This window comes from Coenobita brevimanus, chromosome 30, assembly GCF_032717465.1.
Source record: "Coenobita brevimanus isolate Jiangsu-jjx chromosome 30, ASM3271746v2, whole genome shotgun sequence".
NCBI classification, from domain to species: Eukaryota; Metazoa; Arthropoda; class Malacostraca; order Decapoda; family Coenobitidae; genus Coenobita; species Coenobita brevimanus.
The window spans coordinates 13,487,565-13,559,653 of record NC_136983.1 but is presented as its reverse complement, the minus strand read 5'-3'; the positions used below and the strand labels follow the sequence as shown (position 1 = coordinate 13,559,653).

At 42.0% G+C, this 72,089-nt stretch overlaps 1 protein-coding gene across 1 annotated transcript; it reads left to right on the top strand.

Annotated features, from left to right (window-relative positions):
* The first annotated feature begins 32,378 nt into the window (after positions 1–32,378).
* LOC145395238 (uncharacterized) lies at positions 32,379–34,589 on the top strand. Its single transcript, XM_080268928.1, has one exon. The coding sequence runs from the start codon at positions 32,379–32,381 to the stop codon at positions 34,587–34,589; it is 2,211 nt and encodes a 736-aa protein (XP_080125054.1).
* Positions 34,590–72,089: the final 37,500 nt, after the last annotated feature.

Below are 72,089 nucleotides of genomic sequence, written 5' to 3'. Positions count from 1 at the left end.
AATAAATATTGGGGTATATGGCGATATCTGGTAGTTACCTGTAGTAAGCCCACGTATCATTATGAATGAAACAGCCTTGAACCTTTGTCTGGTGGAACGTGATTGGCTGAACTTTTGAATGGTGGTGAAGCAAACATTCTCATCATATTATACATAAATGAAGGTTAACCCACCCCATCCCGACCGATTTTCCACCACTGACTCCCCCCAGTCCCGACCAATTTGGAAAGAAAAAAAATTTGGATCAAACTTCTGCTTTTGGTGAGAAACATCGAAAATTCATAGAGAAATCGCTCACCTGAGGTTTAAAATACTGGATACAGATAGCAGTACCCCTTACCTTACTGGGTTTTCTATCAGGCTGGCTCCAAAGAAAACGAGTTCTATGGAAGGGTAACTATTCCACACCACTCATAAACGATATTAATTTATTTATTTGGTACCATACGCATTTATATGTAGTACAAGAGTATATTGGTTTTCACACAGTAATATAGGCAATATAAGCACTGTTTCACTCACCAAACACATCAACATACCTGACCTTTTTTGGCGACATTACCTGATCATCATTTCTGACTGTTTCTTCCTCTAATGCTATGTAAACTTTGTCCTGCACATTGTCATTGATTGGGGAATCACTCTGGCCTTGAATTTCGTACCGTGGGATGACATGTCTTTACTGGCCAGGTCACTGGTAACATGTGAATTGCTGAGACAATGGCATGCAGGGGGGGGGTAGGGCATGTGGGATAAGGCATTGTCCCTGCTGGAATCTTGTAGAGGAAGGTGTCCCGTGTATACGTACCAAAAATCATGCACAAAATTTGAAAAATGTGCAAATGACGGACCTTGCAATTGCAGCATGTTTATATACGTCAACGGGAGTCAGTGACAAAACGTGTGGACTTTTATATACGTCAACGGGAGTTGGCGGGTTAATAACTAATATATGGTAGGAAACAATTTATAGAGAATATTAGAGTATTTAATGATTAACGCCAATGAGCGTTAGCAATCTGCAAAGCATAACTGGCAGCATAGCACAGAAGAGCAGCACGTCAGCTTGTAGTCTCGTTTATTCATGATCTTTGAGGCTGCTGAAACAAAGCCTAGTGAATCAGACTAAAGTCCTTTCACCGCAAGAAGTCCGTTCAGGGTGGGGCCCACCTGGTGAATCACCTCTAGCGATGCTGCCAAATCAACCGTAGTACATGCCTCTCTCTCTATTTCCCATCTATGTGCTATTTGAAATTGTTTTTTATATTTTGTATATAGTAAAGGAAGCTATATAGTACATTGAGTGTCACTTTTTAGAATTATAACAACGATTTGAATGAATTCTATGACATGTGGCAGCTCTTTTTTCCCATGTTGCCACACCGAGGTCAGCGAGGGACCCAGGGTCACTCCCTGTCTAGCCACCACACAAAGTTGGATGGAAGTAGTGTGACATGCCGAACAAGTACAAGATGAAGATGCACAACAAGACATAGCAGCTGAACATTTCGTAGAGTCATTCGTCGTCAATATAACAGAAAGTTCTGATGACGAAGAAGATTATGATTAAAGATCAGAGAGAGGATTAGGCCTACAGGGGAAACCTCTTAAAAATAAAATGCGCCTAGACTTTTACCTCATAGGTGGTGTGGAAAAAAAGTTGAAAATAAATAATAAATATATACAAAATATATATATATATATATATATATATATATATATATATATATATATATATATATACATATATATAAATATATATACATATATATATATATATATATATATATATATATATATATATAGAGAGAGAGAGAGAGAGAGAGAGAGAGGGAGAGAGAAACAGGTGGGATGGGAGTAGGTAGGGAGACAGAGTGATAATCCGATAATTGGTGGTCAAATTGGCAACGTCGCACTCGGGGGAATTCCAACTTCTGCCACACCCTGAATGGACTTCTTGCTGCAAAAGGAATATAATAGATGTTGGACTCTAACGAAGAGGACAGGCAATGCTTTGTTTAACGAACCTAATATTGATATATTTCATCGGTTTCTAGGGTTAATATGATCTATGACACATGATGTCTATTAAAATGCCTAGGCAGAAAATTAATACTAAATTTATTGTTTCCTTATTACATTTTATATTTCTTCTCAATATAGTATATTGAAATAGGAAAAAGAAGACTGCAATAGACCACAAAGACCTTGTGGCGCAAGGGAGAAGGAGACAGAGAGGATGGACAGCAAGCATAAGGGTGACGACTCAGTGAGATACCTGGAACCACTGTTTGACCCACTTCTTCATTTCTGTAACATTTGCTGCCTTTCCTCTAATTTTCTCTCTGTCGAACACCACCTCTGTTCCTCTAAACCTCACCTTCTTTTCCTGACAGAGACTCAGCTGTCTGAGACAACTAGCAGCAAATCCTTTTCTGTTTCCTCCTACTTCCTCTATACCAGCGGTTCTCAAACTTTTTAGTGTGTGATCCTATTTGGAATATTTCAAGACTTTGCGACCTACAAGTTAAAAGAGAGAGAGAGAGAGAGAGAGAGAGAGAGAGAGAGAGAGAGAGAGAGAGAGAGAGAGAGAGTAACCGGTATATAGCCTATCCTAGTTATTATGAATATGCTACTAGTGTAATATGGAGAATTACGATTTCAATTAAGCAAATAAAATACACTGAAAGCATTAGGCCAATTCTGTGTCTTGACCTGTCCTATTACTCCGGTACGGCCTGTGGACCCTCCAAAGAAACGTCGACTGTGGCACTTTGGAGATGTGGATTGTGAGGCCCTTAGGCAGTACTTCTTTGATTTTCCCTGGAATGATTATTGCTTCCATGGCCAGGAGCCATCTGAATGTGCTTTGTGCATTACAGAGGTTATTCCCTCAGGCATGGAAGCATACCTTCCCTTCTCATATCCTAGGACTAATGCATGAAAGCCTTGGTTTAATCACGCTTGTTCTATTGCTGTCTGCAACAAGGAAGGGCCTATAAAAGGTACTGGAGCCAACCCACCCCTGAATCATATCTTGTTTATGTTTCTGCCCGGAATCGTGCTAAGTTTGTTCTTTGCTCTGCTCAAAATAATTTCATCGATACTAAATGCTCTCAACTCTCCAACTCGAATTCTTCCTGCTACTTTTGGCACCTTGCCAAAAAACTTTCTAACAACATTATGCCATCATCTTTCCCTCCTCTTGTCTACTGTGATGGCTCTGTAGCTGTTTCTTCTACTCATAACGCAGACCTCTTCGCTCAGACTTTCTCCTCCAATTCCACATTAGACAATTCCGTTGCTTTTCCTCTATCACTTCCCCCCTCTGATTTCCTCATGGTTGACGTTAAAATTTCTTCAGCTGATGTATTTTCTGCCATCACTGGCCTGCATACTAACAAGGCATATGGGCCTGATGAAGTCCCTCCTGTTGTCCTCAAGAACTCTGCTTCTGTGCTTACACCCTGCCCAGGTAAACTCTTTCACTATTGTCTTGCAACTTGTACCTTTCCTTCTTGCTGGAAGTTTCCCCTCATTCAGCCAGTCCCAAAGAAGGGTGACCATTCTGAACCCTCAAACTACTGTCCACTTGCTTTAACATCCTGTGTCTCAAAGTTTTCGAGTCAATGCTTAATAGAAAAATTTTAAAGCATCTCTCCTATCGCAACCTTCTTTCTGATCGTCAGTATGGGTTCCATCAGGGACGCTCTACTGGTGATCTTCTCACCTACCTTTCTGACTCCTGGTCATCCTCCTTTCAGGACTTTGTCGAAAGCTGTGCCGTTGCACTTGACATCTCAAAGGCTTTCGATCGAGTCTGGCATAAATATTTAATTTCCAAACTGCCCTCTTACGGTTTCTATCCTTCTATCTGTGCCTTCATCTATAGTCTCCTTTCTGGTCGTTCTATAGCTGCTGTTGTGGACGGCAATCGTTCTTCTCCTAGATCTATCAACAGTGGTGTTCCTCAGGGCTCTGTCCTATCACCAACTCTCTTTCTTTATTCATCAATGACCTAAGCTGTACATCTAACCCTATCCACTCGTACGCTGATGATTCCACCCTTCATCTTTCCATTTAGTTCTTGCAACATCCATCTCAGCAGTTACTTCAACAAACAAGGGATGAGGCTATGGAACACCTAATGTCTGACTTGTCTGGATCTCAGACTGGGGTAAAAATAATCTTGTTGTTTTTAATGCATCAAAAACTCAGTTTTTACTCCTGTCAACCTGACACAATCTTCCACAAGAGTACCCAATAATGATTAATAATATCCAGCTCAATCCTGCATCATCCTCGAACATGCTTTGGGTTTCATTCACTCAGGATTTATCTTGAAAAGATCATATTGCATCTCTTTTCAAATCTGCTTCCAAGAGATTGAGTGTGCTAAGCCAACTCCGTACCTTCTGTACCCCTGCACAGTTGTTGACTTTATACACAGGTTTTATTCGCCCCTGTGTAGTGTATAACCCTCATGTGTGGGAAGGCTCCCCACATACAGCTCTTCTCAATATGGTGGAGTCAAAAGTTTTTTGTGTCATTAACTCTCCTCCTCCTACTGCCTCCCTTCAACCTCTGTCTCTTCGCCGCACTGTTGCATCTTTATCTCTTTTTTTTATTGCTACTACAATGGTCACTTCTCTGAACTGTCTGCTTGCATCCATGCACCTCTACAACGGGTGCATAGAATCTGTTTAGCAACAAACTCTTGTTCCTTTTCTGTCCAACTCTTTCATGCAAGAGTAAACCATTACTCCTAGTCTGTCCTTTATGCAACAGGTCAACTCTGGAACTGTCTCTCTCTGTCTGTATTTCCTACTTCCCATGATCTCCAGCATTTCAAACGCAGTGTGTCCAGGCATCTTGAAATGAATGGATTTTGAGTTAGGCTCTCTTTTGTAATGTTTTTTTTTTTTCTTCTTGGAAGGAATGGTTTGCGGGCTCCTGGCCTTTGGTTCCTTCTTTCTTACATAAAAAAAAAGTTGAAATAAAACAGGCGTATTATTTCTCTGTTTGTCGTATGAAGACAAAAATGTTATTTTGGAAAGAACATTATGATATTATGAGGAATGAATATTTTGCCAGAGGAAATAAGCTTACTGTAAATTATTGAGATTTTGTTCGATGCCTTCCGGTGATGAGATATATCAGAGTTGAAAATTTATCAGCAGTGGCAAATATATGTTAGGCAAAAACAAACCCACATAATTGATTACCATGCACTCCCTGTATTCATTTTCACCATATTAAAGACATGTCATATTGAATGATTACTATGAATTTTTGCTGGAAAAGATAAAAGGAGGTGAAACCGTTGTGAGATATGTGTTGGAATCAGCGCTGTGCTCATCTCACAGCTATATCGCACTGGGTAAATATTCTGGCAATCAATAGTGAATGCCTGTAAGTTATACACAAAAACTATACAACAAATCAGAACAAGCATATGATCTTAAAACCCCATCCACAGTATCGTGCAGTGCCTGGCGGGCACGAGTGATAAGCCCGTCATCGAAAACTTTGTGACAACTTTGACCGGTGTAGCGTTCAGATCTGACTCCCTCGCTGATCGTGACGCCTTGCGTTCATTGCGCATGCGCCGTCGGCTGCCAGACGTGCGACTCATTCACAGCAGAAGCCCTGCAGAGAGAAGAACTAGCGGGATGATTGGTTATTTCATACGTCAGTGGACTCGGGAATTTTGCCAACTAAATCCGTGCTAATTTCACAGTTCAGTCCCATAATTTTTACCACTTATTCTTACTTGCCATTATAAGGTCTCTTTGTCCTCTGACCCGTGTACAATGAGGCTAATTCGGTGGGCCAAAAATAAGGACGAATCCTCAGTAAACAAAAGTAGTTGTGTGTTGAGGAAGACAGGTTACCCACTGATATTTTCATTTTGATTGTAGTTACGACCCTATTAAAGCTATTACAAGAGATTTACGTGGCTTACATGTAGTTTCATCGAAATTATGTGTGAATGTAATCAGTAGCTTCTAGATGGTTAAGCCATTACCAACGATAACGAAGTTGCATAAGCTGTTGATCATGGTGAAGCATAGGTAGAAATGTCAATATACAGTATACGAAATAACAGAAACAGGTTACATATAGTATTTTAATGGAATTCCAAGAGATTTTGTTCAGAAACCATTTGACTGTCGATTCAGTGACTATAATTGTGGGAAACGTGCAGAAACGACGAGATATTGCACTGTTAATAAAGCATAATAACCAGTGAGTTTTCATGTCATTGGCTGCTATCCCTCCTACTTACATACCCCATTTCATATATTTCTCTCCATTCCATCCCTCCAGCTCATCCTTGGTCTCCCCCTCTTACTCTCCAAATCAGACTCTCAACTAACTTCTTATCTTGACCAAACCATCTCATTATTTGTCCTATCATTTTCATTTACATATTTTTTGTTGCAGGTAAAAATAGCAACAGTTATACGTTTGGAAGGTAAGAACCATTGAATTGAACAGGTAAGAACCATTCTGATTTACCAGAAGTGGGTTAGTTAAATAGATGTGGAGTTTAGGTTGACAGAAATTCATGGTTCAACACTAATACTAGTTATAATTTTTTGTGGTGGTTACATTTTATAATTGAACTGTAAGCCACTCTTTGTTTCACCTACAACAGTACTCTACAAGTTGCACTGCTGAACTTCAACCTTTCAGCATAGACTATCCACTTCTGGCCGACATTTTCACTAAATCAAATACGTATTAGAGATTTGATATGGTAAAGCACACCACTGCTTACTTTTAGATTAAATGAAGGTCCAAAGAGTCTAATAAATGCAGGCAGGAGCTGCAGGAGACAGGGAAGAACATACAAGAGTAAAAAAAAAATAATAATAAGTGGAAGGAGACAAGAGTTTTGAAGTGAATGGAAGTGTTGTTTGACAAATAATGTAATTATTTGCAGATGATACATTTCTTTTCTTGGCGATGATAAACAAATAGTGCTTGGCATGAACTTTAGGAGCTGTATCTGAGAATCAAATTTGACAGTGTAAGAGAGCATCATTATTATTATAGAGAAATGAAATTACTGATTATTCAGTGATACTGATTGGCCATTCAGAGGAATACATTGAGAAAGGAGAAAAAGTGAGCAGATGGAGAGAACACTTTAAGGAATTGTTGAACATAGAGAATGAATGTAAGGCGAGTATAAGTGGCTGGGGAAAGGTTGGGAGAAGGAGGGAGGTGAGAAGACAGGAAGAAATCAGTAAGATGGAAGTTGTGGAAGCAATGAAGAAAGCCAAAAGGGGGAAAGCCCCAAGAACTGATGAAGTGTGTGGTGAAATGCTGAAGCGTAGGGGAGAGATGGTAGTAGAATGGATGTGGAAGATGTGCAGATTGGCTTGGGAGGAAGGTAGAGTCCCGGAGGATTGGAAGTCACGTATAATTATTCCCTTGTACAAGGGGAAAGGGGAAAAAGAAGTGTGTGGTAATCACAGGGGCATTTGTCTTCTTAGTGTAATAGGAAAGTATACGGTATGATACATATTGACAGATTTAGGGCAATAACAGAGGAATTAGTTGAAGTAAAGGGAGGCTTTAGGAAGGGAAGAGGCTGTGTAGATCAGATACTTATTCTTAGATCTTCAGTGGAAAAGTTTCTAGTGAAGAGAAAGAAGTTGTATGCGGCCTTCATGGATGTGGAGAAAGCATATGACAGGGTGGATAGACAAGGATTGTGGAAAGTATTAAGAATATGTGGAGTAGATGGGAAATTGCTGAATGCTGTGAAGAGTATGTATGAGGGTGCTAAGGCTGCAGTGTGTGTGGGTAGTGAACTGAGTGAGTTTTTCTGTTTGAAGGTTGGGTTGAAACAGGGATGTGTCATGTCTGCATGGTTGTTCAATCTGTATATGAATGGGGTTATAAAAGAGATACAAGGTAGGGCAGTGGATGTTGGAGTGGCCCTAATGAGAGAGGGCAGTGTTTGGAAACTCCCTGTACTGTTGTTTGCAGATGATACTGTGTTGTTAAGTGAAGACGAAGGGGAGCTGCAAGGCTTGGTGGATGAGTTTGAGAGATTGTAAGAAACGGAATCTAAAGGCGAATGTAGGGAAAAGTAAAGTTTTGGTCTTCGAGAGAGGTGAAGTCAGTGAATGTACATTGAGGTTGGATGATGAAGAAATGGAAAATGTGAATACGTTTAAGTACTTGGGTAATGTGATGAGTAAGGATGGACGTTTGGAGGGTGAAGTGCTTGAAAGGGTACAACAAGGAAGTAAGGTTGCTGGTTCCTTGAAGGCGGTGATAAGAAACAGGGAAGTGAGCATGGAAGTGAAAGAGTTATCACATGACAGTATTGTGATACCAACTCTAACGTGTGGAAGTGATGCTTGGACGTTGGAGGAACACGTCAAGAGTGATAGCAGTGGAAATGAGTTATTTGAGAGGAGCCTGTGGAGTCACATGGAGAGACAGACTGACAAATGAGGATGTGAAAGCGCATTGTGGTGTGGATGTGGATGTGATAGGAAGCGTTAGGAGAAATGCACTGAGGTGGTTTGGCCATGTGGAGAGGATGGAGAGTGAGAGATTTACGAGGAGAGTGTATGAGGTGGAGGGGGAGAGAGGGAGGGGAAGGCCAAGGATGAGATGGAGGGATGGAGTGGAGAGGTAAATGAGAGAGAGGGGTGTGAATTGGGAACAGGGCAGTGAAATGGCGGGGGCTGGGTGACGTGGAGGCGATTAGTTTGTGGCAACCCCGTAGATGGGATTATGGCGTCCGGCAATAGATAGATAGATAGATATTATTTTCAAGATGTACAGCTAGGGATGGGGCTTAGCTAGGTAGCTGTTAGGAGAGACCAGTAGGAATGGACGAAAAGAGGCCATGAAGTGCATGACAGTACATTAAAACAATTCCACTGTGTGTACAAGGAAAGGATGAATATTACTGAGTCACGAATGGGAGCCATGGTAATGAGTCTTAAGAATTAGGTTGTGGATTAACATGAAGATGCCTAGGCAAACCAATAAAGTTTTCAGTGTTATGTTGGTGTGGAAACTTCAGAAAGATCCACAAGGGATGCTTTGGCGTTGTTCAGCAAAACATAGTAAAAAGACGGTGATTTAACCCGCCCCGTCCCGACCACTTTCTCACCACTGACCATTTTTGGACCCAAATTTTTTTTGCTAAAACTTTTGCTTTTGGTCAGAAACAATGGTCAGTCACGAAGAAATTGTTCCCCGGGGTCCATAATTGCCCTAAACAGGTATGCCTTGGTCACACCTGGCACCGTGTTCTCTGTAGGTGGTCTGAGCCTCTAACGTTTTCTATGGTATTATAAGTCTGGGAAATCAATGAAAGTAAGTAGATATGTATTTATTACAAACATAAAAACATGTGATAAAAGAGTAAATTGGATTTTATACAAAAATAGAGCTGAAATAAGCATTGTACCATCGTGCGAAACGAGCAAAATCGGGCAGACTGGTCACGATGAATCGCTAACATTCCAGAATCATGATACATATCATTTTTTCTACTTACATAATACTTCTACAATAACATTATACCATTTTACATTTTATTGAACTGTTTTTACGTATTCACAGGCCTTTCGATAACATTTAGCGTAATGTTAGCGCTTATTTATGTAGTGAGTGAACTCGCTGTGACTGTTGTTTCAACTCGTATTGTGTTTTTTCTACTTACAAAATACTTTCCTAATAACATTATACACTTTTCAACTTTAGAGAACTGTTTTGAGATAGTTTCAGGCCTTATGTAAATATTTAGCGTAATAATAGCGCATAATAACACACACGGTGAAGTCGCTATGACTACTATTTCAACTTACAACCTATTTTTGTACTTATATAATAATTCTCCACTAACATTGCACATGTTTACACTTGATATAATTGATATCACATAATTTCAGACCTTACGATTCTACTGAGCGTCATATTATCGCGTACTTACACAGTGAGTGTTATCGCGATATCATTTGTTTCATCTTACACTAGTATTCAACTTATAATTTACCTTACTACTAACATTACAACCTTTTCCACTTTATATAATTCCTATCACATACTTGCTGACCAGAATGTTCTACTGAGCGTAATATTTTCGCAGATTTACACAGTGGGCGTACTCGTGACATCAATTATTACAACTTACACTATTTTTCAACTTATACGTTTTATTCATGCTAACATTACACCCGTTTCCACTTTATATTCTTGCTATCACATATTTACTGACCAGAGTGTTATACTGAGCGTCATATTTTCACAGATTTATACAGTGGGTGTAATTTTCATATCACTTCATTCAACTTACACTATTTCTCAACTTATACATTACTTTCCTGCAAACATTACACCCGTTTCAAGTTTATATAAACCTTAGCACATACTGACTGGCCTTACCATTATACTGAGCGTCATATCGCCATCCCACACAGTTTCAGTAGTGTAGGAAGTTATGGTACTCTCTGAAACATGGCTGAAGGCACAACGCAACATTGGTGGTGGTGGGGGTGGTGGAGAGCAGCGCCTTTCATCACTCGCACTTCTCTTCCCTCTCCCTTTTCCTTTACCCTTTCCCTTCCCTTTCCTTCCTTTCCCCACATCCTGGGGCTGTTTGGAGGAAGTTTGGGAATATTGTATGGCGAAAGACATGCTGGGGAGTGGCTCCACCTCCTCTCCCCTAGGCCTACATGCACCACGTGCTCGTGCTGCCTCCCTCACACCACTTTCCCTTTCACCCCACACTCCCGCCACACCACTTTCCCTTTCACCCCTCGCTCCCGCCACACCACTTTCCCTTTCACCCCGCACTCCCACCACACCACTTTCGCCTTCCCCAGACAAAACACTAGGCCATACTTTATTTGCCTTCTCGCCCCACCTTCTGATCCTCGGGGTGAGATTTTTTCCTTCCCCAACCACGAGGCAACATCACGTCCTAAGCCGCCATCATCGTCATCGTCCTCATCCTCGTCCTCATCAGAATCTCTCTCTACGGGATGGAGAGAGGTCCATGTAGGTGTTTTGGGTGCAGGCTGGCCTTCCCTTGCCTTACGATACGTGACATACCGCTTTTCCCGGGGCGAAGGGACCTCCTCATCACTGCTTGTTATTTCCTCCTCAGGCTGCACATAATCTCGATCCACCACATCATCATCAAGTGGAGAATCACTATCTCCAGTGAAGGCATCCAGGGCGGATTGTATTTCGTCATCTGAGAGACCTTTACGCGCCATGTCTGACCTGGGTCACTGCTAACAGGTGAGTGACTGAGACAAGGGCGAGCGCAGGTCACGCGGGGTCTGGGACGCTGCCCACCTGGCGGCAGGTAGGGGAGGCTTGGGTAGGTGGGCGAATCGAAAATCTCACGCGAATTTTGAAAATTGTGGAAATTATGAACCTTGCAATTGCAGGACGTTGAAGTACGTCAACGGGATTGGTAGTGACAAAACGTGAGGACGTGGAAGTACGTTGACGGGACGCCGCGGGTTAAACTAGGAGAGTGTATTAGTAAAGAGGATGGATTGTGAGGTATTGAAATACTGAAGATGAGGTGGAGGGATGGAATGGAGAAGTAGCCTATGTGAAAGAGATCTAGGACACCTAGATCTGGCATCCGCTGATTGGAGGCAGGTTGGCATGGAGACAATTTAGCTGAGACTGCTCATCAGAGATTGGGGGATCTGTCTGTACAGTAGATACTGCTGGTCATGTTTCCCATTATTTCACCAATAACAACTTACAAGAGAAGGTCTCTTTATTCTGGTGAAAGCTTGTACTGTATGAAGATGCTCTTTTGTTGGGTGTAATATAAGTGGTACCTAATTTCTAACATAAGAAGTGAGAATTCCTCTGTTGTAGGGAAAGCCTTCACTATGAACTAAAGAAAAATTATTTGCAGGACATAATTTCCATTTTAAAGAACCCATTGGTAATGCAAGGTTCCTCGGTATACAAGGATGAGTGATGTACCATATCTGTTGACCTTCATTATATATTATTATGCTGTAGTAAACACTATTGGAAGTTTTATCAGTGCCATATAATTAAACTTCCATTATACTGTATATATTTATATCTTATTTTGCTATGGTACACACTACTGGATGTTGTACCAGTGCCATATCTTTATACTTTCATTAAATATATCAGTATGCACCAGCCTTCAGGACCTGTTCCACACCATCTCCCATTGCTGAACCTTTTCAGTGTTTTCAGTAACACAGAGAGTACGCCAGCATACACTCATAAACCAAACCCCTACTTCCAACAGTCTCCACCACAATACATGCATGTTAAGAACCCAGATCTATTTCCTTCCCCCTTTATTTTTATGATTGGAGGAAACCTGTATGTTGGTGTATGGATTATTTTTAAATTGCTTTATTTTTCCTTCCTCTGTTCATCTTCTTAACAATAGATGTAATACTTTTATTTTGTACACACAATTGGAAGTTGTACCAGCCCTAGATCTTTCAGTTTTCATTAAGTACATTATTACCCTCCCTCGTCTGTCTTTCTTTCCCCTTTCTTCTGCCTGTGGGTGACTCAACACTGAGTGACAAGCCAAGTGGTTTCCTGTACACCAGAAAGCCATTTACTAAGGTGGGTAGTAACCATATAACCAAAATAAGGCACCTGATGGTTTAGTGCTTAATTAAGGCGCTCCAATCAGATTAAACCTGTGTAGGTTTATATCCAAGGAGTGGTTGGGGTTTATTGCTCACGTGATGCCACTCAGGGATGAGTGATGCTGGTCACTCTCGTCTTTAATGTCAGGACCAACTTGCATAACCCTAGGCTTCGCTCCTGATGGGCAACATAGGACTGGATGATGGATGGATTAATGGATAGAAATACATTATTTCTTTGCTTTTGTAACACTAGTGGAAGTTGTACCTGTCCCATATCTTTATGTTTTTATTTAAAATATTGTTACATCCTCGTCCCCACACTGCCACAGGCTCGAACAGCAGTAGTACAGTACAGGAAGGACGTTGCCCAGTGAGTTGTTGTTCTTATGGTCAGCCTTTAGGTGTGCAGTACACAAGATCAGCTGAGGCGAAAATAAATACTGGCTCCTTAAAGTTCATTGTCTTTATTTTCCAAATAATTCCACTTAATTCTTTCCAAAGCCACTGTTCTCACAAGCACTGGAGCTATACACACTTTACTGATTGCAGTTACACTTAATGTTTAACAAAACTTCACAGTTAGTACACTTAATGCTTGCTAACACTTCACTTATTACACAAGTACTGAAAATAATCTTCACTGACAGTAATTACACTTAATACACTTCACTGTCTTCTCAAGTTCCAATGATATACAAACTTCAATAACTCGTCACTTTTTTCCACTGTTCTCACAAATACCAAAAATATACAACCTTCACCAAAACCGACTGCACTTCACACAAACTGACCTGAAACCCGACTAAACTCCAAACTGACTGACTAACTAAGCTCTTCCCCCTCCTTATATAAGCTTGCATTGTTCTAGAAACGTCCACTTCTCCAACATTCTAGGACATACTGTCTTGCATCAGCCCCTAGCAAAAACAGCTACGAACTACGGACATCAAAACATACTAGAGTTTTCCTACATTACATAACACCCAAAATCATTTACCATACGAACTTGAATTACATAATTTAACAAGCAATCACCTAAATAAAACATTATAAAGAAAAAGAACACAAAAATAAATGAATGTTTAACTTACGAAATAACTACGCTCACAAACACCAGGCAAACTGGCAACTCTGACGACTCGTACCGAAACTTACGGTACCAGAAATGTCTCGAAGGTACGAGACTACCTAACTGGCAAATCCCCCTTCTTAACACTACCCCCTCCCCAGTTCTTTGTCGTCCCGACAAAACTACACAGTATACACAAACATAAACCTTAATCCTACTGAAACATCTGACTATAAACAAAATAATCTTTCAACTTATCAGGTCTTCTTCTATGTCGCTTCCAACGATGTCCTTGTTCCTCCACACAGTCCACTCCTCCTGGAAGGTCTTGGTCGTCTTCTTGACACAGCACACATCACAGGTCCGACACCACTCTTCAACATCCTGACGCATGCCAATCCAGTAGAACTTGTGTTGCAGCTAGCTTAGAATTGTCTTCACTCCCAGGTGCCCACCAGTGATCTGGTTATGGGACTCATTCAAGATCTCAGATCTCATCTTCTTCAGAACCCCCAGTTGCCAACACTCGCTGAGGCCATTGGGCGTCTCCCATTGACGCTCCAGTAGTCTGTTGCAACGAAGAAGGTCCCACTGACTCCAGCAGCTCCCGGTCGCAAGGCCCAACCTGGAAACTCCTCCCCATGATGGTCGCACTGCACTCCAGCACCGGTTGCAAATCTGCACCCTCCATCTGCATCTTCCCCAGGTCTTCTTCATCTGAGGCCAACCCTGTCACTACAGTACAGCTGCATTTCTTCCTATGATTCCCATTCCTGCTACACTGCATGTCATCTGTCCTGTCTTCTTGCACACTATTCATCAAGGTTCTCTTGCATTTCTTCAGTGGTGGGTCTTCTGCACCCTTCTTCTTATCATCCCAACCATTCTGATCCACAAGTAACTCAAACTGTGCATGGTAAGCTTCCCAAGATACACTACCATCACTTTCTTGAGGTTTCTTCTTAACTGGATTACCATTATAGCCATGCACTTCACTGGCTTGGGACCTAATAACTGAGGCATCATAACTAAGTCCAGGCCTTACAACTTATGCATTCTGATTATTCAACCCGCTAATGCTACCTTTAGATGCCTGGGATCCGTCAAGATTCACCATACACTGTCCATTTCCTTCATATGCTCTCTGTACACTAACCTGAGGCTCAGCAGTGCAATATTTCTCTACAGCCTCAATTTTCTCACTAATTATTTTCACATGGTCGACTACATGTTTGAACTGGTTATCTACATGCTGTTTGCACTCCATCACTATTCCCTCACTAATCTTCAGCTGGTTGTCCACATGTTGTTTGCACTCTGTCACTATTTCCTCACTAATTGTCTTCAGTTGTTCGTCTACATGCTGTTGACACTCTGTCACATTATTTCTTACCTCATACTTCTGTTGCCGTAGCTCAGCGTATACCTCCTCCTTCAATTGTTCCTGTTCTTCCTTCATTTCCCCCATGAAAGCATTTGGCTGTCCTTTCATTCTCAGCTGTAATTCCCTCTGTTGCTCCTGTAGTGCCTCCTGAAGCTGTTCATATCGTTCTTTCTGTTCTTCATTCACTGCCTGCAATTGTTCTTTGATTTCTTTCTTCTGTGCCTGTATTAGCTTCACGATTGTTGCCAGGGAAATTTCCTCCTCCTGTCCAGCTCTAGACCTTGTTTTCACACCTTCCGCTTCCATGTCGAAGGCTAGGCTCACTGCAGCCCTGAAGTAATAATCCTCACTTCTGACACCAGTGTTACTTCCGCACCCCACACTGCCACAGGCTCCAACAACAGTAGTACAGTACAGGAAGGACGTTGCCCAATGAGTTGTTCTTCTTATGGTCAGCCTTTACGTGTGCAGTACACAAGATCAGCTGAGGCGAAAATAAACACTGGCTCCTTAAAGTTCACTGTTTTTATTATCCAAATAATTCCACTTAATTCTTTCCAATTTCACTGTTCTCACAAGCACTGGAGCTATACACACTTTACTGATTGCAGTTACACTTAATGTTTAACAAAACTTCACAGTTAGTACACTTAACCCGCCCCCTCCCGGAGATGTGAATTCACATCCTCACATGATGTGCACTCATATCCCGGAGACATAAATTAATGCGGCAACATTGCAAGGTCCCTAATTTGCATAATTTTCAATTTTCGCGAGTGATTTTTGGCACGTATACATGGGACACCTTCCTCTACAAGATGCCGGGCAGGGACAATGCCTTACCCAGCATGACCTCCTCCCCCCCCTGCATGACCTTTTCTCAGCAATTCACCTGTTATCAGTGACCTGGCCAGTAAAGCCATGTCATGCCACGGTACGAAATTCACGGCCAGAGTGATTCCCCAATCGATGACAATGTGGAGGACAAACATTAGAGGAAGAAACAGCCGGAAATGATGATCAGGTAATGTGGCAAAAAAAGGTCAGGAATGGCGATGAGTTAGTGAGTGAAACACTGCTTATAATGCCTATAGTACTGTTTGAAAACCAATATACTCTCGTACTACATATAAATTCGCACCAAATAAATAAATAAATACCGTTTATGAGTGGTGTAGAATAGTTATCCTCCCATAGAACTCGTTTTCATTGCAGCCATCCTGATAGAAAACTCTGTAAGGCAAGGAGGTACTCCTACCTGGATCTAGTATTTTAAACCTCAGGTGAGTGATTTCTCTATGAATTTTCGATGTTTCTCACCAAAAGTGGATGTTTGAGCCAAAAAAAAAAAAAGGTCCAAAAATGTCGGGACTGGGGGGTACCACTGCCCAGAAAATGTTGGGATGGGGCGGGTTAATGCTTGCTAACACTTCACTTATTACACAAGTACTGAAAATAATCTTCACTGACAGTAATTACACTTAATACACTTCACTGTCTTCTCAAGTTCCAATGATATACAAACTTCAATAACTCGTCACTGTTTTCCACTGTTTTCACAAATACCAAAAATATACAACCATCACCAAAACTGACTGCACTTCACACAAACTGACCTGAAACCCGACTAAACTCCAAACGACTGACTAAGCTCTTCCCCATCCTTATATAAGCTTGCATTGTTCTAGAAACGTCCACTTCTCCAACATTCTAGGACATACTGTCTTGCATCAGCCCCTAGCAACAACAGTTACAAACAACGAGACATCAAAACATGCTAGAGTTTTCCTACATTACATAACACCCAAAATCATAAACCATACAAACTTGAATTACATAATTTAACAAGCAATCACTTAAAATATTATAAAGAAAAAGAGCACAAAAATAAATGAATGTTTAACTTACGAAATAACTACGCTCACAAACACCAGGCAAACTGGCAACTCTGACGACTCGTACCAAAGCTTACGGTACCAGAAACGTCTCGAAGGTACGAGACTACCTAACTGGCAAATCCCCCTTCATAACAATATTAACCCATCACGTCTTGAGCTATTTCGCACCTCCGACACCCCCCAATCCCGAGGTATTTTCGAAATATTTCAATTTGGCTAAAACCTCCGTTTTTGGTGAGAAACATCGAAATTTCATAGAGAAATCATTCACCTGAGGTTTAAAATACTTGATCCAGGTAGCAGTACCTCCTTACCTGACTGGATTTTCAAACAGGCTGGCACCAAAGAAAACGATTCTATGGGAGGGTAACTATTTCACATCACTCATAAACGGTATTTATTTATTTACTTGGTACGAATTTATATGTAGTATGAGAGAATATTGGGTTTCAAACAGTAATATAGGCATTATATGCATTGTTTCACTCACTAACTCATCACCATACCTAACCTTCTTTTGTCACATTACCTGATCATCATTTCTGACTGTTTCTTCCTCTAATGCTATGTAAACTTTGTCTTCCACATTGTCATTGATTGGGGAATCACTCTGGCCCCAAATGTCTTTACTGGCCAGGTCACTGGTAACAGGTGAATTGCCGAGACAATGGCGTGTGGGGGGGGGAGGTTATGTGGTGTAAGGCATTGTCCCTGTTTGGCATCTTGTAGAGGAATAGAGGATGGTGTCCCATGTATACGTACGAAAAATCACGTGCGAAAATTAAAAATTGTGCAAATTATGAACCTTGCAACTGCGCAATGTACCAGTACATCGGCGGGACTGGCAAATGCAAAATGTTGCAACGTACCCATACGTCGACTGGACGCCTCGGGTTAATATAAATTGCTCTAGTAACCACTTGTGGAAAGTGACCATTTCATATAGCCAAACCTTTGGTTAAGTTGTTATGCTAGGTTGCTTTACTCTGGAGTGTGTAGTCTATGACTGGGTGCCTCCATTCTTGCCTATCCCATTTGCCCTGTAAGTGTGTTTTTCTCAATTAGGCCTGTTATCTCAATGTCAGCCATCTTCATTGCATTTGTCTAGTACAAATTCTGCCTGATTACCTTTTTTCTTAAATCTTTCCTACTTTAATTGATTTTAATTTTTGCAAATACTCATGCTTGTAAATAAAGGCATACTGTATTCATGCCATCTTTCCATTCTCCTTAAGTAGGATACAAATCTTTAAACTAACAGGTCATACTCATTCCTCCAGACAGTCCTTTCAACTTGAATCTGATAATGGAAGAAGGGGAATAATAGTTTCCCGGAGCTAGCCCCTATCAGATCATATAGCCCTGGTAGGTGACAGGAGGGTGCTACCCCTCGGCAAGGGAGCTACTGGGCATGGCTCAAACTCATGACCCCCCCCCTCCCAGTTCTGAGCCTGATGCTCTACCACTGAGCCACTCTGCCTCAAAATAATGGAAGAAACTTTGACTGGAAAACCAATTGTCATATTGCACTAGTCTTAAAATGGAGTCAGTTCCATTAAATGTCCAAACAGGGAAAGTACAGGGTGAAGATAGTAAAACAAACTTCACATTCATAATTATATTTATTTATCTGACTTAAGAATATTTATGTAACTACCTGAACGTTGAATTGAGCAAGCAAAAAGGAATAAGATAACTGGAGTAGATGCATGAACAGAGGTACTGATATACTATCCACAAGCACAATACCAGATAATGCACCCAAGCTGCCTCCAAGTGGTTGCTGACAAACAAAATAATGGTCCTCCTACTGTGCAGTTCCCTAAATATTAATTTCCAAAATGTCGAAATGCTGGTTTTCCAAAAACATTTTAATGAAATCAGTTTACTCAACATATTTTTGTAAGTACAGTATCATATTGTTACATCCCAGTCCCCACACTGCCACAGGCTCCAACAGCAGTAGTACAGTACAGGAAGGATGTTGCCCAGTGAGTTGTTCTTCTTATGGTCAGCCTTTAGGTGTCCTGTACACAAGATCAGCTGAGGCGAAAATAAACACTGGCTCCTTAAAGTTCACTGTCTTTATTTTTGCAAATAATTCCACTTAATTCTTTCCAACTTCACTGTTCTCGCAAGCACTGGAGCTATACACACTTTACTAACTGTTATTACACGTAATGCTTAACAACACTTCACAGTTATAACACTTAATGCTTGACACTTCACTCTTTTCTCAAGTTCCAATGATATACAAACTTCAGTAACCCGTCACTGTTTGCCACTGTTTTCACAAGTACCAAAAGAATACAATCTTCACTGACACTGACACTGCACTACACTCAGACTGAACCAAAACCGACTGCACTTCACTCACACTGAACTGAAACCCGACTCAATTCGTAATAGTCTCTACGCCATCTTATATAAGCTAGCATTACTCTCGAAACTTCTACTTCTCCAACATTCTAGGACATACTGTCTTGCATCAGCCCCTAGCAACAACAGTTACCAACTATGAGACATCAAAACATGCTAGAGTTTTCCTACATTACATAACACTCTAAATCATTAACCATATGAACTTAAATTACATAATTTAACAAGCAATTACTTAAATAAAACATTATAAAGAGCATAAAAAGAAATGTTTAACTTATGAAATAACTACACTTACAAACACCAGACAAACTGGCAACTCTGACGACTCGCACCGAAACTTACGGTACCAGAAACGTCTCGAATGTACGAGACTACCTAACTGGTATTTCTCCCTTCATAACAGTATGCATCCCGCCCCCCACACACACAGGCTCAATGATAACAATAATAGAAATTCCTTGCTTTTGTTTCCTGCATGAACACTGTATTGGCAAAGATCTTTAGCACTTTGCAGACACCCAAGCCAGCATAAACTGGACACATCTGAATTATGTGGCTTTGTTCATAATTTTTTGTTCTGTGATTTTCTCACTCCAAGAAGACAACATTTTCATTGTTTTACTGATAAATGTTCACACCAGAACCATGACTGTGAGATAAAGTACAATATCGTATATATACTGTGATCTGTGAAGGGAATGCCAAGCAGTTGGATGTTTATACATAGAAGTGATGGTAATGACTGAGAAATAGTTTTCCAAGATTTTAAAATTTCCATAAGTCTCTTGCTCCTGAAAATGTCTGAATTTGGGAATTGCACTGTAATACTGTATTATTCACCACAGTATCATAACCATGCAGGGCCTCATCAACCCAGAAAAAATACAGTGTACACTTTTTTTTTTTTTTTTTACACATAACTGTGCAAAATGCATTGCACAATTTCATACTCATCACACTTGTCAGACTCCGTTCTCTTTCCCAAATAACTCCACAAACATCATAATCTCTGAGGTATATATTCCTTCAAGATGATATTTTTTTTCAAGTGTGACTTGTATGAGAGAGAGAGAGAGAGAGAGAGAAAGAGGGGGAGACCAAGGATGAGCTGGAGGGATGGAATGGAGAGAAATATATGAAATGGGGTATGTGAGTAGGAGGGATAGCAGCCACTGAGAAGAAAACTCACTGGTTATTATGCTTCAAATGGTTTCTGAACAAAATCTCTTGGAATTCCATTTAAATACTATATGTAACCTGTTTCTGTTATTTCGTATACAGTATATTGACATTTCTACCTATGCTTCACCATGATCAACAGCTTATGCAACTTCGTTATCGTTGGTAATGGCTTAACCATCTCGAAACCACTGATTACATTCACACATAATTTCAAAGAAACTACATGTAAGCCATGTAAATCTCTTGTAATAGCTTTAATAGGGTCGCAACTACAATCAAAATGAAAATATCAGTGGGTAACCTGTCTTCCTCAACACGCAGCTACTTTTGTTTACTGAGGATTCGTCCTTAACTTATTTTTGGCCCACCGAATTAGGCTCATTGTACACGGTTCAGAGGAGAAAGAGACCTTATAATGGCAAGTAAGAATAAGTGGTAAAAATTATGGGACTGAATTGTGAAATCAGCACGGATTTAGTTGGCAAAAAATTCCCGAATCCACTGACGTACGAAATAACCAATCATCCCACTAGTTCTTCCCTCTGCAGGGCTTCTGCTGCGAATGAGTCGTACGTCTGGCAGCCGACGGCGCGTGCGCAATGAACGCAAGGAGTCACGATCAGCAAGAGAGTCAGGTTTGAACGCTACACCGGCAAACCAGCGAACTGCTTGTGTCCTCAGTTGAGTGATATCACCAGACACTTACCGGTGGTTTGGCGTCAGGCATGCATTGACAGCCCTGCCATCCTCAAATAGTTGGCTTTTTATACATATATTTTTTTTTTTTTTTTTTTTTGCACTCTCTCCTTTATTTAATATTTTACAGTTTCAGCAGTTAATATGCTATACCTAACTACTGTTTTTTTCTTTTCAACTGTCGCGAATGGTGATACCACTTTCAAGCGCTGCTGATCACCTACTGACAACTGACCGACTTTACTGCTTGACCAGCTAACCTACTCAGCTATGTGGACATAACAGTCATGCCCGACAAACTGCGCTCCATGAGAGCAGAGTCCGCCAGTCACTGACTGATAGCATGGACGGGACATAACAACCTCAATACGGGGAATGACTAGCATCAAACAGTATACAGTAATTACGTATTCAAATGAGGGGACAACCCCACGGCTGCCAGTGTTAATTGACTCTAGTTACCCATTTTGTAACCTCTTCATTTCACTGTCTTCATCCCTGTCTCTTTCCTAATCTTTCCTCCAAACAATTTGGAGGAGGGATTAGTGTTGGTTAGGTGTTGCGAATTAAAACTGGATATTTGGTGTCCTAGTCCCTATTTTATGTTACAAAACGATATCGTATGCACCTCATGGACGTGAAAGTAATTTAGTGAAGCTGCTGGAAAGAATGTTTAAGGTAACCACCTCATAAGATATGAATGTTACTGAAGTAGGATTCGCCTAAATATGCGGCTGTGATGTGTCCCGCACCTGTGTACAGTGTTGCCACGTTTTCTATACCGTTATTTCTCTCTCTCTCTCTCTCTCTCCTGGCGGGAGATGTGAGCCACCCTGAGTACTTTTGATTCTTTTATAAGTTATATATAATTGCGCTTTCATTTGTTAATTTGGTTTTGTTATATTTAGTGATATTTATCATTTTTTATATACGGTGACAGATGACCTGTTATTGCAGTACCATGATTCATTTTCATTCATTCATTCTCTTTCCCCTTCCCCCCTCGCGAGTGAGTTTTTTTTTTTTTTTACTTCGGTATTGGCATATGTCTACTATTTTGTCCTACATATTAGCTTATGATTATAAATGTGATTATTCCTCGCTCTTAAAATTACGGTAAAAGCCAGTAAATGTGAGCATTTTTCCCTAGCGACACCTGTACAAGCTATGCTTGGGTCTATGGAGGTAGTTACTTTACCTTAGGCCAGACTAACTGTGTCAGTGTTGCCACTCACAAGAATTATATGAATTATTTCTTTTACTTTGGATATTGGCATATTTCTTTTTTTTTTCAGGCTCATTATCTTACATCCATAACTATGATATTATTACCCACCCTAAAACTACGCTAAAAAACATTAAAAGTGACTACAATTTCTTTTAGCAACACTGTACAATATGTATGCCATGTTTCTGTGTTACTGTATAAATATTTTATGCATAATAAGGTTACTGTTGATTCATCCATCTAAATACACAAGTGTAAGTTTTATTCATCTGAATTTATCGTATCTGTGATGCCTTATACATAAATAGCTTCTGTTTCACATCGCAAGTTGGGGAAACGTGGCACCATTGTACACAGGTGCGGGCCACACCAAAGCCGCAAATTTAGGCGAGTCCTACTATAATTGTCTGACTATATTTTTGAGTTTCCAATGCAGTGCATTTATCCTAAGATTAACCCCGTAGGGGGGTATTGCCTTCAGAAAGTTGGGCGATAGTTAAAGGGTTTTGTCGCCCCTTCGGTCCAGAGTCAGTGCATTTTACCTCTTCAGCCTACTTCCTTTCCATCTTCTTCCCTCATGCTTGCCGTTCCTCCTCTCTCTTTCCTTCTCCAGAGCACTGTATACAAGGTCTTCGTGGCCTAGTGCAGTCTTCTTTTTCCTATCTCAATATACTATACTGAGAAGAAATATAAAGGGTAATATGGAAATATTAAGTTTAGTATTAATTTACTGCCCAGGTCTTTTAATAGACATCATGTGTCATAAGAGCATATTAACCCTACAAATTGATGAAATATATAAATATTAGATTCGTTACAGAAAGCATTGCCTGTTCTCTTCGTTAGAGGTCAATATCTATCGGTCTGATTCACCAGGCTTCGTTCCAGCAGCTTCAAGGATCATGAATAAATGAGACTACCAGCTGACGTGCTGCTCTACGATACTATGTTCCCAGTTACGTTTTACAGATTGCTAATGCTCATGATTTTACTCGTACTCAACGTTCGTTCATTAAGTACTGTAGCAATCTCTATAAATTGTTTCCTACCACTTATTAATTATTAATCTTCATTTACGTATGATATGATGAGAATATTTGCTTCACCACTACTCAAAAGTTCAGCCAAGCACGTTGCACCTGACACAGGCTCTAGGCTGTGAGTATTTCATTCATAAAAAAAGATATGTGGGCATACTAAAGGGAAATGACAAGTGTGTCCATATAGCCCACCTCAATATATATATATTTTTTTGTGTACTTTCTACTGGTCCAGCTGTACATATAGTAGTTTTAAGGTATGGTGTTTTTTGGATTTCAGTGGTTTTCTGCATTTTTTTCTTGGTGTTTAGCATTACTTTGGATATTCCTATGTATATTTTGATGTACAAATATGCCTGAATGACCGGGAAAACAATGCCAAATTAACCATAGGTACTGTACAAATAGGTTAGGTATATGTTGGAGGTGGGTATAGGTAGGTGTGGTTGTGGTAGGGTAATAGGGTTCATTACCCGGATGTTGTCACTACCCGGACATGCCATTGGCTCGGTTATGTCTGGATGAATGAGGGATTGCTGAATCTACTTCCACAGAGTTTCCTACAAGCTGATTTATGGGACTCTGCCGAACGCGATGAGACAATCATAATTTGGGCAGAGATTCCATGCAAATTATATAGGGAGAAGGCAAACATTTTAGCACCATTTTTAAAAAATTCTTAGGGCTTAACTTTATTTTGAAATTTTGCATATAGGTTGTAAAGCCAAGATGACTGCATCACTGTAAAATGAAAACGGGTTAGTTTTGTCACGTGGAATAGTAGTCAAGCACCACTGAAGCCCACATTCAGAACTTCAGGGTGGACGACGGTACCTCGTGACACTATTCACAGTATTATCTTGTTTCCTACTGATGAGAAACATTTATCATCCTAACTACGATGACGTCTTTTCTAATTATACTCCTACAATCTGTAGACGATGTTAGTAAACTTAGAGAGAACAGGTGGAGTTATAGATGTTAGTAGTGGCCTTCACTGACCCCAGTGCCAAATAATAATTATTTTAATTTCAATAAATTGTCATATGATAAATGTGTGAAAGAGAGAATGAAGGTGGAGTGTGTGTTTGTAAGAGATGGAAGGAAATGTCATGGAATATGGGTTAGTTGGAGCATGCTTGGAGAAGTTTGATAAAAATGAGTTTGTTTTTTTTTTTATTATTATTATAGGAGTAAGAGTAGCAAAGCAGGGAATATGTTCATCACTGCGGAATTGGTCAGTGAAGTTTACAGACTGGGATCTATAGAAATGTTAATATTTGTTGAACAGCTGTGTCTGAAAAGGGTTGCAGATTTCAAATACATATACGTTCACATTCTTCACACAGTCCCATATACATATCTCTCTGTCAGTGGCTGAATCGGTAGAGAGGCGGCCTGCCGTTTTAATGGACCCAAGTTCCAGTCCCAGCTGGGGCAGGGTGTAGAGGCACTAAAGTATCGTAGTACACTACATAACAGAGATGTGCTGTTAATATGTAACATAGAGGCTTGAGGAAAGTCGTGCCTAAATTCGAGAGTGCTGGAGGAAAAAGCAATACCAAATATCTTGTAGCTGTAGCCGGGTCATTTTCCAAAAATGCTAGATTATTGGGTTGTAATAGGAGAGAAGCTTCAAATTGGTCTTGTCACTGATGGTAGAAGAAAAATAAAGATGATTCTGGGGTTATGATTGCAGTTTATTCTCAGAAGGGAGATATCTTGACAAGAGCAGTGGTGCAGGCTGTTTATGCTGGTTAATGCCGTGCCTCTGTGCTCCTGCCTTTTCCACCGTACCTCTTCAGCCTCCCATCGCGACCCAACCCTTTCTGACCAGTTTCTCCAATTTCCCCCGTATATGACTGATTGGCCCTGTGTGTGGGCACGTGTATGAGTGTGGTGATCTTCCATCAGGTGTGCTGTGTGATTTTCCATGTCAGTTTGTGTTGTGTGTGATATTCCCTAGCTAGAATTTCCACTGGTTTTTCCTTCAGCTCTGGGACTCCCTGCCTAGACACCGTCTGATGCAGAGCTCTGGCTGTTTTCTCTCTGGCACTGGACTTAATCTCAGTTACTAGTGAAGACTTTTAGGCGTTTTTCTCAGTTTTTCCCAGTTTGGAAACTTAGTCTTTGGCATTGAGAAAGAAATTCTGGCCGTTTGGCAGGTTTTCCTGGGACTCTGTTTGCCTGTGTGTGATTGTGTGTGTGTTCTTACCTAATTGTTCTTACCTAATTGTATCTTTACAGGAATGAGTCAAGCTCGTACTGTCCCGTGTCTTAAACCATATTTATCGTACATATCCATAAATTTGTGAATTGTTTTGGCACACACTATTTCATTCGGTAGTGCATTCCATTGATCAATTGCTCTGTTCGGGAAACTGAATTTCCTTACGTCTTTATCACCTCTCTTCTTATGCAGTTTTTTGCAGTATCCTCTTGCTGATGCTTCTCCATATGTTAAGTAATCATTTATGTCTATTTTCTCCTTCCCTGATATGCATTTATATAGCATTATCATGTCACCTCTTTTCCTTCTCTCCTGTAGTGTTGGTACATTCAGTTTATTTAGTCTTTCTTCGTAGCTTAGGTCACTTAAGCTTGGTATCCATCTTGTAGCGGCCCTTTGAACATTTTCAATCTTGTCTATGTGTTTTTTGAGATGAGGACTCCAGACTACTGATGCATATTCCAGGGTTGGTCTAATGAATGATGTTATTATCCTTCTTAGCATGTCTTCATTTATGTATGTGAATGCTATTCTCATATTTGCAAGCAGTGTATACATGTTCCGTACCTTCTCGCTGATGTGGTCAGCCGGAGATAGTTTGTTATTGATAATCACACCTAGGTCCTTGTCTTTTTCTGATGTGTATAGGGTTTTATTTCCTAACTTATAATCCCAATCAGATCTTTTTCCACTTTTACCAGACTTGATTACATGACACTTGTCCACATTGAATTCCATTTGCCATGTATTACTCCATTCATGATGTTTATTTAATTCTTCTTGTAGCTCTTTACAAGAGTCTGTGTTAGTAATTCTCCTTTGTATTTTTGCATCATCTGCAAACATATTCAGATAGCTCTCATTTCCAGTGTTACTGTTTATATCATTTATATACATTAAAAACATGATTGGTGCCAGCACTGAACCCTGTGGTAATCCACTAGTCACTTCTTTCCATGATGAGTAGTGTCCTCTTAGTACTGTTCTCATTTCTCTTTTTATGAGAAAATTTTGCATCCAACAAAACAGTTTGCCTCGAATTCCTCCTTGATGGTACAGTTTCCATAAAAGTCTTTGGTTTGGTACTGTGTCAAAAGCTTTCTTGAAATCTAAATAGATACTGTCCACCCATCCTTCTCTTTCCTGTATTGTTTCCTCTGTCATAGTAGCTCAACAGATTAGTAACACATGATTTTCCTTTTCTAAAACGAAACTGTCTTTCTGTTATCATACTGTGCTCTTCTAGATGATTTACCCAAGCTTTTCTTATAAGCTTTTCTAATACCTTGCTTACAACACTGGTCAGTGATACTGGTCGGTAGTTGAGTGGATTTTGTCTATTTCCTTTCTTGAATAAGGGGACAATATTTGCTTTCTTCCAAATATCAGGTACTTTACCTTGACTCAAGGATTTTTTGAAAATTAAAAATAATGGTTTACTTACCTCCTTTGCACATTCTCGTAGTACCCAACATGAAATTTCATCAGGACCACTTGCTTTTCCTCTGTTTCATTTACTTAACTCCTCCTGTATTACTTTTTCTGCTATTTGTATATCTGGCAGTATGTGTGGACATGCATGTTCCACATAGTCCCTCTCAAAATTTTTTTCTTCTGCAAGAACTAATTGGAAATTCTTATTTAGTGCTTCAAAAATATCTTTCTCTTGCGTATAAGTGATTCCCTCGTCCGTAATGGATAATATTATATTCTTTACTTTGGTTTTGCTTCTGATGTAGCTGTAAAACAGCTTTGGTTGATCACTACTTTTATTTATTATATCCTCCTCAAACTGTTTTTGGGCTTCCCTCCCTATTCTTGTATAATCGTTTCTTGCCTGTTTGTATTTATTATACCCCCTTTCACTATTGTGTCTTCTGTATCTATTCCACAACAAATCTCTTCTTTCTTTTGATTTTTTACATTCTGTATTGAACCATTTCTGTATTTTCTTATCTGCTTCTTTGTGCTGTGGGATGTACTTCTGGACTCCTATTTCATAAAATTCACAGAATTTTTTGTATGAACCATTTAAATCTTGTCCTCTAAGCTCATTTTCCCAATCAACTTCTAGGAAATACTTCTTTAGGTCTTGATAATTTCCCTTTTTATAGTTTAGGCTCTTTTTGTTCATTCCTGTTAACTATGTCATATGCTATCCTGAAGTTGTTATTTAGTACTGCATGATCGCTTTTGCCGAGTGGAGGGTGATATATTAAACTGTCAATATCATTTTCTTGCCTAGTAAATATTAGATCTAGCACTGAAGGTACATCGAGTCCTCTTTTTCTGGTGGTTTCCCTCACATGTTGCATTAGGAAAAACTCTTGCACGAGATCCAGGAGCTTTTGGTCCTAACAACTTTCTTGGCTAATTATATCTAGAGTATTCCCATTTATATTTGTATTAAAATCTCCAGTTAGTATAATTCTTTCCGATTTCTCTTCCATTTTATCTAGTAATGATCTTAAACTCTGAATTGTACTCTCTGCCAGGTCCTCATATTCGTCTCTTTCCCATGTGTTTGATCTGGGTGGCATGTACAAATTAGCTACAATTACTTTCCCGTCAGATGTGTTGATCTCTACTGCAATCAGTTCTACTTGTGATGGTATATCTAGTTTTATTTCATTGACTTTTCGATTTTTCTTAGTTAATATTATAATTCCTCCTCCCTTTTCTAAATTTCTGTCTCTTCTCCATATATTGTATTCCTCTAAGTTTAGTATGTCATTGGATATCCTTGGTGTTAATTTTGTTTCAGTTAGGCATATTATTTGTGGTTCATTTTCTCTGACATAATCATTCATCTCTAGTAATTTAGATACCATTCCATCCACATTTGAGTACATCAACTTTATCATCTTGTTTATATACCTGTCATGACATGGTTCTACTACCTTCCTCCATTTTATTCCCTCCTGTTTGTGTACCACTTTCGTACCTGCAATCCTATTACTTTGTAAAAAAAATGTGTTTTTCTCCTCTTCTGATCTTCCCTCATTTTTTGTTTTTGCTTCCTCCCTCTTCTCTTTCAGTAATTCCAGTTCCTCTTGTGTTAGGCATCTTTTTATCCACACATTTTTGAACTCCTCTTTTTCCATAAGATTCTTTGCATTTTTTAGTATCTCCTCCACAGTGTTTACACTCTGGAAAGTCACCTTTAAAGGTCTTGTCTTGCTTTTCTCGTATTTACCTATGCTTTTGTGTTCCTCTATGTCTTTACTACAGATTTCCTCTGATACTTCTTTCAGTAAGCTCATTACATTTGCCATCTCCTTTTGTGTCTCTTGTGATCTTGTTTTTTACTTCTTCCTCTTCTATACCAGTGATTACTATAGATTTGTTTATATCTACAGAATCTGACTAACTTTGGATTGTTTTGGATTATTCTTTTCACTTCCTGTTTAATGCTTTTTTCCTCCACCCTTGTTTATAAGTCTTTCTTTACTTTCACCATTTCAGCATAAGTGGTTTCCACATCATTTTTGTAGCTTTGCACAGCTTCATTCACCTGTGTTATCTTCTCCTCAATATCACTGCTTTGGTCTATCAGACTGCTTACTTGCCTAATTGTCTCTGTATCATTTTTGAACTCTTCCATAACAATCTCGTGATTGACTACTTTACTTGCCATTTCACTCATTTTCTTCCTAAGTGTACTCAATTCCACTGTTAGTTCACTGATGGTTGTGTCTCTCTTGTTGGTCTCCCTTCCTAGTTTTTCTATTTCTTCCTGTTGCAAGTGCATCTGCTTCTTTATTTCATCAATTTCATTTTTGAAAGCCATTTCTAGTTTGTGTACATGTTCAACCAGTCTATTGTGAGTCTACACTTCAACCAGTTCTTGGTAGAAATCATCATCTTGCTTTCTACCTTTATCCCTTTTCTTTTCCAAATTTGCTTTACTAAAGTATGTGTCCATTTTGCAATACTAAAAGCACAGAGTACATGTACTTATATTCCCCGTGCAGCTGTAATCTAAACAAACCTCTGCTGACTGGGTGCATTCTTTTGCCTCTCGGTTCTCTTTTCTGTTTGAACAAGTCTTATTATTTTTTTTCTTTTAATAATGAAAAATCATTTAGTCTTACCTGGTACAGAGCTTGACTCATATAAAGATACTAATTTAGGTAATGCCACTGGCCATGCTGGCTCGGTACAGAGCGCCGACGTCGCACGTCTGCTATCTCTGACTCCCACTGTGTGTGTGTGTGTGTGTGTGTGTGTGTGTGTGTGTGTGTGTTTTGGTCTGCCATTAGTGTCCCTCACTGTAGTACTACACCGAACCCTGAAGGGGTGTCGTTAGGGCACTTCCCTGAAGGAGGGCCATTAGGGCCCGGTTAAATGAGGCAGTGAGGGCAGCTCTGTTAGATTAGGGATGACCCTCACGGGCAGTGGCGGGGCCTCCTCGTCACCCTTTAGAGGACGGGGAGCATAGGTTGCCCGTCACTTTAGGGAACTTGGCCACTTTTACTGTTTATTGTTTCTGGTGAAAGTCTAAGTGTGTGTGTGTGTGTGTGTGTGTGTGTGTGTGTGTGTGTGTGTGTGTATCACCTGAGTGCTGTGGGAAGCATGAAGGGATCTGGGATCCCTAGGCCCCAGGGGCATTCCCGCCTTCCACTCCCTCAGTCGAGAACCTCCCACCTGTCTCCTGCTGCAATCATGAAGCAGGAGCGCTGTCCTTCTGACGCCAGTTCCCACTCGTCTGCTCACAAGGATCCTCGTGCCGACTGTGCTCTTCCCAAGCCTACTGGAGTGGTACCTCATTCGCGTGGTACTTCAACCCATTCTGTAAAGGCAGCCCGCCTACATGAGGTGATGGAGGACGTCACACCTCCTCCACCCTCTCTCTTTTCTACCCAGGGCACCACTGCTTCCTAACGTGCAGCTTCCGGCCCCGCCCCACAGCAAAGCACCTCCATGAACTGAGCTCTCGGTCCTCAGCCTTGCGTTCCCACCTGTGCTCCCTCTCACGAGTCCAGGCCAGCTAAGTCTGCTCATATTCCTAAGCGGATGGAGGTCCTGCCTAAAGCTCCTGCTGCTGCTCGTATCTCCCCCTCTCCTGATCCTGCTATTCCTGATGATGAGGTATTCATCCTCGTGGCCCACAAAGGGTCGAGGCGTGGTCAGCGGGGAAACGGCCCTACTCTGGCACTACATGCTGGGGCTCCCCTCAGGGCACCTCCTGCTGCTCATCCTTCCGTGTCTGTAGCTGTGCGCCCGCCGCCTCGCTCTTCATTCCCAGCATTCCAGGTGCCTGTTCAGAATGGGCATGCAACAAGTTACGATGCCGTGGCTGTACTAGAGCGTGACCTGCCAGAGCTATGTTGCTCCAACCTAATCGGAAGGGACGGGAGCTCGGTGTTGGTGCCGAAGGACGAGGGCGCTTATGACCTCCTGAAAGCAGTTATGCAGGACGAGGCCTCCCCTGTCAAACTAGTCCAGCTGATGCCTGGGCAACAGTCAACAAAGGCCGTCATCATGGGTTATCCCTTGAGGAAGCCTGTGGCGATACTGCTCCAACACCCCCAGGTCGAAGAGGTGACCCGCTGCTAGAGAACGACGGACCAGGTAGGAGACTCGACAGGTCTTCATCACACTGCGGGATCCTATGATCCCAGTGATCAACCTGGGGAACTGGGGAGAATACCATCTTCGCCCCTTCACCCCAGAACCACTCCGCTGTTACAGGTGTCACCGATACGGGCATCAATGTGCCACTTGCAACTGAGCTGTCGTCTGTGGGATGTGTAGTGGCCTGCACGAAACGGAGAGGTGCTTGGCCAAATTCAAGGTCAAGGAGGCCGTCCCGACCCGCTGCCCAAACTGCTTGGGCAAACACCATGCGTGGCACCCCAGCTGCCCCATCAGATTGGCCCTTGTAGATCGAGGGCGAGAATGTCAAGTCGCTTGGGTGAGGAAGCAACAGGCAATCAGCACCAAGCCGGCACCTCCTGGGACTTTCATTTGGGGACAGCAACGTCATCCAGTAGCACCTGCTTCCCCATTGCTACACGAGGCAGAATTTCCACCCCTCCAACCAACTCTCACTCATCACACGATGACTGCAGAGGCTCACCACCCTCCTTCATCTCCAATTCAGCAGTCGGTAGATGAGTTCATTCCACCCATGCCCCACAACCTAGGCTCTCCTCTCCTCGTCTTCATCAGGGACGAACTGCGAATGCTGGGGACTGAAATAGTGACAAGCCTGGCACAGTTGCTGGGGACGGTTCTTGGCAAGCCTCTAGACGCGGTGCCATTGGTGCAGGCTGTAGACGCCATTGTCGACCGGGTGGTGGAGGCGAAACAACAACTGCACCCCTCTACCCAAGCACCCCCTGTCTCATCTCCCACACAGACAACCGTGGAAGAGCCTCTACTCGCCCAGCTTCCTCAGCCTTGTCCTCACACTTCGGTCACCACTCCTCCCGTGCTCACGCCAGCCACAGCGGTAATCAAGGAGTGCAGAGCTCTCGGCCTCCAGGCAGATCATCCCCAGCTTCCCCATGGCCAGACTCTGCTGCCAGTCTCTGAGTCCCACAGTGGAACAACTTAGGGGCATGGAGCAAGCTTGCCCACCTTTGGGAGGTGGCTGCTAGGGAGAATGTACATGTCTTCCTGCTTCAGGAGACGGTCCTTCCCCACAGCTCCACTTTTCGACTCGGAGGCTTCAATGGCTCTTCTCCCCTGGATCCGTGGTGCTACATGGGGATGTGATATTCTTGTACAGGAACACATCCCCAGCTATGAATACAACCCTCCAATCCACTGCGGCAAGGGCGTTGAGGTGCAGGGTGTCATCCTGCATCTCGCCTCAACCTCCCTGACACTTTTCAACGTTTATAAGAATCCAGGAGGGACTTTAGATTTAGGGGAGATTATGGCTCATGCTGCAGCTGAATCCACCTTTATTGGGGGAGGCTTTAACGGTCACTATCCCGTCCTCTCCTCGCCCATCCCAAAAAATGAAACGGGTCGCCATGTCGCCATGGTCCTTGAGGAAATTGAGGGAGTATCCCTCTTAAATAATCTGTTTGAGCCCACCCATGTCAGCGGTGGTAGGCTTGACCTCTCCTTTGTCTCTTCTCCTCTTGCCAGTGTGTCCAGGTGGTCTCCACACCCATTCCTTACCAGCGACCATTTTGCCCTGGTGACGGAACTCCTAGCAGCTCCACTTCCACCTCCCCCACTGCCTCCATCCCACTGGGACCTCTGTCGGGCATGCTGGCATGAGTATGCGGAGGCTGTTGAGGTCGCTTTAGTCACTGTCGCTTCCCCGTCTACCCTCGAGGACTATGCTGAGCATGTCACCCACACCCTGTATCATGCTGCTACTGCCAGTATTCCCTTGATGAAGGGCCCCACTGTCCTCATCAAGGATCGCTGGTACTTTGATGAGAGGGTCCGAGAGCTAAACCATCAGCTTAAATCGGCCCGTAAGGCATTCCGTCGATGGCCCTCCTCACCAACAAGGAAATACCTGGCTACAGTGGCACGACATGTTTTACAAGAAAAACGCCGCATCCAGGAGGAGGCTTGGACAAAATGGTCCCGGTCCCTAGACTCCCACTCCACCCTCAAAGAGATGTGGGCCCAAATTAAATATGTGTCCAGTCCCCGGCTTCCCAGACCACCATCCCACCCTGATCCAGCTGGTGAGGCAGAACGTCTTGCAGCCCTCTTTCCAGCGCATACAGCCACTACTGTCCTACCACAAGCTGTTAGGAACTTGCAGGCGTGCCTTGCAGGCCCTCGGATGGAGGCAATTGAGGCTGCCTGCTCTCACCCAGATATCGCCGACCACCTCTTCACCAGTCATGAACTCGACAGGGCACTTAGTAATAGGCGGGATATGGCAGCCGGATCTGATGGTGTGGTGTATTCCTTCCTAGCCCATGCTGGCCTACGTGGGAAAGCCACTATCCTTGATTTATTCAATCGTTCGTGGGTGGAAGATTACCTTCCGAGATCGTGGAAAACAGCCATCATTCACTCCATACCAAAATCTCGTGACCCAACAAACATGAGGCCAATATCCCTTCTTACCTGCATAGCCAAGACTGCGGAAAGGCTTGTGCTTTCTCGTCGTGAGTGGAGATTATGCCCTTTATATCCGCATCTTCTTGCCCATCTCCCAGGCAGAAGCACGACACACTGTCTCACTTTCCTTCTTGGCATGCTGAGACACGGTCACAGTATGGCTGTTTTCCTCAATCTCGAGAAGGCTTTTGAGATAGCCAACCCTGTTGCTGTCCTGGCAGCCCTTGCAGCTAAAGGGATGGGGGGAAGACTCCTCTCATGGGTGATTGATTTTGTTCATGGCCGATCAGCTTGTGTCCGCTTTCAAGGTCAGATTTCTGCCTCTCATTTGCACGAGAACGGCACTCCACAGGGCAGTGTGTTGAGCCCTCTTCTGTTTAATGTTCTCATTGAGGGCCTCCTTAACACCAAGTATGGCTGTGGTGTTACATTACTGTGTTATGCGGATGACCTAGCACTTGTTTTCTTACACAGGGCTTGTTTTGCCCAGGCACCGGCTGCCCTCTCCCGCTTATATGACAAGTGCTGTGACCCTGGGCTCAAGGTCAATCTTGATAAGTCCAAATACCTGCCATTTGGTTTACGTCCACCTGACCGTCCTTTCCTTTTTGGGGATCATCACTTAGGTCTGGTTTACCATCACCAATATCTGGGTGTTTGGTTTGACAACTGGTTGACGTTTGGTCGCCATGTCCACGACTTACGAGACCGTGCTGCTACCTGCACCTCTGCCCTCAGAGCCCTCTGTCGTCGCTCTCTCAGGGCCTCATTCTAGGTCTTCAGAACATTTTACATGCATGCTATCTGCTCGATAGTGGACTATTGTGTGCTTTGCTCAATTGACATCTCTGAGAAGCTTAGCAGTTCTCTTGAGGTCATCCAGAACACTGCTTTGTGTGTCATGCTTAGTGCACCCCCATAGACTCATCTTGTCAACCTCAGGGCTGAGAGTGGCTTCCCATCCCTTAAGTACCGGATATGGGCATGTACAACGGCTGTCATTGCCCAACCCTGCCGGCACCGACCCCATCTTCCTGTCTCTGCATTACTTCAGCGTACTCTAAGTCGACCACCAAATCCACACCCTGAAGGGGACTGGATTCTTACAGCTGCTGGCATCATTCAATGCCTGGATGCAACTGATGCCATTATAGGTGACCCCGATTTGCCCATTCCTGGTTATTCCCCTGCACCTCCTTGGCTACCTTCAGCTTTCACGTACTTTCTGCCTTTGTCGGGGATTCCCAGGTCCTCTTTTTCCCGCCGTACTATGCCAGGACGGTCTCCATCATGTGGCAGCTCTACACACACCAGACTCTGCCATTTCTTATACTGGTGGGTCGGTTGATGCTGATGGGAATGCAGGTGCTGCAATGATCTGTGGCACCCATGTCAAGGCTTGGCGCATATCCACTGGAGTTTTGGCATACCAAACTGAGTTGGTAGCCATATTTGGTGCACTTAGACATGCTGATCGACATCTCTCTCAGCACGTCATAATCCACACAGACTCCTTCTCTCCCCTCCATGGCCTAATGGTGCACCGCTTCCATGACAATGTCCATCTGTTGACGAGCATCATGGTTGTGGCTGATTCCATTACTAGGAGAGGTGGTGAAATCTTTCTTCACTGGCTACCTGGACATGTTGGCATTATGGGGAACGAAAGTGCTGATGTTGCTGCTCGTCATGCCTGCTCTCTTCCCGGGGTCAAGTTTCCCTTGCGGCCCAGCCTCTCTATTCTCAGGTGCAAGGTGATCGCCACCATCGGCCACCTGTCACAGGAATAACATGAGTTACAAGTTTGGGAGGGCTCATGCTTAGCGCAATGGTATGCGACAGCGATGTCCTGTACACCCCTCTCAGTTACCCCAGGCACACCCAGTTATATTATAGTGCATCTTCGTCGCTTGTGATTAGGATTTCCCTGTTACAGCCAGATGGCTGGCAGGAACCCTGACCCATGCCCTCACTACCTTGAACACAGCGATCAGCTGTTGCTTCATTATGTTCTGGACTGTCCTGCAACAGCCCACCTCCGTTCCAGTCAGAGCAACCGACCTGCCAGTAGGGTAGACAGATTTCAGACTGCACTGAGTGTCACTGGACACATTCCTGCAGCTGTGCTTTTGGAGGTGGTCTCAGCCTACCCACCTCCTCGCTAGTTTCTAGCCCTCTGTAAGTTAGAACATCTACCGTGATGGGCTTCTTTTTGCCCGTGTCCTCCCCATTTGGGGGAGGCGAAACTCTACTGCTACTACTTCAGCTCTTCCAAATTTAGGCACGACTTTCCTCAAGCCTCTTTATTACATATTAACAGGATATTAATGTCTATAACTATTATATAGATTTTTTCCACGCTTATCTTCTTGCATCAATACTGCCCCTAATCCTGTATGAGATGCATCTGCAAATTATAAATGGTTTTCTGAAATTAGGATAGGTCAAGCAAGGTGCACATGTAAATTTATCATTTAATTCATTAAAAGCTTTTTTTTCCTCTACCCACTGAAATACAGCTTTTTCTTTCAGTAGGTGGTATACTGGTTCTGCTGTGTGAGAGAACTCTTGTATGAATGATCTGTAATATCCTGCCAGTCCTAAAAATTGTATTATTTCTTCCACATTTGTGGACTCAGGAAATTCCCTTACTGTTTGTATTTTCTCATCTGAGGTTTGAATGCCTTCTGCATTAAGCCTGTGGCCTAAGAATTTTGTTTCCTTTAAGCAAAATTTGCATTTAGACAGCCATATTTTAAACCAGCATTGGCCAGCTTGTGTAGGAGCTGGTCTAACTTCGGTAAATTTTCATCAATTGTGAGTTTTACAATTATGGTGTCGTCCAAGAAGATGAAAATAACATTTCCTTACATTCCTGATAATACACTATTCATTAATCGATGGAGTGTGCCTGGAGTTCTCCTTAATTTCATCGGCATTCTTTTAAACTGATAATGCCCTATATTTGTAGAGAATGCAGTGTATTTGCATGATTTATCATCTAATTCTATTTTGTAATATCCATTAAGCAAATCGATTGTGGAAAATACATTATTTTCTGGTCCAATATTTTGCAAGACGTCACTTATCAATGGAATAGGACACCGGTCTAGGAATCTGTGTTGGTTTAGTTTGTGATAATAAACGACCGCACGCATTTCACCGTTTCGTTTGTTCACGGAAAAAAAATGGAGCATTCCACGGGGAGACTGATGGCCCAGTAAGACCGATTTTGAACATTTCATCAACATACAAGGGTACTGTACATTGTGAGTGCGCCACCTTATATACTGGTACATATATTGGTTGTGTGTCCTGGTTACGTTAATCTTGTGTTTAATCAGGTTAGCACAACCTAATTCTCCCCAGTTAATGTGGGTCTGTTGGGGTTTTTGTAATAAACCTATTGAATCATTTTCCACAACATTTTCTGAGTGAATCAAATTCTCCTTTATGCACTCTGTCAATTTTATCTTACTTGATATTCCACCTGTTGGTACATCATGTGTGGGAGCTGGGCAAGTCTCTAAATTGCATATACAAGTTCCTTTTTTGATTTGCTTTTCTCCATTCATCTGTTTAAATATGAACACATGAGTTTCCCCATTGTTATTCATCTGACATAAGGCGTTTTCCACCGACAGTCCTTTCATTTTACATGATTCTTTCTAAGAAAATAACAGTACAACTCTTCAATTTACTCTTTATGATGACAATCATATAATATTTTAGGTCAAATAACTACATCATTGGTGATATGTACGGGGATTAACGTGCCCTGTTCCCTCTAATTTATTACAAACCCCACCCCCAAAACCCAACAATTTCTCAACCTTTTTTTTTGGAGGGGGGGGGGGCTCAAACCTCCGCTTTTGGTGAGAAACAGTGGAAAATCACCAAGAAAGTGCTCACCTGAGGTTAGAAAATAATAATCTAGACAGGTACCCTCTGAACACCTGATTGTGTGGTCTCTGGAGCCATGCTGCTACTGTCACGTTCTCTATGGTAGGCGTAACTATTGGAAACCACTCCAGATACGTAGATATTTATTAATTTGGTACAAATTTACATGTAGTATAAGAATATATTGGTTTTCACACAAAAATATAGGCATTATAAGCATTGTTGCATTCACAAACACCTGAAAATTGCTGAATTCTTGCACAACTGACTCACTATGACTGTTGTTTCGACTTACATTCTCTTTTTCAACTTACATTATACCTTTCCACTAACATTATACCAGTTTCAACTTTATATAACATCACATATTAACAGGCCTTACTATTATAGTGAGCGTCATATTATCGCATATTTACAGGCCATACTATTATAGTGAGCTTAGTATTATCTCAAGCACACACAGTATCAGTAATGTACTAAAATGTGCTTAGGTGTGGTAGAGGAAGGTGTCCTGTGTATACGTAAAAAAATCAAGTGTGAAATTTGAAAAATGTGCAAACGACGGACCTTGCAATACCAAAACGTACATCGTACATTGTCGGGACTGAGCATGAAAAAAAGTTGTGACGTGCATTGTACATCATGGGGTACGGGAGGTTTAACCCCTTAACGCGGGGCGTCACTTCAGTGATGCTCAGGCACAATGGATCATACAGCGGGGCATCACTTTTGCGATTCTGTGTTATTTTGAATTCTCCCGGGCTTTCAAGTGGTGGCTTGTATCATCTATCAGTACTGCCAGTGTCCAACAATAATCAGCACTGCTAATGTCATCTGTACTCCCATCTATTGTTGGCAATTTAGCTATTTATTCCGGTTCTTGACTCCCCTCCCTACCTCCCCTCCATTACTCTCTCCTCTCGCCTGCCCAGCCGCGCTGCGCTAAGCAGATCTTTCCCGGAATTTTCCACTGATTTCATCCATTGAAATAAGCCCTATGCCTTATTCTTATACAAAATGATATATATATATATATATATATATATATATATATATATATATATATATATATATATTAGCAGGGGAGTGAAAGATAAAAATGGTAGGTTACTAGTGGAGAAGGGAGAAAAAGTGAGCAGATGGAGAGAACACTTTAAGGAATTGTTGAACATACAGGATGGAGGTAATGCGAGTATGAGTGGCTGGGGAATGGCTGGGAGAAGGAGGGAGGTGAGAAGACAGGAAGAAATCAGTAGGATAGAAGTTGTGGAAGCAATGAAGAAAGTTAAAATGGGGAAAGCCCCAGGAATTGATGGAGTGTGTGGTGAAATGCTGAAGCATGGGGGAGAGATAGTAGTAGAATGGATGTGGAAGATGTGCAGATTGGCCTGGGAGGAAGGTAGAGTCCCGGAGGATTGGAAGTCACGTAAAATTATTCCCTTGTACAAAGGAAAAGGGGAAAAAGAAGTGTGTGGTAATCATAGGGGCATTTGTCTTCTTCGTATAATAGGAAAAGTGTATGGTAGGATACTTATTGACAGAGTTAGAGAAAGAACAGAGGAATTAGTTGGAGAAGAGCAGGGAGGCTTTAGGAAGGGAAGAGGTTGTGTAGATCAGATATTCATTCTTAGATCTTTAGTGGAAAAGTTTCTAGAGAAGGGAAAGAAGTTGTATGCGGCTTTCATGGATTTGGAGAAAGCATATGACAGAGTGGATAGACAAGGATTGTGGAAAGTATTAAGAATATATGGAATAGATGGGAAGTTGTTGAATGCTGTGAAGAGTATGTATGAGGGTGCTAAGGCTGCAGTGCGTGTGGATGGTGAACTAGGTGAATTTTTCTCTTTGGAGGTTGGGTTGAAACAGGGATGTGTCATGTCTCCATGGTTGTTCAATCTGTTCATGGATGGGGTAATAAAAGAGGTACAAGGTAGGGTAGTGGATGTTGGAGTGGCCCTGGTGAGAGAGGATAGTGTTTGGAAACTCCCTGTACTGTTGTTTGCAGATAATACTGTGTTGTTGAGTGAAGACGAAGGGGAGCTGCAAGGCTTGGTGGATGAGTTTGGGAGAGTGTGCAAGAAACGGAATCTAAAGGTGAATGTAGGGAAGAGTAGTGTGATGGTCTTTGAGAGAGGTGAAGTCAGTGAATGTACAGCGAGGTTGGATGGTGAGGAATTGGAAAATGTGAGTACGTTTAAGTACTTGGGTAGTGTGATGAGTAAGAATGGAGGTTTGGAGGGTGAAGTGCTTGAAAGGGTACAGCAGGGAAGAAAGGTTGCTGGTTCTTAGCAGTGATAAGAAACAGGGAAGTGAGCATGGAAGTGAAAAAGTTACTACATGACAGTATTGTGATACCAACTCTAATGCATGGAAGTGAAGCTTGGACATTGTTGGAAGGACACAAGTCAAGAGTGAGAGAGTGGAAATGAGTTATTTAAGAGGAGCCTGTGGAGTCACATGGAGAGACGGGCTGACTAATGAGGATATAAATGAGAGTTGTGGTGTGGATGTGGATGTGATAGGAAGTGTTATGAGGAACATACTGAGGTGGTTTGGCCATGTGGAGAGGATGGAGGGTGAAAGACTGACGAAGAGAGTGTATGTGAGTGAGGTGGAGGGGGGAAGAGGGAGGGGGAGGCCGAGGATGAGATGGAGAGAGATATATGAGAGAGGGGGGTGTGAGTTGGGAGCATGGCAGTAAAATGGCGGGGGACAGGACGACGTGGAGGCGATTTGTTTGTGGCCACCCCAAACGGGATTGAGGCGTCTGGCAATATATATATATATATATATATATATATATATATATATATATATATATATATATATATATATATATAAGGTAACTAATAGTGCCATACACCTGGAGTTGGCTAATTATCACCTGGCAACACCCCACGTACACTTGTTCGCAAATTTTTTCTGGTAATTTCCCCTTGAATTATGCCGTATAACCTATTCTCGTAATAAAAATATATATAAGAAAGGAAGGGAGAAGCCTAAGTGATATTTACATTCGCCTGGAACTACCTAATTTCCTGCCAATCATTTCAAAGCATATAAATTAGCAGCTGTCATCTCGCTGACGTTGTCAACCCTTGGCGGCCCCCATATCCGCCTCGTCATTTAGTTCAGTGTTGTTTCTTGAGATGAAAGCACGTAGCACTCACGCCCCTCCATTTCTGCCGCTTCTAGAGGGCCCTGTGACCTCTACCCCTACTAAACCTCGTGTGAGAATAGGAGTCCGAACTGGCTAATATATCCTTGATAATGATGGACAGTGACTACAATCTTTCTGATGAATCGTGTGATGAGCCAGTGGAGGAAATGGTGATAAACTATGAGTGATTCAGTGTCCCAAGTTCATTCTGACTCCAAGGGAAAGGAGCCCTTATTTACTGGAAGTGACAGTATATAACATAGTGTAAATAAAACAGAAATGTAAATAATTACTAATGTAAGAATATGAGTACAAATTACTTGGAGTAATGACAGTCGAATGCTAGTTTACTGAACGAGAAAGGGCCTGGAGTGAAAATAAACTACTATTACTGAAGGAAACTTATGGATAAATACTGTGTATATATGTAAGTGTAATAAAGTAATAGGAATATAAAGTGTGAGTGTGTTTATGAATTATAAATGACAGAATACCAGCGGGGAACGAGCGCAAGTGGGGAGCTCATACGCGCTCGTATTTTCATTGCTTTCACATTTTTTTTTTTTTTTTTTTTTTTTTTTGGTGTATGGATTCCAAACTACTCGAAAATCATAGAATAGTGTTTCTAGTGATAATATCAGGCTGTGGTAGTCATATTACGGGGTGTCGGGAAGTGTAAAGTGGGGAATTCATTACCCAACTTCAGAAGTCTCCACAAATCCTACGGTACTCGACGAAGGCTCAATAAACATCCCCGGAGAAAGCTGAAGTTATGTGCCATACGCACGTTTAAGTATAATATTCTAGGACTAATAACTGATTTTTGGCAAATATTTTTAAAAAGTCAGTCGGAGGGCGAATATCCTCGCGGAATGTGCAAGGAGCACAAAAACATGCCTGCTCTTAAGGAGTTAATGTTGGAAGTTTACAGTATTGTCGTATCAATGCCTAGGTAAAGGGGATGGTAGAAATGGGAGGGCAGGTTGAGTAGTATTAGTGAGTGCACGTGTAATCTCGTTTTCTTTGAGGTCAGACTGAATCGTTCTTGTAAGGTGTTAGATCATACCAACTCCTTTCAATTTGCTACAATTGTTGGATGACATTTTTGGTGAAATTCCCTGTCTGAATTCTTTGTCATATTCCAGCCCGTCCATGTGTGGGAGTAAGATAATATTTTCTTTCTTCGTGGTCCTTAAACCCATTAACATGTTAGCTCTTATTGCTAAGTTGTCTTTTATATAGAAAATAGTGATGATTGTTTTTGTAGTCTCAGTGAAATTGGTGTTTAACTGTATCCTACCCTTTATGATTATTTCTTTACCGTATACAGCATATTGGTTTGCATTAGATTCCTCCACGAAGGTTATTTTTTTCTTATTTTTAAAAATTCTCTCTAATTCCTCTTGTGTTATTAAATTCAGTGGTGAGCCTGAATCTTGGAATAATGGTATATTTTCATCTTCACAGGAGGCAGACACCAAAATACACTCAATTCTGTTTATGCTTCCAATATGCACTCTAGGATTGTTTTTCTTTATGTATTGTCATTTTTGGTAGTGGCATGTCCTTCCCCCGACTTGAAAGCATATGATAATCTTTCTACTGTCATGCCTGTGGTTTTATGCCTTCTGCAGTATGGATGCACCCCTTTCTTATTACCTCTATCTTCTTTGTGTTTGATATAATACTCATTTTTCGTGTGGCCGGGATTAGAGTAGTAATAACATAATATGGGCCTGTCTCCCGAATGTGACCCATGAGATGACATTCCATATTTTGTTTTTTCTGTGGCATGGTTTCTCCTTGGACTGCTTGCAAAATTTTGAGGCTCCCTGTGGCCTTGACTTCAGATGTCGTTTTATTTGTCTGTTCTCAGGTCGCGATCATTTTTGTTCCGTACTTGTGCTAGATGTATTGATGGCTGCCACTGTGTCTGTGATTCTCATCCTTGTTGTATTGCATTGTGATATTTCACTCACTCCTGCTTTGCTGCAGTTCATCTCTACCTCGTTCATAAAATCTAATAAACACGTTCCTGGAGTATAATCAATTGTTTTAGCTATTCGAGAACGCTAATAGGTAATTACACAATATAGCTACATAAGTAAACTTGTCAACGACATGCATGGGTGACATCTTCCCATCAGTTGTTACTCAATTTGAGTTTTCTGTACTGGCAAAGAGCGTTCGCTGTGGGCACATCTGCCATTATTTCACCTAAGGCAGGGTTTGTGGCATGTTGTCTCATAAGATCCACGATCTAATGTAATTCTGGAGGTATACCAGGCAAAAAATATATACCTCCAGAAAATTTCTTCAGGAAAACTTTTTTAAAGTCTATATGTTTCTGAACTAGTGAGAGCATATCAGATCTAAGCAAACTACCAGCTGAGCTCTTTCGTTGTTTAATCCTTGATGAAAAAACAGATATTTTTTCATTCTCATTTGTTATATGCCTTGTAACAAAAAGTTGTTCATAATCATTTCTAAGTGACTGGTCATCGATCCGATCTTTGCCCATGCCTGAGAATTTTGTGAGATTTTTTTCTTCGTGGTACATAAATACTTGATGTGGGAAAGTTGAATCAGTGATGTTAGGTCCGCTTGCTGTTGTCTTTGGTCAAATTCACTTGAACTGCCTTGTCATTATGTAAAGGAACTGCTCCGTATTTATTTCCGGACTTATATGTATCCTATTAAATAAGTTTTCATAAGTATGTAAGACTGATCTAAAATACTCGCTTTCTACATGAGAGAAAACTGTTCAAGAAATGTCATTATCCTCAGCTCCTCTCACAGGTGATATATTTGTTTCTTGATCTCGTGTTCGTGGAGATTTGTATTAGTTCCATTTTCCTGTCGTTCTACTAACTGTGAATCGTCATTGGGTATTGCTAATGCTGTCTCCCCTTTCACTAAAGTTGGTGTGTTTTCAACATCCCTAAATAACACTAATTAATAAATATAATTAATAGGCACACATTGCTAAGGAATGTTGCCTAGTTGTACTCATGAAACACGTATTTTATGAATGTGCCAAATGCATTGTGTAAAACGAAGATGAAAGGGTGCGAAGTGGAGGAGTGGGAGGGTGTGAAATGTGTAAGATCAGGAATGAATGTGTGAGGAAGATGCAAGGAAGAAGTTGCTTTGTTGACGAATGAGGTGTGGCAGAGTGGAATGAGAGACTACAAATGTGTCAGCTCGAAGTGTATGTTTGTCAAGTTCTCGTTTGAGAAGGTGAAAGTGGCAGTCATTGTAGCATATGCACCGTGTGAGGACAGGAGTGAGAGAGAGAGAAAGACAGATTTTGGGATGAGCTGGATGAAGTAGTGAAAGAAATACCCAGGAGCTACAAGATGATTATAACGGGGGATATGAATGGAAGAGTTGGCGCTGGTCCCAAGGATGACGAAAGAGGTTGTTATGGAGTACCAAGAGAAAATGATAATGGGAAGTGACAAAAGGATATGTCAGGAGAGGAGGTTGTGCATTTGTAACTCGTATTTCAAAAACAAACATGCACATAAGTATACGTGGTATAGAGGGAACAGGGACCGTGTTGAAAGAAGCCTGATTGATTACGTGCTCGTAGAGAGGTCGATGATGGGAATGGTTGCTGATACGAGGGCCGTAGGAGGACGATATGGAGGTCTGTCAGATCATATGATTGTGGTATGCAAGATCAAGCTGAGAGGAGTGAGGTGGATCAGGAGAGAGAGGAGCAGTCAGGGAGAAAGACTAAAAGTTGAGAAGCTGAGGATAAAAAAATGGCAGTTGATTACAGGACCAAAGCAGAGGAGGAGTTAGAATCAGTGAACTGAAATGAAATTGGTCTGGACAGCCTGTGGAATGCATATAGGGATTGCTTAGTTGGGAATGCTAAAGTGGTGTGTGGTGTGGCAAGGGTAACGACAAAGAAGAAAGGTATGGCATGTTGGGACGAGGAGGTTAAGAAAACGATGGAGGAAAAGAGGAAGAAGTGGCTAAAGTGGTTACAGGATAGGGGCTCAGTTGAATTAAGAACTGAATATACTGAGAACAAGAAGCATGTAAAGAGACTAGTGAAGAGCAAAAAGGTGGAGGTAAATGATGATCTAGGATTCTAGGAAGAAAAATGAATGCTAACTACTCTGAAAATAGGAAGTTATTCTGGAAAGAGGTGCGGAAATGTAGAAGTGAAAATGGAAAGAAATGTGACGGTGTGAAGGATGCAGGTGGTAGATTATTAACCCAAGGAGATGAAGTAAGGACCTGATGGAAAGAATATTTTGAAAGCCTGATGAATGGGAATAGAGAGAGCAGAGCGGCTGTAAACATGAATGGTTTTGGGGGTGTGCAGAGAAGGAATGCAGTGCCAGGAGACGTGACGCTTATACGGTAGAAGAGTGCTGTGAAGCGGCTGAAAAATGGGAAAGCAGCTGGGGTTGACGAGGTGTATGCAGAGATGCTTAAGTGTAGTGGAGTGAAGTGTTTGTTGGAGATATGTCAGAAGGCATGGATGAGTGAAACAGTGCCTGCAATGTGGCTGTGATTATACCCCTGTACAAAAATAAAGGTGAGAAAAGTGAGTGCAAGAATTATCGTGGTGTAAGTTTATTGAGTGTGGTAGGGAAGGTATGTGGAAGAATTATTATAGAGAAAGTAAGAGAGATATCAGATGTCCTTGCGAGTGATGAACAGGGTGGCTCTAGGAGTGGCAGAGAATGTGTGGATCAAATATTTGCAATGAGACAGATTGAGGAGAAGGCTTGTGAGAAGGATCTTAAGGTGTTTATGGCATTCACGGATCTGGAAAAAGCATACGGGAAAGTAGACAGAGAGGGATTGTGGAAAGTTGTGCGCATGTACGATGTGGATGGTAGGCTGCTAGGTGCTGTCAAGAGTTTTTGTGATGTTAGCGAAGCATGTGTCAGGGTTAATGGGCAGCTAAGTGAATGGTTTGCGATCAGTATGGGCGTGCGACAAGGTTGTGTGATGTCCCCGTGGTTGTCCAATATATATATATATATATATATATATATATATATGGAAGGAGAAGTATGATGAGAGAAGTATAAACACGAGTAATGGAGAGAGGGATAGCGTTGGTAATGAATGGTGATATATATATATATATATATATATATATATATATATATATATATATATATGGAAGGGGAAGTATGATGAGAGAAGTATAAACACACCCGGGTGCACCAGCAGACGCACAATAACAGGTGTTGGCTGGGTGTGAGGGGGGAGGAGGAGAGTGAGGCTGAGAGTTGTGAGTCTCCCAACACTTCGCAGACCCCAGGCCCTCGTTCTAGTCATGCTGCTGCCCGTGGCAAGCCCCTTAGTGGGCGTATCCGCATTCCCAAGAAGATTGTCTCCCAGGGTCGCTCAGTGGTTTCCACTAAGTGACCCTTTCTTTTGTGTATATAGTTCCTCCATTTTAATATTTTTAGTATTTTTTTATGGTTTTCTGTTTGTCCCTCTCCCCTGCCCCTTTTTATTTCAATAGTTTTAATGGCTAATATTATTCAATGGAACTGCCGTGGTTTACGAGCCAACTGGGAGGAACTCTGTTGGCTTCTGGCTGAGTATTCACCTGTGTGTGTTTGCCTACAAGAGACAATGGTTGGTGATGCTGCGCCTCCCAGTCCACCTGGTTACCAGGTTTTTTATTCAGATCCTCTTCCTGGACAGGGTCATGGTGGGGGTGTGGCTATTCTAGTACGCAGTGACATACCTTTCACTGCTGTGAATCTTAACACTCCACTGCAGGCTGTTGCTCTCCAGATTTTCCTTCCCCGTCGTTATACTGTGTGCTCTTTGTACCTCCCTCCTAGTGCCACTATTGAGAGGGTTGATCTTGAAAATCTTATTCGTGCACTTCCCTCACCCTATTTCTTGCTGGCTGACATGAACAGTCATCATCCCCTGTGGGGTGGCTCCACAGCTGATGCTAGAGGTACTATGTTAGCCTCCATTGTGGAGGATGTGGACCTGTACATTTTAAATTCTGGTGAAGTTACTTACTTCCATAGTCAAACGGGTATTTTTACTTCTATTGATTTGTCTCTGTGCTCTGCAGGGGTAGCCCTGAATTTTACATGGGCTGTGTTACCAGACTTACATGGCAGTGACCACTTCCCTGTTTTATTAAGATCGACACAGAGTGCGCCTCGGCGTCGTCTTCCCCGCTGGCGCTTGGATAGGGCGGTCTGGCCGGTTTTTGAGGAGCTGTGTTCTCCGAACCGATGTGTGGAGGATTTTGTCAGCACTGATGCTGCTGTTGAGTATTTCACAGACTTACTACACTCGGCGGCACTGCAGAGTATTCCGAGAACAGCTGGTCACTTTCCTTGCCGTCCAGTTCCCTGGTGGACTGATGAGTGTGCTTCTGCTGTTCAGGCTAAACGTGCTGCTTTCTCCCGACTTCGTCGTCACCGAGGTGACCCTGGTTACTTAGCGGCATATAGGAGGGCCCGAGCTCATGCCCGGCGGGTTATGAAGGAGGCTAGGAGGAAGTCTTGGGCATCATTTGTTTCTTCAATTTCTTCACAGACTCCTCTCACAAAAGTGTGGAAACGGGTGAGGAAGATTTCAGGGAAATTTCCTGTTCCCTCTCCTCCTGTTTTATCTCATGCAGGTGTGGTGGTGGCTCATTCTTCGTCTGTTGCCGAGATATTTGCAGCTCATTTTGCTAATGTCTCTAGGAAGGACACCTCATCCCCGTCGGCACGCCGCCGACGGCACCTGGAATCTTTGGGCATTAGTTTTCCATCTACTGCGGAGGAGTCGTATAATGTCGCTTTTTCTGCTTCTGAACTTCAGACGGCATTGTCGCAGTGTCGCAACTCGTCTCCAGGCTTGGATGATGTCCCATATGCCTTCTTACACCACTTGCCTGATGCAGCCCTTCATTTTCTGTTGTCACTGTATAACAGAATTTGGTGCAATGGTGGGTTTCCGACCTCATGGGGTGTTGCTGTGGTTCTCCCCATCCCTAAGCCGGGTAAGGATCACTTGCAGGCCACTAATTATCGCCCTATCTCGCTGACATCTTGCCTTTGTAAGGTCCTCGAAAAGATGGTGAATAGTGGGCTCATGTGGTTCTTAGAGAAGGGTGGTTACTTGTCTCCAGTCCAGTGTGGGTTTCAGAAGATGCGGTCAACCACAGATGCTCTCCTTTCTTTAGAATCTTCCATCTGCCAGGCTTTTGCAACTAACCAGCATCATATCACAGTGTTCTTTGATTTGGAGAAGGCGTACGACACTTCCTGGCGTCATGGTATATTGCAATCTCTTTATGAGTTTGGTCTCCGTGGGCAACTCCCCACTTTTATCCGGGAGTTTTTATCTAATCGTTACATTCGGGTCCGAGTCGGGAGTGAGCTGTCTACTGCACGTCCCCTTGACGATGGTGTGCCACAAGGGAGCATACTAAGTGTAGCCCTTTTCGCAGTGGCAATTAACAGCGTTATTTCTGTGCTCCCTGATGGTGTTCGTGGCTCTCTCTATGTTGACGATTTATCAATCTCTGTCACTGCCTCACGGATGTCAATGGCAGAAAGGAGGATGCAGATGGCTCTCAACCGTGTCTCTAGATGGGCTGATGAACGAGGTTTTCGATTTTCCTTCAAGAAGACCGTTGCTATGCATTTTTGCCGCGTTCGTGGAGTCCACCCTGACCCAAACCTTTTTTTAGATGGGCGTCTTATTTCGTGTTTAAAGGAAACCCGGTTTTTAGGGCTGATTTTTGACAGCCGGTTGACTTGGGTCCCTCACTTGAGGTACGTAAAAGCTGAGTGTCTCAGAGCATTGGGTCTCTTGAAAGTTTTAGCGCACACATACTGGGGAGCTGATTGCAAGACCCTCCTCCTCTTGCATCAGTCTCTGATTTTATCCAAACTTCATTATGGATGTGAAGTTTATTCCTCTGCCTCAGAAGCCCGGCTTCGTATTTTAGATTCCATACATCATGCTGGTGTTCGTCTCGCCACTGGGGCATTCCGATCTTCCCCGATTTCGAGTTTGTTGGCTGATGCTGGTGTCCTTCCTCTAGACTTGCTCCGCTCTTCCCTTTTGATGAGATGTTGGTATCGCTTATCTCGTCTCCCAGACTCCGTGCCCTTTCTCAAGGTCTCTCAAGATTCTCGGTCACCTATTTTTGCCACTCGGCCATCCTTTCCAAAAGCCCTTTGGTTCCAGGGTGCAGTCGATTATGTCTAGCTTCTCTGTTCCTTCTGTGCCGATCACTCCCCACCGTGTCCCGAGGGTGGGCTACTGGCTTCTCCCCAGGGTGACATTTTGTCGTTTCTTCTCATCCAGTAAGGCCTCCCTTCCTTCTCAGGTTTTATTTTCTCTGTTTTTAGAGCATGCCTCTTCTCATGGGGACTCCATACCAGTTTATACTGATGGCTCTAAGTCTGATGCGGGTGTGGGCTTTGGTGTGGTGTTTCCCACCTTCTGTCGAGGTGGGAGCCTCCCTGTGACTGCTTCTGTTTTTACGGCTGAGCTGACTGCTATTTTATTTGCCCTTCAGATTCTCTTCACTCTCCCCCACACTGCTTTTACTGTTTTTAGTGACTCACGAAGTGCTCTTTCTGCAATGGAGTCTTTTAATCCCTCTCATCCTTTGGTTTTATCCATTTTAGAGTGGCTTTTCCTTTTAGGGCGTCATGGACGTCGTGTAGATTTCTGTTGGGTTCCAGCTCATGTAGGAGTGGCAGGGAATGAAAGAGCTGATCAGCTGGCCAAGGCGGCAGCGGCTCGTCCCCCTCTTGCACAGTCCCCTCTGTATCGTCTGCCTGCTGCAGATATGCGCTCCTTTATTGCCTTCAGGGTTTGGTGCTGTTGGCAGGAGCATTGGGATGCTGTGGGTGCCAATAAGTTGCGCTCGATTTGCCAGAAGGTGGGCTCATTCAGTTACCAGGGCTTCCCTCGTCAATGGGAGACTGCTTTGTGCCGCCTCCGCATTGGCCACACCCGTTTCTCTCACGGTTTTTTAATGGAGAGGGCTCCTCCTCCATTCTGTGATGACTGTCTGGTTCCCTTGACTGTTCGGCACCTGTTGGTGGAGTGTCCTAGTCTTGAGGATTTGCGGCATCGGTTCCTCTCTGACCACCATACGGATGGAGGTGTGTATCATCTTTCCTCCGTGCTTGGGGAGGATGCCTGTGCCTTGGGAGGGGCAACCCTCTCCTTTGTGAAGGAGGCAGGACTTCTTAAGGATATTTAGAATTTCTCCTTTTTTATTGTGTGGCTTATCCTCTATTTTTTGTTTTTGCTTTTTACTTCTTTGTTATACGGCGGCATATGACCCTGGCAGTTGCGCCGCCATGATTATTATGAAAAAAAAAAAAAAAAAAAGTATAAACACGAGTAATGGAGAGAGGGATGGCATTGGTAATGAATGGTGATGGATGGAATATCTCTAATTTGTTGTATGCTGATGATGCAGTACTGCTTGCAAGTACCAGACAAGATTTTGGTAGGCTAGTGCAGAGTTTTGCTGATGTCTGTGAGCGTCGTGCCTTGAGAGTAAAATTTGTAGAAAAGGGTAAAGTGATGGTTATTGAGAGAGAAGGTAGCTCCCAGTGTGATGTTATAGTGAATGGAGAGAGACTGGAATTGGTGAGAGTTCAAATACCTGGGTACAGTGACAGAAGAGAGAGGAAAATGTGCAAAAGAAGTTCAAAGTAGAGTGACACAAGGAAGAAAAGTAGCTGGTGCAATAAAGACCTTGATAAGAAGCAGAGGCTTGAGTGTTGCAGTTGCACGAGGCTTAAATGAGGGAGTGTTAGTGCCAACTTTGACATATGTATGTGAGACTCTGGTATGGCTTGAAAATGAAAAGTCAAGAGTAGGAGCAGTGGAGATGGGACTGCTGAGGAATGTATGTGCAGTATAGAGCGTGGATAGGATACGAAATAATGTGATTCGCGAAAGGTGTGGAGTGAGGAAGTCGGTGGACACCAGAATCGAGTGTACTGAGTGTACTGAGATGGTATGGTCATGTGGAGAGAATGGATAACAATAGAGTGATGAAAAAGGATATCTGAGCGAATTTGAAGGAGGGAGGAGGCGAGGTAGGCCAAGGAGAAGGTGGAGAGATATGGTGGATGAGTGTGTGAGGAAGAGATGTTTGGAAGTCGGTGAGGCTAGGGAACTGACAAAAGATCGAGCTGGTTGGATGCATGTTGTGAGGAGGAGTGCATGATCAAGGATTTTGGCACCCCTTTTCGACATGGCAGCGTTCAGATTGACTCAACTGGATACGTTTATGTGAAGCTACAGAACGTGGTGAATGTTTCTGGTGTATCCAATAGAGCAAGGATTCCGGGGTCTTGAATGATGAATGAATGGAAGCGTGGTCCATTGGACAGGGCAAATGTACAGATAGAAACAGATTGCTATGTCTATCTATCTGTCTATCTATATTATATATAGATAGATAGATATAGATAGATATATATATAGATAGATAGACAGATAGATATAGATAGATAGATAGATAGATTATTTCCTCTTCCTTTTGCCTGTGGGTGACTCTTCACTGAGTGACAAGCCAAATGGTTTCCTGTACACCAGGAAACCATTTACTGCACTAGGTGGTAACCATATAACCAAATTTTGGCACCTGGTGGTCTAGTGGGTAATTATTGCGCTCCAGTCGGACTGAGCCGGTGAAGGTTTATATCCAAGGGGTGGTTGGGGTTGATTGCTCATGTAATGCCACTCATGGATGAGTGAGGCTGGTCACTCTCATCTTAAATGTCAAGGCCAACTGCCTAGCCCCGGGCTCCTACGCTCCTCATGGGGCAATGTAGGATTGGATGATGAAGATGATTGTGATAGTAGACACACACGCACACACACACACACACACACTCACACACACACACACACACACACACATATATCACCATCATCATCATCATCACCCGTTTGAGTATCCACTGCAGGACCGGCCTATCCCGACAGAAGTTGGGACGATACAGCCAATGTATCTCTACCAAGTGGCTTAGGCTGTCTGGTAGAGATTGTATGTAGGGTGAGAAGTGCTTGTAAGTGTAACTGTAGTGTTGGAGTGGCTTTGGATGTGTGTGTAGTCTGTGAACCAAGTGTAATTGGCCCGCGCAAGCCGACTAGGTGCAAGTATACTTTATAGTAAGAGACATTGGTTCAACCACAGCATCCCTTGTGTCCGCCAATGGAGTACATAGCTGAGTGAACACTCCCAAAGTTTATTACCCCGGTGAGGCGCGAACCCTGGTTCACCCATGTACGAAATGCACACTCTACCACTGTACCACAGACGCTCCACACACACACACACATATATATATATATATATATATATATATATATATATATATATATATATATATATATATATACATATATATATATATATATATATATATATATATATATATATACATATATATATATATATATATATATATATATATATCTCCCGCTTCTTCTCGAGAGTCAACACCACTCTCTTCCTCTTCTCAGGCGGCGAGGCCATCATCACACACACGAAGGAGAGGCACGAGAGCAGCAGGAGTGCCTGCAGCAAGTAAGGCACCACCACAAAAGCGAGCACGTGGGCAGCCATGACGACGAGCGTTCACTCGCGATGAGAGACAGGTGGAAAGTGGGGAGGATGCAGGGGCGCTCTAGCGGATATTGGAGGAATGACGCGCCACAACAAAGATGACCCGCGGCCCGCGAGCTAAGTTCAAATTACGAGCGGGAAAAAATCATTTTTTTTTTCCCGAATTTTTTGCGGTTCTCGGACCATTTTGGGAATATTGGATCCCGGGACGATTATGTCCGTTTAGTGGGGATGTTCAGATAGTGGGCATTCGGATATTAGAGGGATTACTATATATATACAGTATATATATACAGTACAGTATATATATATATATATATATATATATATATATATATATATATATATATATATATATATATATATATATATATATATATATACATATATATATATATCTATATATATATATATATATATATATATATATATATATATATATATATATATATATTGATACTGTATATATATATATATATATATATATATATATAGTATATATATATATATATATATATATATATATATATATATATACTGTACTGTATATATATATATATATATATATATATATATATATATATATATATATATATACTGTATATATATAGTAATCCCTCTAATATCCGAACGACCACTATCTGAACATCCCCACTAAACGGACATAATCGTCCCGGGATCCAATATTCCCAAAATGGTCCGAAAACCGCAAAAAAAAAAAAAAAAAAAAGATTTTTTCCCGCTCGTAATTTGAACTTAGCGCGCGGGGCGCGGGTCATCTTTGTTGTGGCGCATCATTCCTCCAATGTCCGCTAGAGTGCCCCTGCATCCTCCCCACTTTCTGCCTGTCTCTCATCGCGAGTGAACGCTCGTCGTCATGGCTGCCCACGTGCTCGCTTTTGTGGTGGTGCCTTACTTGCTGCAGGCACTCCTGCTGCTCTCGTGCCTCTCCTTCGTGTGTGTGATGATGGCCTCGCCGCCTGAGAAGAGGAAGAGAGTGGTGTTGACTCTGGAGAAGAAGCGGGAGATATTGGAGAAAGTAGAGGGGGGGTGGTCTTCTTCACGCATCCTCCGTGAGTTTAACCTGGCCCGATCTACTTTGTTTGATATTAAGAGAGCCCGAGACAAACTCATGCAGTACACGGCTGACTTCTCATCGAGAAGCAAATGCAACGTGGAGAGGAAGGTGATGTTTACTCCCAAGTTTGCTGAAGTCGACCGCTCCACGTTGCTTTGGTATCGACAGCAACATGCTGCTGGTGTGATAGTACATGATATGGAGCTGAAGGCTGCTGCTGAGAAGTTCGCCAGGCTTCACGACGCCCTAGACTTCAAGGCATCCGAGGGTTGGCTTTTCGCATTTAAGTTACGGCATGGCTTTACCAACCGTAAGGCTCATGGCAAAGCTTTGGACACTAACAAGGATGGAGTTGACGAGTTTCGGCACAAGGTGAAGGGCTTGATCGACAGGGAAGGCCTCACTCTTGGTCAAGTCTACAACGCTGATGAAACTGGTTTATTCTATCGCTCTTTGCCAACGAACACTCTAGCCAAGGAGACGGCGAAGCATGTACCTGGCCGCAAGCTCTCCAAGGAATGGATATCTGCTTTGTGTTGTGCCAATGCTAACAGTATGCACCAGCTTAAACCCGTTATTGTTGGCAGCGCAAAGCAGCCTCGGTGTCTTTGTGGGGTGATGGATGTCCTTCCTGTCGTCTGGTACCATTCTTTGAAGGCATGGTTCACAGCCCAGATCTTCAAAGACTGGTTCCACTGCCATTTCGTCAAGGAGGTAATTCATTACCAGATGGAGAAACTGGGAATCCCACGCGACCAGGTAAAGGCCCTCCTTCTCCTCGACAAAGCACCTGCCCACCCGTGCGACAAGGACTTGGTGGCTGAGAATGGCCAGATTAGGTGCATGTTTCTGCCACCTAATACGACTGCTCTCATCCAACCAATGGACCAAGGAGTGATCGTGGCAATGAAGCGCCTATACCGCCGGAAGTTCCTGGATGAGGTGATGGTTGTTCTCGAGGACGAGGACAAGTGCAGGGAGGGACGGGACACGCGAGGCCAGCGGACTTTGGAAAACCTTCGCCGCTACAATATTAATTCTGCAATCTACAACTGGGCCAGTGCATGGAAGAAAATCCCTGTCAAGACTCTAGAAAATGGTTGGTCTCATCCGCTTCTCGGAACAGATGTGGAGTATGATTTCCTAGATTTTGACGTGGATGACTTCCATGCATGTCTACGTATGCGTGGCGATGATGTTGATGTGGACTACGTGCGTGACTGGTTGGATGATGACGAGGGCGATCCTGGGTATCAGACCCTGTCTGATATCGAGATCGCATTTTCAGTTGCAGGTGTCAGTACCCAGCTTGAAGATTCCAACTAGGACGGAGATGATGCGGACTCCTCTCAGCATGACACAACTTCAGCCATCCCCAAGCTGAGCGCACTCCGGGAACACCTAGAGTTCGTTCTGGACTACCTGAAACACCCGGACTGCGACAGGGAGATGGGGCCCTTGGGACTTGTGGAGGAAGTGCGTGCTGTCAGGCAGTGCATCATAAATCGTCAGAATCGTCGTTCCTTGCATCAATCAACCATTGACAGTTTTTTCAGGCCCGTGACCCCCGCTGTGCCCAGCCCTGGCTCCACTCCGTTGCCTCCCCAAGACAGGCCCTCATGCTCCGAGCCACAGCCCAGCACATCATTTACGGTGGAGTCACCGCTCGAAGTGAGTTTGCGTCTGTCTTCAGAGTCGTCTGCAGTGGGTATGCCATCACCACGACCCAGCGAAGCACCCCTAGGTCACCTGCCAGCGATACTCGCAGACTCTGACAGTGAATAGACGCCAAGAACTTCTCCACTAAACCACACGGGAATTTACAGTGTTGTGCTGTGAAAAAAACAGTGCATTGTGTTAAGGATTTACAGTTGTGAGTGAAAAGACAAATAATTTTTGGACTAGATTTAACGTAAATAAACGTGTGTTTTTGGTTTAGAAAATGGTTTTAAGAGTGGAAAGACTTAAAGTGCAGAGTGCAACACTTATTAAGTTACAATGGAGCATAAGTTAGACAAGAGTGCACATTGTGAAGAGAATGGACTTCTGAGTGCGAATGACTAAGTTCAGTGCAAGACTTCATGAACAGTGTACTGCAAGTGCTTCAGGAAATCCTTCTTACTGTCAGAGTCCGAGAGGAGGCGGTTATTCATTGAGATGGCCATGGACTTGCTGTAAGTAGGCAGAATGGGGGAGGCGTGGCTGAATCGGTAGAGAGGCAGCTTGCAGTCCTAATGGACCCAGGATCGAATCCCGGCTGGGGCAGGGAACAGTTTAAGGATTTGAATTTCCTAAAAGCAGACTTTCCTGATCTACTAGATGACCCGCCGACATGTCATAAAAGTACCCCCACTAATACCAGTACACTAGTCCTGTATGAGACAGCCCTAGCATGTATTCAATATGGATGGTGGGTGTTAGCGCCGAAGTGGTGACATGTGGAGGTGTAGGAGGACTACTGGGCCTTGGGATGGGCCACTGCCCCCAAGAAATAGGCCCTGAGCCTTTGCCCAGAGTTGGACACGTAAAAAAAAAAAAAAAAAAAATACCGTACTCTCCTGTATTTTCCATACTATACTTACCTCAAACACCTCATTTCACTCATTTATGTCCCTTTTTGGTGTGAATATGCTGTGTCTTAGGTGCTATGCATGTGCAGTAGGGAGATGTTTTTCTGGGTTAGTCTAGGTTAGGGTCCATAACTACCAGTCCAGGAGCCAGGGACTTGTAAGTACCCGCAATGTTGAATATTGTATGAACCAACCTCAAAAACCTCATTTTATGCTTCTTTTTCATTTATTTCAGTCTTTTATGTCCCTTATTGGTGTGATTTGGGTCTTAAATAGGTGCTATGCATGTCCAGAGGGAGTTTTATAGGTGTTTTTCTGAGTTAGGGTCCATAAGTACAAGTCCAGAAGGCTGGGTCCCAATATCCGGACAGGACCACTATCCAGATATGCCTATGGCTTTATTACTTTGGATATTGGAGGGATTACATATACATGTGTGTATATATATATATATATATATATATATATATATATATATATATATACACACACACACACACATTGTATATATATATATATATATATATATATATATATATATATATATATATATATATATATGTATATATATATATATATATATATATATATATATATATATATATATATATATATATATATATATATATATATATATATATATATACAATATATATATACACACACACATTGTATATATATATATATATATTTTTGTGTGTCCGACTCTGGGCAAAGGCTTCAAGGCCTATATCTTGGGGGCAGTAGCCTATCCCAAGGCCCAGTAGTCCTCCTACACCTCCACATGTCACCACTTCGGCGCTAACACCCACCATCCATATTGAATACATGCTAGGGCTGTCTCATACAGGACTGGTGTATTGGTATTAGCGATGGTATTTTTACAACATGTCGGCGGGTCATCTGGTAGATCAGGAAAGTCTGCTTTTAATGAAATTCAAATCCTTAAACTGTCCCCTGCCCCAGCCAGGATTCGAACCTGGGTCCATCAGGACTGCAAGATATATATATATATATATATATATATATATATATATATATATATATATATATATATATGGAGCGTCTGTGGTACAGTGGTAGAGTGTGCGTTTCGCACACGGGTGGACCAGGGTTCGAGCCCCGCTAGGGTAATAAACTTTGGGAGTGTTCACCCGGCCGTGTACTGCATTGGCGGACACAAGGGGTGCTGTGGTTGAACCAGTGTCAGTTACTATAAAGTACGCTTGGACCCAGTCGGCTTGCGCCAGCCAATTACATTTGGTTCACAGACTACACACACATCCAAAGCCACTACAACACTGCAGTTACACTGACAAACACTTCTCACCCTACTTGCAATCTCTACCAGACAACCTAAGCCACTTGGTAGAGATACATTGGTTGTATCGTCCCACCTTCGGTCAGGATAGGGCGGTCCTGCAGTGGATACTCAAACGGCCGGTCCTGCAATGGATTCTCAAACGGCTGCTGCTGCTGATGATATATATATATATATATATATATATATATATATATATATATATATATATATATATATACAGGGAGAGAGAGAGAGTTGGATTGATAGGTAGATAGATATACAGATAGAAAACTGAAGAAGGTGTATGTACGTAAGTTTGTATATGAATGAAGTGGTATTGTTAAAGTACTAGGAAGAGTAAAATGTGGTAAAAGGTATGAGTAAAGTAGCTTGTGATGGGTGATGGAGGTTGATGGGGGTCAGTTGTGTGTGCAAACTCAGGTGGTAATATCAAACCATTGTTCTGACTGCCTGTTTGCTTATTTCCTCCTAACACAGTTATCCTCAGTTACTCTCCTTATTGTTACATGGTTTGATTGTTGTAAACATGATAATTCTTGTTGTATTTATGAAGCACATTTTATATTCTTCTGCAAAGTGTTTGTCCATCAGTTTTCTATTATCACTATATTAGTAAAGTATAGTGGTGATATTCATTTGAAAAGTTATAAACAAAAAAAGGATTGTATGTTTAAGCTGTCTGGGAGAAATAGAGTAAAAGTATATCCAATCACGGGATAGAAGGTGCAGGATGTTGTTCTTAGCGAATGGTTGCTGCACACTCAGGCAGGCTGGAGCAGGCTGTATAGACAGGTGATGGTAGTTATGCTGGCGTCACAATGTCCCAACACGCTCGAAGACTCAGCGTCATAGTGAATAACAGTGAGTGATAAATTAGTGAGTCGACCAAACACAGTATCTCGTAGCTGTAGCCGAGTCGCTTTCCAAAAATGTTAGATTATAGGGTTGTAATAGGTAAGAATTTTCAAGTTAGTCTTGTCGTGGAGGGCAGGAGAAAGATGATGATTCTGGGGTTTTAATTACAGTTTATTCTCAAAAGGGAGATATCTTGACAAAAGCAGTGGTAAGGGCGGTTTATGCTGGCTAGTGCCGCGCCCTTGTACTCCTGCCTTTTCCACCGTGCCTCTTCTGTCTCCTATCGTGTCCCAACCCTTTTTGACCATTCTCCTGAATTTCCCTCGTATACGACTGGTTGGGTCCTGTGTGTGGGTGTGGTGATCTTCCATCAGGTGTGTTGTGCGACTTTCCATGACGTCATATTGTTTGTTATGTACGATATTCCCTAACTAAAATTTCCACTGGTTTTTCCTCCAGCTCTCCTAAATTTAGACATGACTCTCCTCCAGTCTCTTTATTACATATTAACAACATAGTAATGTCTCTAACTATTGTAAAGTGTGTTATAATATTTTAGTGCCTCTGCAAGGGAACAGTTTAAGGATTCGAATTTCATAATGCAGACTTTACTGATCTACCAAAAGTCCCGCTGACATGTCGTAAAAATACCCCCGCTAATACCAGTACACCAGTCCTGTATGAGACAGCCCTAGCATGTATTCAATATGGACGGTGGGTGTTAGCGCCGAAGTGGTGACATGTGGAGGTGTAGGAAGACTACTGGGCCTTGGGATAGCTCAGTGCCCTAGCATGTATTCAATATGGACGGTGGGTTTAAGCGCCGAAGTGGTGACATGTGGAGGTGTAGGAAGACTACTGGGCCTTGGGATAGCCCACTGCCCCCGAGAAATAGACCCTGAAGCCTTTGCTCAGAGTCTGACACATTAAATATAAAATATCATCATCATCAGCCGTTTTAGTATCCACTGCAGGACCGGCCTATCCCGACCGAAGTCGGGACGATACAGCCAATGTATCTCTACCAAGTGGCTTAGGCTGTCTAGTAGAGATTGTATGTAGGGTGAAAAGTGTTTGTAAGTGTAATTATAGTGTTGGAGTGGCTTTGGATGTGTGTATAGTCTGTGAACCAAGTGTAATCGGCCCGCGCAAGCCGACTGGGGGCAAGCATACTTTATAGTAAGCGACACTGGTTCAACCACAGCACCCCTTGTGTCCGCCAATGCAGTACGTGGCCGGATGAACACTCCCAAAGTTTATTACCCTGGCGGGGCGCGAACCCTGGTTCACCCATGTACGAAACGCACACTCTACCACTGTACCACAGAGGCTCCAATATAAAATATATCTATATCTATATCTACTGTATATCTATATCTATATCTATGTCTGTCTGTCCTTCTGTCTGTCTGTCTCTGTCTCTGTCTGTCTGCCTGTCTGTCTGTCTGTCTCACTCTCTCTCTCTCTCTCTCTCTCTCTCTCTCTCTCTCTCTCTCTCTCTCTCTCTATATATATATATATATATATATGTATACACACACACACACACACACACACACACACACACACACACATATATATATATATATATATATATATATATATATATATATATATATATATATATATATATATATATATATATATATATATAGTGATGAGGGGGAGGGAAGAGAAGTTGGCTGAGCATAAGCCACTGATTGCCTGTGAGCATAAGCCAGTCAGGAAATCAGCGGTTAATACTCTAGTTTTGAAGGAAACAGTCACTGGCTTGTCTGACCATTATCATTTACAGTCTACAATAACGGTGGAAAAACGAGTAGTGGAACGAGATAAGACAAAGGCATGAGAAAGGAGGCATTGCAGACACAGTAGGAAAACTGGAGGAGAAGGTAAAATTGAGGAATACGAACGGGAAGTGGATCGTTGACTGGGCAGATATAATCGGGAGAATATGGGAAAAAATGGGGAGTGTGAGGAAGTCGTATACAAAAGAAATCTAGGCAGCATGTTGGTGTGAATGGGTACAAACAGAAATAAGGAAGTGAACACTGAAGAGGTGAAATGAAGTGTTTAAGGAAGAAGTAATACGGTGACTGGATGCGAAGTAGGGAAAAGAAGAAACCGAGAGACAAAAGAGACTTGTTTGTTTAGAAGACGAAAGCGGTGGAAGGGACTGTTGAGAGTTAAAGAAATATAATGAAATTGGATGAGAAGTTAGATAGAGGACGGAGGATGAAGTGAAGGGCATGAAAGAAGTGGCTTGTGGGGAAGGTGCAAAAGAGTAGTAGTGAGTGACAGGGTATGTAGTACATGGGTGAACGATTTATGTGGCACAATACTAGTGGAGACGGGGAGAAAATTTAAGAAACTGACAAAACATTTTAAATAGATGATGAACATAGCGAACGAAGGTAATGCTATTATATGTGGATGGGGAATGACTAAGAAAAAAAGGAAACAGGGATCAGTAGGACAGAAGAATGTGAAGCACTGAAGAAAGTCAAAATGGGGAAAGGAGTAGAGGACGGTGGGGTGTGTGATAAAATGTTAAACCTGGGGGAGATGCAAAAATAAAATTGACGTGGAAATGACGTCGGAGATTTATGTAGTTATACAACACTGGCAGTCAGGTATAATAGTTTCCTTGTAGAAGAGGTCAGAAAAGCAAAGTGAGTGGAGTGTGTAGTGAGCACAGAGGAATATGAAGGATGGACAAGGATAATCCATTCCAAATTAGAAATACGCTCGGTCGAAACCAGGTCTCTTTCACACCTGCCCATACTCTCTTACTCAACATCCTTCACTTGAATATATCATCCATTCCAGTTACAGGTGATGGAAGTACGGGTAAGTTTGGAAGGGTGTCAGTTGTGGCCGAGTGTAATTCCAATTTGGAAGGGACACTATGGAGAGTTGACAGAAAGAGCGAACAAAACAGACCTATGCATATGAAGAGAACCATTATAGGACTGGCGATGTTAACGGTGGTAATAGGATCTCTTGATGGAATTGGAGAAAGGGGAGGAAAAGGGGTGGACTGGACGTAAATGAGAGGCGGGATGGTCTACGCCTATGGGTAAAAGTGCAGGTTGGGGATAGTAGGTTACTCCGTGTAGGAAGAGTGGTGTTGGTGGTGGACAATGGGCTTAAATTATAATTCCTTTTTATTTTCTTTATTTTTCTTCTCAGAGATCATACGAGGATAAGCAAGTATCACTCGTATACCTGATTTTTCACATTGCAATAAAAAAGAAAAAATCGCATTGTATGGGGAAAATGTTGATGTGATATTAAGGTGTCTTTGTGGGAGCAGTGGAGTTTGGTTGAGGGAGGAACCCCCCCCCCCATGTGGGTGAAAGGGGCGCTGGACAGGCCAAGGCAACACGCCACTGGGAGCTCTTACCAGACGCGGTTGAGTGGCTCCGGCAAATTGGATGATATTGTGGCCTTCTGACACAATGGCTTTCGTGGGCAAGGCTGGTGTGGGGAAGAGGAAAGAGATAGAGTCGGTGGCTTTGTATAAGTCTTTGCCTGTTGTTGTTGTTCGCGTTTGTTCACACTCATACACACACACACACACACACACACACACACACACACACACACACACACACACGAGAGTGTTATGGAAGAGTTCAAAAATGACACCGAGACAATTAGGCAAGTAAGCAGTCTTATTGACCAGAGCAGTGATATTGAGGAGAAGATAACACAGGTGAATGAAGCTGTGCAAAGCTACAAAAATGATGTGGAAACCACGTATGCTGAAATGGTGAAAGTAAAGAAAGACTTAGAAACAAGGGTGGAGGAAAAAAGCATTAAAAAGGAAGTGAAAAGAATAATCCAAAACAATCCAAAGTTAGTCAGAGATTCAGTAGATATAAACAACTCTATAGTAATCACTGGTATACAGGAGGAAGAAGTAAAAAACAAGATCACAAGAGACAAAAAGGAGATGGCAAATGTAATGAGCTTATTGAAAGAAGTATCAGAGGAAATCTGCAGTAAAGACATAGAGGAACACAAAAGGTTAGGGAAATATGAGAAAAACAAGGCAAGACCTCTAAAGGTGACTTTCCAGAGTGTAAACACTGTGGAAGAGATACTAAAAAATGCAAAGAATCTTATGGAAAAAGAGGAGTTCAAAAATGTATGGATAAAAAGATGCCTAACACAAGAGGAACTGGAATTACTGAAAGAGAAAAGGGAGGAAGCAAAAACAAAAAATGAGGGAAGATCAGAAGAGGAGAAGAAGAAATTTTTTTACAAAGTAATAGGATTGCAGGTACGAAAGTGGTACACAAACAGGATGGAATAAAAAGGAGGAAGGTAGTAGAACCATATCATGACAAGTATATACAGTAAACAAGATGATAAAGTTGATGTACTCAAATGTGGATGGAATGGTGTCTAAATTACTAGAGATAAATGATTATGTCAGAGAAAATGAACCACAAATAATATGCCTAACTGAAACAAAATTAACACCAAGGATATCCCATGACATACTAAACTTAGAGGAATACAATATATGGAGAAGAGACAGAAATTTAAAAAATGGAGGAGGAATTTTAATATTAACTAAGAAAAATCTAAAAGTCAATGAAATAAAACTAGATATACAATCACAAGTAGAACTGATTGCAGTAGAGATCAACACATCTGAGGGTAGAGTAATTGTAGCCAATTTGTACATGCCACCCAGATCAAACACATGCGAAAGAGATGAATATGAGGACCTGGCAGAGAGTACAATTCAGAGTTTAAGATCATTACTACATAAAATGGAAGAAAAATCAGAAAGAATTATAATAACTGGGGATTTCAATTCAAATATAAATTGGAATACTCTAGATATAATTAGCCAAGAAAGCTGTTGGGACCAAAAGCTCCTGGATCTCGTACAAGAGTTTTTCCTAACGCAACATGTGAGGGAAACCACCAGAAAAAGAGGACTTGATGTACCTTCAGTGCTAGATCTAATATTTACTAGGCAAGAAAATGATATTGACAGTTTAATATATCACCCTCCACTCGGCAAAAGCGATCATGCAGTACTAAATTATAACTTCAGGATAGCATATGACATAGTAAACAGCAAAGACAGTTACAAAAAGAGCCTAAACTATAAAAAGGAAAATTATCAAGACCTAAAGAAGTATTTCTTAGAAGTTGATTGGGAAAATGAGCTTAGAGGACAAGATTTAAATGCCGTATATAAAAAAATTCTGTGAATTTTATGAAATAGGAGTCCAGAAGTACATCCCACAGCACAAAGAAGCAGATAAGAAAATACAGAAATGGTTCAATACAGAATGTAAAAAAATCAAAAGAAAGAAGAGATTTGTTGTGGAATAGATTCAGAAGACATAATAGTGAAAGGGCGTATAATAATTACAAACAGGCAAGAAACGATTATACAAGAATAAGGAGGGAAGCCCCAAAACAGTTTGAGGAGGATATAATAAATAAAAGTAGTGATCAACCAAAGCTGTTTTACAGCTATATCAGAAGCAAAGCCAAAGTAAAAGATATAATACAATCAATTACGGACGAGGGAATCACTTATACACAAGAGAAAGATATTTGTGAAGCATTAAATAAGAATTTCCAATTAGTTTTTACAGAAGACAAAAATTTTGAGAGGGACTATGTGGAACATGCATGTCCACACATACTACCAGATATACAAATATCAGAAAAAGTAATACAGGAGGAGTTAAGTAGATTAGACAGAGGAAAAGCAAGTGGTCCTGATGAAAATTCATGTTGGGTACTACGAGAATGTGCAAAGGAGTTAAGTAAACCATTATTTTTAATTTTCAAGAAATCCTTGAGTCAAGGTAAACTACCTGATTTTTGGAAAAAAGCGAATATTGTCCCCTTATTCAAGAAAGGAAATAGACAAAATCCACTCAACTACCGACCAGTATCACTGACCAGTGCTGTAAGCAAGGTATTAGAAAAGCTTATAAGAAAAGCTTGGGTAAATCATCTAGAAGAACACAGTATGATAACAGAAAGACAGTTTGGTTTCAGAAAAGGAAAATCATGTGTTACTAATCTATTGAGCTACTATGACAGAGTAACAAACACAATACAGGAAAGGGAAGGATGGGTGGACAGTATCTATTTAGATTTCAAGAAAGCATTTGACACAGTACCACACCAAAGACTTTTATGGAAACTGTACCATCAAGGAGGATTTCGAGGCAAACTGTTTTGTTGGATGCAAGACTTTCTCATAAAAAGAGAAATGAGAACAGTACTAAGAGGAAACTACTCATCATGGAAAGAAGTGACTAGTGGAGTACCACAGGGTTCAGTGCTGGCACCAATCATGTTTTTAGTGTATATAAATGATATAAACAGTAACACTGGAAATGAGAGCTATCGAATATGTTTGCAGATGATGCAAAATACAAAGGAGAATTACTAACACAGACTCTTGTAAAGAGCTACAAGAAGAATTAAATAAACTTCATGAATGGAGTAGTACATGGCAAATGGAATTCAGTGTGGACAAGTATCATGTAATCAAGTTTGGTAAAAGTGGAAAAAGACCTGATTGGGATTATAAGTTAGGAAATAAAACCCTATACACATCGGAAAGAGAGAAAGACCTAGGTATGATTATCAATAACAGACTAACTCCGGCTGACTACATCAGCGAGAAGGTACGGAACATATATACACTGCTTGCAAATATGAGAATAGCATTCACATACATAAATGAAGACATGCTAAGAAGGATAATAACATCATTCATTAGACCAACCCTGGAATATGCATCAGTAGTCTGGAGTCCTCATCTCAAAAAGCACATAGACAAGATTGAAAAAGTTCAAAGGGCCGGTACAAGATGGATACCAAGCTTAAGGGACCTAAGCTACGAAGAAAGACTAAATAAACTGAATCTACCAACACTACAGGAGAGAAGGAAAAGAGGTGACATGATAATGCTATATAAGTGCATATCAAGGGAGGAGAAAATAGACATAAATGATTACTTAACATATGGAGAAGCATCAGCAAGAGGACACTGCAAAAAACTGCATAAGAAGAGAGGTGATAAAGACGTAAGGAAATTCAGTTTCCCAAACAGAGCAATTGATCAATGGAATGCACTACCGAATGAAATAGTGTGTGCCAAACAATTCATAAATTTAAGGATATGTACGATAAATATGGTTTAAAGCACGGGACAGTACGAGCTTGACTCATTCCTGTAAAGATACAATTAGGTAAGTACAATTAGGTAAGAACACACACACACACACACACACACACACACACACACACACACACACACACAGTGAAAGAGAGAGAGTGAGAGAGAGAGAGAGCAGTGGGGGTACTCAGCAAAAATGGCATTATTCAGAATAAAAAGAAAAAAGAAGTTTGTATAAAATTAGGAATACAACTGAAAAGGCATCCAGCTAAGCGGCCCTCAGATCCATTCACACATCATTCAAGCTTTCAGATGTCTCAAACTAGTCTCACAGGCCAAGGCACCAAGAGTGTTTAATTTTTATTTAGATGCATTACACGAATATCAATATATGGTCACCGTGTCCAACATCAAATTACAATAAAAGGGTGCTTGTCTCGTCATGCAGTCCCCATACATATCTCATACAGTCGTGTTGACTCTTAGTTAGTTTTTGACATTCAAGTGTCGCTGGCTCGCACATTTATTATTATTATTATTATTATTATTTTTATTTTTTTTATTTTTTACGGACTCCCCCCCCCCTCTCTCTCTCTCTAGCTCTCTTTACCGATGCATCCTATCCTCTGGGTCGTCTTCTCGTGGGATTCTGTTGCTAGCACTACCTCTTTGCTCGTATTTTCCTTTCTTTCTCTGGTAGACGAATACTTCAAATTATGTTCATCATCATAATCATCATCATCTAATCCAGAATTGCCCCATGAAGAGCGTAGGAGCCCGGGGCTAGGCAAGATGGTCCTGACATTTAAGAAGAGAGCGATTGGCCTCGCTCATCCCTGAGTGGCATTACATGAGCAATAAACCCCAGCTACCTCTTGGATATAAACCTGCACAGGCTCAATCCATCTGGAACGCCATAATTACCCACTAAACAACCAGGCACCATAATTTGGTTATATGGTTACCACCCAGCGTAGTAGATGGTTTCTTGGTGTACAGGAAACAGGAATTCTGGCTTGTCACTCAGTATTGAGTCACCCATAGACAGAAGGAAGAGGAAAGAATGAAGGAAAGGAAGACATAAGAGGAAGGAAGGAAAGAAGAAAGGAAGGAAGGAATGACGAAAGGAATGAAGGAAAGGGCAAACACCCGAGAGCAGCACTACATCGTGTGAGTCGATGGTGAATGCCACCACCTACCATAAATTATGTTACTTATGCAGATTATTGTCAAAATTTAAAAGACGTTCTCATCAGACAAGAAAATATAAAATTTATGAATATTAAAAAGTCATCAAGGAGGAGGTGTTGAGGAAGCTTCAAACGCGAAGAGAAAATAACCAGACAGCCAGTAGGAATATATATATATATATATATATATATAGAGAGAGAGAGAGAGAGAGAGTGTGTGTGAGAGAGAGAGAGAGAGAGAGAGAGAGAGAGAGAGAGAGAGAGAGAGAGAGAGAGAGAGAGAGAGAGAAACAGCAAATTTATCTTTTTTTATTTTCCTTCAACTTCTGCTGCAGAACGAACAGGCATACTCTTCCCACCTGAAATGTTATATAAGCAGAACGATGTGGGCACTGGCCATCTTGCAAACAATGTCTGTGTTTGACTTTGGCCCAGAATACGGATGGAGGCGTCAATGGGCTTGAAGTATTGATTGTTCACCTGGCTTCCAAATGATCATTACCACTGTCACATAATATGGATATTCAGCTGATTCGTGTGGTGGTCTGGTGGATAGAATGCTGCAGTCGATTGACAATTTATGTAGGTTCCATCCCCGATACGCAACTGGAGGTTTGTCAGTCATGTAATGCTACCTGATGATCTCCCCGTACATATAATGGACAGACTGCTTGGCTTCGAGCCCCTGTGCCTCAAAGAGGATGAAATGAATTCCTATTTCATTGTTTGTTGCTTCTTGTCTCAAATACATAGTTTCTGACAAGTTGCTACCTTTGTCTCAAAATTGGTTTTCCACGTAAGTACTGCCTCAACCTTATGAAGTGGATTCCCATTTGACTACTACTGTATTCTTCGTTATAGATTTCCAGTAGATCAAGATTTTTCGAATTATTTGAATTCCCGGTTGATCTCTACCTGTCACAGCTTGTTCATTTCCAATTAATCACTGCCTCTGATGAAAAAAATGAACTCGACGGCTGTTTCTAAGAAAATGGATTTCCAGTTAATCGTTGTCTCTATGAAACTGGATTTCCTGTTTATCGCTGCTTCTGTGTGAAGAAAATGGATTTCCGATTGATTTTTACTTCATGCAACAGAACGTAATTTTATCCTAGTGCCTGTAAAAGCAATCCTTCCTCGAATATGATAACAGATGTCATAACATTTAACTAGAAATTATAAAAGAAAAAGTAACTTTAACTGAAAGTAAGAAATACGAAGATTTCATTCAGAATAATGAAGTTCCGGCTGCCGAAAGTAAAGAAAACGCTTTGTTTACCAGCGTATAGAAAACATAGGAAAAATAACAGTGTTTGTGCCAGAATATACTACAGGATATCAAGGGGTAATGCGCAAAATATACCTCTCACCCATTGGCGTTACGAAATATTAAATATCGAGAATGCGGTCCACCGTACTGGCGCAGCAAAGGCGAATGGGTTGGAAAAGTGGTGGATGCTGGGCTCGTGAGATCTATTTCGTATGTGTTTGTGTTAAAGTGTCATGTGGACTGCTCTAATATCCTGACTCATAGCGCGTTCAAGAGAATCCAAAAGGTGAGGAAAGAAAGAAAAGGAAAAGAGAGAGAGAGAGAGAGAGAGAGAGAGAGAGAGAGACTTCTGATTTGTGTGAGTGTTTCTGTGTCATTAGCGACAAGATTGCTGATCTCTCCTCATCGTAATGTGTGGAAGAGACTGCGAGAGATAATGGGAGAAGGAAGGATAGAGAACGGAAGAGTGAAGGAAAGTGTGGAGAGAGGGGAAGAGCTGAAGGAAGATGATTCATATGTTTGTGTGTTGACGTATATCAGTCGGAGAGAAGAGCGTTGGTCTGTTCTCACTACTTGTGCAGTCATGAAGCTCTGAGGGGAAGAGAGGAAAGGGAGAGAAGAAAGAGGAGAGACAAGGGAAAGTGAAGGAGAGAAAGGAGAAGAGAGGGAAGGAGACAGGAGGAAAGAGGGAAGGAAGGAGATGAGGAGGATACAGAGGAGGAGGTATGAAAGTGAACAGGTGAGAGTGGCGAGGACAGGGGGGGGGGGATGGAGAGGAAAGAGAAGAAGAACAGGGGGAAGATAGAAAGAGATGAAAGCAGAGACGATTGAGAGAAGTAAGGTAAGCAGAATACGAGTACCGCGGGGGACTGAGGAAGGGGAGAGAGGAGGAGGGAGGGAGAAGCGAGGTGAGTGGTAGATGAAAAAGGGAAAGGAATAGAGGAGTGGAGAGAGGGGAAGTAGAAGACAGAGAGAAAAGAGAGGGGAGGTTGAAGATTACAAAGCGAGAAGAGGCATGAAAGAAGGAGCCAAGAGTAGGAAGATGAAAATGCGTGTAGAAAGGGAGGGTTAAAATAAGAGAGAGGGAAGAAGTAAGAATGGGAGGATGAAACGGAGAGGCGAGGGAGATAACTGAAGTGATGTGAATGTAAAGGATGGAGGATGCTTAGGAAAACAGAGAAGAGAGAAAAAAAGGTGAGGGTTGAGAAGAGAGGAAAGATGAGTAGGACGGGGAAGGTTGAGGAGGATGAGGAGGAGGTTTAGGCAGAAGTTAGATGAGAGGGTAGGATGATGGTCGGGGTATGTCCATGAAGTGCCCGGGAAAAGAAATTGTGATTACACGCGAAGCTATGGCCCAACATCGTCGCTTAACATCTTTCCATCCTCTGTTTTTACTCGCTCTTCCCTCCCAAACTCTCCCTTTCACACTCTGTTCACCTCCTTCCAAAATATTTTATTATTCTGTTGAAAATTCTCAGTCAACCGCCTACCCCACCTCTCATCTGCTGCCACTTTAACATCACGCACAGCCCTTCTCGCCCTATTCCTCTTTTCCTCATACCTCTCATATGACATCTCATCATTCCTCTGCAACCATACTTCATATGCACGTCTCTTCTCGGCCACAACCATACTTACTTCCTCGCACCATTCACTTCCCTTTCTTACACCACGACCCACTCGTCTCACACCACACACATCTTCTGCAAGCCCCACCACAGTTAATGTTAATGTTAGAGAAATATCTTCTGAAGGATAAAAGAATGAACTGATATTCTTGTCAGAGAAAATAGGGGAAATAGGATAAAAGAATGAACTGATATTCTTGTCAGAGGAAATAGGGGAAATGGGATGCTTGTGAGATGTATAGTTTCTGCTGAGGTGCTTGTGAAAGAGTACGAGAAATACCCTTGTAAAAGAATATACTTTGGAAACATTCTTGTGAAAGTGTAAATGTTTGGAAAAATCATCTCAAAAAGTAAGAGGTGGTGAAAGATGCTTACAGATGACTGAGTATTGGAGAGAAGTATGTGAAAGAATAAGAGCTGTGGAGAGTTGCATATGAACGAGGTGGAGATAAAGATGCCTGTGAAGGAAAAATTTTCGAATGTGTTGGACGGAAGGTAAGGAAAGAATGCTGATGTAAAAAATACTTAGGACGAATCTACTAAAAATTGTGAATATTTTCAGTGTCAAGTACAGAAATGTAAAAAGGAGGTAAACGTGAAAACAGTGAAAGGTGTTTGAATGTTTAGAGAAGGGGATAAAAGTGCAGAGGAGCGGTAGATATAAAAATGTTGAATGTATGAATGCGTAATGCTGAGAACTGTCTGAATGTATTCAGTATCAGGAAGGAACTGTAGAAATGAGCGGGAAGTGAAAATGTTGGCTGTTGAATCATAAAAGGCGTGTAAATGTGCAGAAAGTGGTTCGATGATACCGAGTGTAAGAATGAACTGAAAGGTGCGTGAAAGATGAGATAGGGATTTAAAGTGAAAATAGTGGATGGGAGTGGGCTAAAATGTGTATGAAAGTACAGACAGGTGTTTGAGGTGAAAATCCTGGATATAAGAATGATTGAAATGTGTGTGCATGTGAAGGAATGGGTTTGAAGTAATGATGCTGGATGTTTGAATGTGCTGAGTGAATAATAATAAGTGAAGGTTAAAGCAAGGAATATGGGAAGGATATCCATAAGAAAATGTTGAATGTAAGAATGTGCTGGAAGATGTGTAAATGAGTAGTGAATAAGGTAAGAAGTACAAGAAAGAAGCGTGACAATATGTTGTATGTACTAATGTGCTGAAAGGTTTCATAATTAGGAGAGTACAAATTAAGATGCTTGGAAAAGGAATTATTGTGAAAATATAAAAACATATGAAACTGTAGATGAAAATTGGTGAAAGGTGTTTGTGTAAGAAATAATGATAGTAGTAGCAGTAGCAGTAGTAGTAGTAGTAGTAGTACTAGTAATAGTAGTAGTAGTAGGAGGAGGAGGAGGAGGAGGAGTAATAATAATAATAATAATAATAATAATAATAATAACAATAATAATGATAATAATAATTATCTATCTGTCTATATACTTAGGCTGCTTCCCCCAAGGAAAGGGAGGTAGCTGAGACAGGACAACACACTCCCCATTTACTCATTCATTCAAACACATTCATTCGCATCTTAGCCCCAAAGGGGAGAAGGGACATATCCTCATCACACCACACCGCACGAGGGTCAACTGTGCAGTGCAATCAGTGACATCCGCAGCAGGGCCGACAGAAGAGCTGGTTTACCCCTGCCACATCATAATAGATCCATCCCCTTACCCGCACCTGACCTGATTAGCTGATCAGTCCAAATGCGGGAGAATATCCTCCCAGGGCTGAGTCATCATTTGTTCATTCACAATTTCTCTCCATTTATTTCTGTCACTCACAGCCACTCTTCCTTGCTCAACAGACTACCCTCTCGCATCCAGTGCTCTCACCACACTGTCCATCCATCCTATTTGTGGTCTCCCTCTCAGCCTTACACCTCTCACATCAGATCTAGTTATCTTTCTCACCAATCGCTCATTATCCATTCTCTCCATATGCCCAAACCATCGCAACACCCTCTGCTCAACTCGATCAGCCATCTCCCGAACAACTCCAGTTCTCCTTCGCACTTCATCATTTCGCACTCGATCCATACGCGTCACTCCACACATACTCCTCAGACACCTCATCTCCATTACATTCAAACTTTTCCTCTCTGCTACACCCATATTCCATGTTTCAACCCCGTATAATGCAGTCGGTACCACAACACCCTCATACAGCCTTCTCATTACATCCATTCTATGCGAACGACATCTAAACACTTTTTCATTCCTCCCAGCACCTTTCCTGCTTCATTCATTCTAAACTTCACTTCTGCATCTATTCTTCCATCCACAGCAACATGTGACCCTAAATACTTAAATCACTCTACCACCTCAAGCAACTCACCATTCAATACTATATTCATCCCCCTACCATCTACCGACCTCGTACACTTCATCACTTTATTCTTATTTTCATTTACTTTCAATTTCCTCTTTTCACACACCTTTCCAAAATCTTCTACCAACTGTCTCAATCTCTCCTCTGAATCAGTCAC

Bases quoted from the DNA above. Each gene is read 5' to 3' on its own strand.
- LOC145395238 (XM_080268928.1), top strand. From the start codon at position 32,379: ATGTACATGTCTTCCTGCTTCAGGAGACGGTCCTTCCCCACAGCTCCA.